Source organism: Scyliorhinus canicula, chromosome 1, assembly GCF_902713615.1.
Source record: "Scyliorhinus canicula chromosome 1, sScyCan1.1, whole genome shotgun sequence".
NCBI classification, from domain to species: Eukaryota; Metazoa; Chordata; class Chondrichthyes; order Carcharhiniformes; family Scyliorhinidae; genus Scyliorhinus; species Scyliorhinus canicula.
In genome coordinates this window covers 275,833,175-275,905,263 of record NC_052146.1, presented here as the reverse complement: position 1 = coordinate 275,905,263, position 72,089 = coordinate 275,833,175, and the positions used below count along the sequence as shown (strand labels likewise).

General features: G+C 49.2%; 2 protein-coding genes across 2 annotated transcripts in view; both read right to left on the bottom strand.

The window, feature by feature from the left end:
* The window catches only part of msh2 (mutS homolog 2 (E. coli)), a 115,813-nt gene extending 109,325 nt beyond the window's left edge, over positions 1–6,488 (bottom strand). The window contains exon 1 of the mRNA XM_038813706.1: positions 6,222–6,488. Coding sequence (XP_038669634.1) covers positions 6,222–6,435 — 214 coding nt within the window. The 5' untranslated portion in view covers positions 6,436–6,488. The remainder of the gene's footprint in view (positions 1–6,221) is intronic.
* Positions 6,489–53,422: 46,934 nt separating this feature from the next.
* epcam (epithelial cell adhesion molecule) lies at positions 53,423–60,927 on the bottom strand. The gene is made up of 9 exons (XM_038813697.1): positions 60,624–60,927; positions 59,279–59,392; positions 58,278–58,530; positions 58,066–58,131; positions 56,904–56,964; positions 55,817–55,918; positions 54,930–55,142; positions 54,014–54,064; positions 53,423–53,906 (listed from the first exon to the last, which is right to left on the bottom strand). The coding sequence occupies exons 1-9, from the start codon at positions 60,679–60,681 to the stop codon at positions 53,862–53,864; spliced, it is 963 nt and encodes a 320-aa protein (XP_038669625.1). The 5' UTR covers positions 60,682–60,927; the 3' UTR covers positions 53,423–53,861.
* Positions 60,928–72,089: the final 11,162 nt, after the last annotated feature.

The following is a 72,089-nucleotide window of genomic DNA, read 5'->3' as shown; positions in this document are numbered from 1 at the left end:
CCGAGAAATAGTGAATGCATTAGTGGTCGTCTTCCAATATTCTATGCTCTGGAACAGTTCCTGCAGATTGGAGCGTAGCCAATATAACCCCACTATTTAAAAAGGGAGGTAGAGAGAAAACAGGGAATTATAGACCAGTCAGCCTAACGTCAATAGTGTGGGAAATGCCAGTCCATTATAAAAGATTCAATAGCAGAGCACTTGGAAAACAATGGCAGGATTGGACAAAGTCAACATGGATTTACGAAAAGGAAGTCATTCTCGACAAATCTATTGGAATTCTTCGAGGATGTAGCTAGTAAAGTTGACGAGGGGGAGCAAGTGGATGCGGTATATTTGGACTTCCAGAAAACTTAAAACAAGGTCCCACATGAGAGATTAGCGTTTAAAATTAAAGTACATGGGATTGGGGGCAGTGTATTAAGATGGGTAGGAAACTGACCCCATGTCGGGAGGGATCGGGTTTTGGCGGGAGTTGCCGGGGTCAGCAGAAGTCAGCTGACTCATGGAAGTACCATGGAGGGTGCGTCGCAGCTATGAGGGGTCCTAGCCTTGGGGGGGGGGGGGAGGGGGGGATACCGGGTTGCTGCTGGAATGGCCAGGAAGGAGCTGGTGTGGGTTGGGGGGGGTAGAGGAGAGGCGTTATTGTCATGGGGAACGGGTCGGGCAGGGTGTGCTGGCCTGGGGCGAGCAGTCGATGAGCTATGGCTAGTCGGCGGGGGAGAGGGGCGGGGTGCCCTCTGATCCGGCTGATCACCTGGAACGTGAGGGGGCTGAATGGGCCGGTTAAGCGGGCTAGGGTATTTTCTCATTTGAAGAGGCTGAAGGCGGACGTGGCTATGCTCCAGGAGACCCACCTGAAGGTGGCTGACCAGGTTCGTCTGAGAAAGGGGTGGGTGGGGCAGGTTTTCCATTCAGGATTAGATGCGAAGAACCGGGGGGTGGCGATTCTGGTGGGGAAGAGGGTGGCGTTCGAGGTGTCTGAGGTGGTGGCGGACAAGGAGGGCAGGTTTGTTATGGTGAAGGGTAGGCTGCAGGGAGAGAAGGTGGTGCTGGTAAACGTGTATGCCCCGAATTGGGATGACACTGGCTTTATGAGGCGTATGTTGGGCCGCAACATACATTATGAGGCGTATGCTGGAGGCGGGGGGCCTGATCATGGGGGGAAGACTTTAACACGGTGTTGGATCCCCCACTAGACCGGTCCAGTTCAAGGACGGGTAGGAGGCCGGCAGCGGCCAAGGTGCTGAGGGGGTTTATGGACCAGATGGGAGGGGTGGATCCCTGGAGGTTTGGGATGCCAAGGGCGCGGGAGTATTCCTTTTTCTCCCATGTGCATAGGGTTTACTCCCGAATAGATTTTTTCGTTCTGAGCAGGGGATTGATCCCGAGGGTGGAGGATGCCGAGTATTCGGCCACAGCAATTTCAGACCATGCTGGGTCGATCTGGAGATGGGGGAGGTGCGGGACCAGCGCCCGCTGTGGCGTCTGGACGTGGGGTTGCTGGCTGATGAGGTGTGTAGGAGGGTCCGGGGAAGTATTATGGGGTACCCTTGAGGCCAACGATTAGGGGGAGGTCCGGGTGGGGATGGTTTGGGAGGCTCTGAAGGCAGTGATCCGGGGGGAGCTGATTTCCATCCGGGCACATAGGGAGAGGAGGGAGAGGGAGAGACTGGTGGGGGAGCTCCTAGATGTGGATAGGAGGTACGCAGAGGCCCCGGAGGAGGGATTGTTGGGGGAACGGCGTAGCTTGCAGGCCAAGTTCGACTTGCTGACCACCAGAAAGGTGGAGACACAGTGGAGGAAGGCGCAAGGCGCGGTTTATGTGTATGGGGAGAAGGCGAGCAGGATGCTGGCGCATCAGCTCCGCAGGCGGGATGCAGCTAGGGAAATTGGTGGAGTGATGGATAAGGGTGGGAATGTGGTGCGGAAGGGGACAGAGGTGAACGAGGTCGTTAGGGACTTTGACAAGGAACTGTACCGGTCAGAGCCACCGGTGGGGGGGGGGTTGGGGGGATGGAGAGCTTTATGAACAGGCTACGTTTCCCAAAGGTGCAGGAGGAGCTGGTGGAGGGGCTGGGGGTGCCGATTGAGTTGGAGGAGCTAGTCAGGGGGATTGGTCAAATGCAGTCAGGGAAGGCGCCGGGGCCGGGTGGGTTCCCGGTGGAATTTTATAAAAAGTATGCGGACCTGGTGGGCCCCCTGTTGGTGTGGGCCTTCAATGAGGCATGGGAGGCATCGGGGCTTTGCCTCCGATGATGTCACGGGCGCTGATTTCTTTGATCCTGAAGCGGGGTAAGGACCCCCTGCAGTGTGGATCATACAGGCCAATCTCGCTCCTCAATGTGGATGCTAAGTTGCTGGCGAAGATCCTGGCCACCAGGATAGAGGACTGTGTGCCAGGGGTGATACATGAGGATCAGACAGGATTTGTCAAGGGAAGTCAGCTTAACACGAATTTGCGGAGGTTGTTCAATGTTATTATGATGCCAGCGGTTGAGGGGGAGGCGGAGATAGTGGCGCTAGATGCAGAGAAGGCCTTTGATAGAGTTGAGTGGGGGTACCTGTGGGAGGTGCTGGAGAGGTTTGGATTTGTGGAGGGGTTCATCAAATGGGTATGGTTGTTTTATGAGGCCCCGATGGCGAGTGTAACTACTAATGGAAGGAGGTCAGAGTACTTCAGGCTCTACCGTGGGACCAGACAGGGGTGCCCCCTGTCCCCCTTGCTTTTTGCACTGGCAATTGAACCTCTGGCTATGGCGTTGAGGGAGTCGGGGAGGTGGAGGGGTCTGGTGCGGGGTGGGGAGGAACATCAGGTATCGCTGTATGCGGACGACCTGCTGCTGTATGTGATGGACCCAGTGGGGGGGAATGCCGGGGGTGATGGAGCTGTTGGCTGAGTTTGGGGGCTTCTCGGGCTATAAGCTGAATCTGGGTAAGAGCGAGGTGTTTGTAGTGCACCTGGGTGATCAGGAGGAGGGAATTGGTAGGCTCCTGTTTAAGAAGGCAGTGAAGAGTTTTAGGTACCTGGGGGTGCAGGTGGCCAGGAGTTGGGGGACTCTCCACAAGCTTAATTTTACCAGGCTTGTGGAGCAGATGGAGGAGGAATTTAAAAGGTGGGACATGGTGCCGCTATCGCTGGCAGGTAGAGTGCAATCCGTCAAAATGACGGTGCTCCCGAGGTTTTTGTTCCTTTATCAGTGCCGCCCATCCTTATCCCTAGGGCCTTTTTTAGGAGGGTGACTAGCAGCATCATGAGCTTTGTTTGGGCGCATGGGACCCTGGTGGTGAAGAGGGTCTTCTTGGAGCGGGGCAGAGACGGTGGGGGGCTGGCGTTACCCAACCTCTCGGGGTATTATTGGGCGGCCAATGTGTCGATGGTGCGCAAGTGGGTGATGGAGGGGGAGGGGGCAGCATGGAAAAGGTTGGAGATGGCATCCTGTGGAGACACAAGCCTGGGGGCCCTGGTAACGGCGCCGTTGCCGCTCCCTCCTACGAGGTATACCACGAGTCCGGTGGTGGCGGCTACCCTCAAGATTTGGGGGCAGTGGAGGCGTCATAGGGGGGCAGTGGGGGGCTCGATGGAGGCTCCGCTAAGGGGGAACCATCGGTTCTTCCCGGGGAGAATTGATGGGGGGGTTCTGGGATGGCACAGAGCGGGCATCAGAAAGCTGAGGGACCTGTTCATTGACGGGAGGTTTGCGAGCCTGGGAGAGTTGGAGGAGAAATTTGAGCTCCCCTGGGGAACATGTTCAGGTACCTGCAGGTAAAGGCGTTTGCTAGGCGGCAAGTGGAGGGATTCTCTTTGCTGCCCGCGAGGGGGGTGAGGGATAGGGTGTTTTCGGGGGTCTGGGTCGGGGATGGGAAGATATCTGATATCTACAAGGTAATGCAGGAGGTGGAGGAGGCGTCAGTAGAGGAGCTAAAGGCTAAGTGGGAGGGGGAGCAGATCGAGGATGGGACATGGGTGGATGCCCTGGAGAGGGTTAACTCTTCCTCCTCATGTGCGCGGCTTAGCCTCATCCAATTCAAGGTGCTGCACCGGGCTCATATGTCCGGGACTAGGATGAGTAGGTTCTTTGGGGGCGAAGACAGGTGTGTTAGGTGTTCGGGGAGTCCAGCGAACCATGCCCATATGTTCTGGGCATGCCCGGCACTGGAGGAGTTCTGGAAGGGGGTGGCGAGGACGATGTCGAGGGTGGTAGGATCCAGGGTCAATCCAGGCTGGGGACTCGCGATTTTTGGGGTTGCGGTGGAGCCGGGAGTGCAGGAGGCGAGAGAGGCCGGTGTTTTGGCCTTTGCATCCCTAGTAGCCCAGCGGAGGATCTTGCTACAGTGGAAGGATGCGAGACCCCCAAGCATGGAGACCTGGATCAATGACATGGCGGGTTTTATTAAGCTGGAGGTCAAATTCACCCTGAGGGGATCGGTACAAGGGTTCTTTAGGCGGTGGCAGCCTTTACTCGACTTTCTGGCTCAGCGATAGGGAACTATGTCAGCAGCAGCAGCAACCCAGGGTGGGGGGGGGGGGGGGATGTTGACTGTGTTTATTTTATTTTATTTATTTTCAAGTTCTCTTGTTGTTTACCGGGTTGTGGGGGGGGGGGGTCGATATATGCGTTGCTACTGTCTTGGGGGTGTTATGCTTATTATGTTGTTTTATTGCTGTTTGTTGTTATATATTTTGTAAAAAAAATTTCAATAAAAATTATTTTAAAAAAAAAGATGGGTAGGAAACTGGTTGGAAAACAGAAAACAAAGAGTAGGAATGAACAGGTCTTTTTCTAAATGGCAGGCAGTGACTCGTGGGATACTGCTGGAATCAGTTTTAGGACCCCAGATATTCAAAATTTAAATCATGATTTAGATGAGGGAACTAAAATGTAATATCTCGAAATTTGCAGATGACACAAAGCTGGGTGGGAGGGTGCGCTGTGAGGAGGATGTGCTGTGAGGAGGATGCTGAGATGCTTCAGTATGATTTGGACAAGTTGAGTAAGCTGGCAGATGCAGTATAATGTGGATAAATATGAGGTTATCCACTTTTGTAGCAAAAGCAAGGAGGCAGTTTATCTGAAATGAAATTGCTTGTCACAAATAGGCTTCAACGAAGTTACTGTGAAAAGTCGCCACATTCCGGCACCTGTCCGGGGAGGCTGGTACGGGAATTGAACCGTGCTGCTGGCATGCCTTGTCTGGTTTAAAAGCCAGCGATTTAGCCCAGTGTGCTAAACCAGCCAGTGAATGACTACAGATTGAGGGGGGAATGTACAGTAAGACCTGGATGTCCATGTACATTTGCCGCTGAAAGACTGCAAGGGGTCACAGTCTAAGGACAAGGGGTAAATAATTTAGGACTAAGATGAGGAAAAACTCTTCACGCAGAGTGATAAGCCTGTTGAATTCTGTACCAGAGAAACCAGTTGAGGCCAAAATATTGGCAGTTTTCAAGAATCATTGATGACGACTGACTAGATGCCCATAATCCCGAATTCAGCTATAAACATGCACACTAAACATTCCCATTACCATCTTTAAAAACATATTCCCTATCAAGCTTTATGGATTAATGCTCCCACAAGGTGCTCAGTCAATCCACCTGCAGATTGAATTTGGCAGGTGCGACAAGTGGAAATACAAGAAGCCAGCATGATTTATGAAATGAAAATCGCTTATTGTCACAAGTAGGCTTCAAATGAAGTTACTGTGAAAAGCCCCTAGTTGCCACATTCCAGCACCTGTTCGGGGAGGCTGGTACAGGAATTGAACCGTGCTGTTGGCCTGCCTTGGTCTGCTTTCAGCCCTGTGCTAAACAGCCCCTACAGCACAAGGTTCCCAAGTTCGATTCCCATCTTGGGTCACTGTCTGCACGTTTTCCCCCATGTCTGCGTGGGTTTCCTCCGGTTTCCTCCCACTAATCCCGAAAGACGTGCTTGTTAGGTAATTTGGACATTCTGAACTGTCCCTCATTGTACCTGAACAGGCGCCAGAGTTTGGAGACTAGGGGCTTTTCACAATAACTTCATTGCAGTGTTAATGCCAGCCTACTTGGGACAATAAAAATTGTTATATTATTATTAAAAACAATAGAAACACTGATCGCTTGGACCACGAGGGCAACTTGTCCCAATAATGATGAATGAGAATCCGCCATGAGCAGCTCCGGCCTGCGAGAGGATTCCCCCCCCCGCGCCCGCGGCCCGGCCCAACCCGGCACCCACCCGATCCCAGAGTCTTGATCACTCCGTTGGTTTTGAAGACCTCCTTGGCGGCGAACAACGCGTCCTTGCCGTGCACCGTGTAGTAGTCGTTGCGGTCAAAGACGCGGAAGGTGGTGTCGGGTTTCTCGGGCATAGACCTGTAGAAGGCCACGAAGGCGCCGCCATCCTGCCCGCTGTCCGCTGCGGACAACCGATCCCGGGGCTGCACCGCCATCTCACCCAGTACCCAGGTCAGAGGTCAGCCACCACAGCGCGCGACAAGAAGGAGGGGGCGTTGCCACAGCGTGTGGGCGGAGCCACTGGTCAGCCGCCGCAGCGCGGGACAAGCAGGAGGGGGCGTGGCCACAGCGTGTGGGCTGAGCCACTGATCAACAGCCGCAGCGCGGGACAAGCAGGAGGGGGCACGGCCACAGTGTGTGTTGAGGAGGGTCACAGGTCAGCCGCCGCAGCGCGGGAGAATCAGCAGGAGGCGGGGCCTCAATACGCAACTGGGTGGGGCTCACTGGCAAACTGCACCATTGTGAGGTCACAATCCCCAAGCTACTGCAGTGGGGAATTGTTTACACTCATCACTGGATCCTTTTCAGTCTTTACTCTTATCTCAGTCCAAAGGAACCATGTTTTTATAACTTACATGTTGAAAGGTTTTGGCAGAAGTTTGGAAGGTTATGCTCTATTGCACAGATATTGTGATTAGCTATTTGTCATTTTCATCAAAGCAGTCATGTTTTCCGGTAGAAGCCAAGCACCTCTTCACATTCCCCTTGCAGTCAGGACCAGGGGAATTCAGAACCAAGAACAAAGAAATGGCCGAGGACCTAAATTTGTACCTTGTCTCTGTCTTCACAAAGGAAGAAAGGAATAATGCACTGGAAGCTCCGAGAAACACAAATTTTAGTGAGGAGCTGAAGGAAGTCAATATTAGCAGAGAAATGGTTTGGGGCAAATTAATGGGATTGAAGGTGGATAAATCTCCGGGGCCTGATAATCTTCAATCCAGAGTATTTAAGTAGCCCTAGAAATAGTAGATCCAATTCTGGAATGGTCCCTACAGATTGTAGGGTAGCTATAAGGATGGCACAATGGTGAGCATTGGTGCTTCACAGCGTCGGGGACCTGGGTTTGATACCTGGTTTGGGTCACTGTGCGGAGACTGCATGTTGTCCGCGTGGGTATTCGCCAGGTGCTCCGGATTTCTCCAAGTCCTGAAAGAGAAGCTTATTAGGTGAATTGGACATTCTGAATTCTCCCTTAAATCTCGAACAGGCGTCTAGTGTAGCGACTAGGGGATTTTCATAGTAACTTCACAGCAGTCTTAATATAAGCCTATTTATGACACTAATAAAGATTATTATTATAAAAAATATAAGCCCGCTATTCAAAAAGGGAGATAGACAGAAAATGAACTGTGGACCAGTGAGCCGAACATCGGAGTAGGGAAGTGCTACAGTCCATTATCAAGGATGTCATAGCACAGCATTTGAAAAGCAGTGGCATAATCAGACAAATTCAGCATGGACTTACGAAAGACAAATCATGCTTGGTAAACCTACTGGAATTCATTGAAGATCTAACTAATAGAGTTTACCAGGGAGAACTGGTGGATGTGGTTTATTTAGACTTTCAAAAGGCTTTCGATAAGGTCTCACATAGCAAATTACCATACAAAGTTAAAGCACATGGGATTGCGGGTGGTGTCTTGAGATGTACAGAAAACTGGTTAGCAAACAGGAAGCAAAGAGTTGAAATGCATGGCAGATGCAGTGTAATGTGGATAGAAGTGAGGTTATCCGCTTGGGTAGCAAAAATAGGAAGGTAGATTATTATTTGAATGGGTGTAAATTGTGAAGGGATACTCAGCGAGACCTTGATGTCCTCGTGCATCAATCGCTGAAAGTAAGCGCGCACAGGTACAGCAGGCATTAAAGAAGCAAATACAAAGAACAAAGAAAAGTACAGCACAGGAACAGACCCTTCGGCCCTCCAAGCCTGCGCTGACCATGCTGCCCGTCTGAACTAAAATCTTCCACACTTCCGGGATCCGTATCCCTCTATTCCCAACCTATTCATGTATTTGTCAAGATGACCCTTAAACATCGCTTCTCGGCCTTTTGGCTAAGATCGAGCAGATTGAGCCTTTTGGCTCAGATCTGGTAGGTCTCCTTTTTGGGGACCATGAATTGGATTCAATTTGAATTGTTTTTTGGAGCAGGCAAGGAGCTGGATTTGTCCACACTCTGAGCCCTGGCTTTGTAACTCAGATGAAGTAATAAAAAAATGTTTAAAATTTTTTTTTAAAGATGATCCTTAAACGTCACTATCGTCCCTGCTTCCACCACTTCCTCCGGCAGCGAGTTCCAGGCACCCACTACCCTGTGTGTAAAAAAACTTGCCTCATACATCTCCTCTAAACCTTGCCCCTCGCACCTGAAACCTATGCCCCCGAGTAATTGACCCCTATACCCTGGGAAAAAGCCTCTGACTATCCACTCTGTCTATGCCCCTCATAAATTTGTAGACCTCTATCAGGTCGCCCCTTGACCTCCTTCGTTCCAGTGAGAACAAACTGAGTTTATGCAACCTCTCATCATAGCTAATGCCCTCCATACCAGGCAACATCCTGGTAAATCTCTTCTGCACCCTCTCTAAAGCCTCCACATTAGAACATAGAACATAGAACAGTACAGCACAGAACAGGCCCTTCGGCCCTCAATGTTGTGCCGAGCCATGATCACCCTACTCAAACCCACGTATCCACCCTATACCCGTAACCCAACAACCCCCCCCATTAACCTTTTACTTTTTTTAGGACACTACGGGCAATTTAGCATGGCCAATCCACCTAACCCGCACATCTTTGGACTGTGGGAGGAAACCGGAGCACCCGGAGGAAACCCACGCACACAGGGGGAGGATGTGCAGACTCCACACAGACAGTGACCCAGCCGGGAATCGAACCTGGGACCCTGGAGCTATGAAGCAGTTATGCTAACCACCATGCTACACTGCTGCCCAAATTCCTCTGGTAGTGTGGCGACCAGAATTGAACACTATACTCCAAGTGTGGCCTAAGGTTCTATACAGCTGCAACATGACTTGCCAATTTTATACTCAATGCCCCGGCCAATGAAGGCAAGCATGCCGTATGCCTTCTTGACTACCTTCTCCACCTGTGTTGCTCCTTTCAGTGACCTGTGGACCTGTACACCTAGATCTCTCTGACTGTCAATAATCTTGAGGGTTCTACCATTCACTGTATATTCCCTACCTGTATTAGACCTTCCAAAATGCATTGATTTCACATTTGTCCGGATTAAACTCCATCTGCCATCTCTCCGCCCAAGTCTCCAAACGATCTAAATCCTGCTGTATCCTCTGTCAATTCCACCAACCTTTGTGTCGTCTGCAAACTTACTAATCCGACCAGTTACATTTTCCTCCAAATCATTTGTATATACTATGAACAGCAAAGGTCCCAGCACTGAACCCTGCGGAACACCACTAGTCACAGCCCTCCAATCAGAAAAGCAGATTGATCTGGAGTATAGTAATATTTTCTTATGAGGAGTTGCGTAGGTTGGGCTTGTTCTCGCTGGAGTTTAGAAGAATGAAAGGCAACCTTATTGAGACAGACAGAATTCAGATGGCTTGACAGGTGTAAGGGCCCTTTCTGTTGATTCCCTTATTTCCCATTTCTTTTATTTTGCCGTTATCATTTTTGATCCATGGGTGTTTGATGTACATGTACCTTGAAGTTGAGCGGAAAAAGTGAGGAACTCAAAAGCTGCAACATAGTACACTGTGCTAGCTGTAGAACAGCAGAACTCAGACTTTTTGGCACCCGAGAGATCGGAGGGACTTGGTTCAATTGGTTGTCTAGTGGCCAATGAATTGGCCAAAAAGGCCATATTCTGCCCTGAACCGGCAGTGATTGGGCCCTATCAGAGTGGACTGGTTTTCAGAGAACCAAGAAAAGAACAGTTGGATCCTGGATGCTCAGAGTAGCAGCTGTGTGAGACTCTTTCTCCAGAAAAGCTGCATAGCTGCTGTATTTCTGAATCCACGGAGAGCCTGGATGAATCTATAATGAAAACCATGACAGACTGAAAGCAGAAACCTCGAGCTGAAAGCTTCAACTAAAGAAAGGTGTGCGAGAAGACAATATTGTGAACCAAGACTCTTATCCTTTTTATTTTCATCATCATTTTTAACCCTTTTCTCTCTGTGCTTGTCTGCCTTGTGTGTGTAGACGGTGGAGCGAATTAAAGAGGGGGCTTAAGAATTAGATAATAATTAACCTGTTGTATTTGCTGCATATTGAATTATAGTTATTGTTGTTATTAATAAAATTATTTGTGTTTAAATTTACAAACCTTGTGACTGTAATTATTGGGCAGCCAAGGGACAAAAACTTAGGGTGTTTTCCTAAGAATTATTTGTTAATTTCAATTGTGTTGCAACTCCGGGTCAAGTGTGGCTGGAATTGACTGCACACTAGCCCAGGGAGTCATTACACGGGGTAGATAACAAGAGGTTGTTTCCCCTTGTGGGAGAGTCCAGGACAGAGGGCATAATCTCAAATTCATCCACTTAAAACAGAGATGAGGAGAAATTTCTTCTCTCAGAGGCTCAGTGTCACAGTGGTTAGTGCTACTGCCTCACAGCACCAGGGACCTGGGTTCGATTCCGACCTCGGGTGACTGTCTGTGTGGAGTTTGCAAGTTCTCCCGTGTTTGTGTGGGTTTCCTCCGGGTGCTCCAGGTTCCTCCCACAGTCCAAAGATGTGCAGGTTAGGTGGATTGGCCATGCTAAATTGCCCCTTCATGTCCAAAGGTTGGGTGGGAGTATAATGATAGGTGGGGGTTTGGGCAAAGGTCGGGTAGTCTTTCGAAGGGTCGGTGCAGACCCGATGGGCCAAATGGCCTCCTTTTGCACTGTAGGGATTCTATGATAGTGAATCTGGGGAATTCTGTACCCCAAAGGGCTGTAGAGGCTGGCTTGTTTAGTATGCTCAAGGCTGAGATAGATTTTTAATTTGATTTGATTTGATTTATTGTCACATGTACCGAAGTACAGTGAAAAGTATTTTGCTCCAGCCAAGGGAATATACACAGTACGTACATAGTAGACTAAAAGAATAATCAACAGGGTACATTGAGAACTGGTACATCGACAAACAGTGATTGGTTACAATGCGGTACAAGGGGCAGAACAAAGCAAATACATGAAGAGCAGCATTGGGCGGCATGAATAGTGTTCTTACAGGGAACAGATCAGTCCAAGGGGGGGGGGGGGGTCATTGAGGAGTCTTGTAGCTGTGGGGAAGAAGCTGTTCCTATGTCTGGATGTGCGGGTCTTCATACTTCTGTACCTTCTGCCTGATGGAAGGGTCTGGAATGAGACAATGCCTGGGTGGGAGGGATCTTTGAGAGTGGTGTCTGCCTTCCTGGGGCAACGGGAGGTGTAGACAGAATCAATGTGGGGGTGGCAAGCTTGTGAGATGCGATGGTCCACACTCTACAGTTTCTTGTGATCTTGGACCGAGCAGTTGCCATACCAGGCTGTGATGCAGCTGGATAGGATGCTCTCTATCGCATATCTGCAGAAGTTTGTGAGAGTTCATGCAGACATGCCGAATTTCTTTAGCTTCCGTAGGAAGTAGAGACGTTGTTGGTCTTACTTGACAGTTGCATCAACGTGAGTGGAGCAGAACAGACTGTTGGTGATGGTGACCCCCAGGAACGTAAAGCTATCACTAAGGGAATCAAAGGGGTGTGGGATTATGGCGGGAAAATGGAGTTCAGGACTATCATATCAGATCAGTCATGATCTCAATGAACGGAACAGACTTCCTGGACCGAATGGCCCACATCTACCCCTACGTCTTATGGTCTTATAGGTTTACACAACTAGGGTGCATTCTGGTGTTGTCGTGTTACACGAGGGAGACATTGGATGTGTGTTTTTCAGCGGCCCGCCAGCAGGATTTTCTGGTCCCGCTGTCGTCAATGGGACATCCCATTGACTGCACCCCTCGTTACAGGGAAACGCGTGCACCGTCGATGGGACTGGAATATCCCACTGGCGTGAATAGCCAGTAAATTCCACCCTTTAGGAAATTGAGTCCAGAAATGAGACCCCAATGTAGCAGGCAATTTAGGGATTAAACTGACTGTGAAAAAAAATCTGCTCGCACAGAATCAGAGGGAGCCATCTGGCTGAGTTACATTGTCCCAGTCAGGTGTAAACTCATTAGTGGGAATACACAGGATGTCCCCAGATCTAGTGTTCTTTGGGACACTCCTGTCTGACCAGCTATTAGCCCATGACAGAATCTGATGTCACCTTTTTCCATCAACGGGAGGTTAGCTGCATTTCAACATCATGACTCTGGTCTTTTGTATAAACGGGAGTGAGCAATTGGCCAAGACAACAATGATAGGCTCAATTCCAGAAACCCCAGAGAACCTTTGCTTGAGGGGCTGGGCGGAATTTAGAGAGAGAGAGAGAAGAAATGCTGTTTTGAACAAAGACTTTGGAAATCAACCGAGATGGTCATGAAAGTTGCCACCGAGACAGGCTTTGGTAAAAGTGTTCAAAATGAATGTCCCTAAGAAGAAAAATTGCTTCATAAATGGCTTTGTCTGCCTGAGAAAATGGCTTGAGAGCTGCATGTTCTGTTACAGTGTTGTTTAATAGGAACGAGTGTATTAAGGTTAAGAAACTGCATGCAATCTGCTATTGTTAGAGTTGAAGTTTAAAAGTTTAACTATTGTTTTATTATCTTTTAATAAAGTTTGTTTATCATTGCTGCCTCACGGTGCTGAGGTCCCAGGTTCGATCCCGGCTCTGGGTCACTGTCCGTGTGGTGTTTGCACAATCTCCCCGTATTTGCGTGGGTTTCGCCCCCACAACCCAAAGATGTGCAGGGTAGGTGGATTACTTATTTATTACTCATGGAAAGAATTGATCTTTCTGCACCGTATTATAACTTTAAAAGTTATGGTCCTGGTCCAGTATCTCAGCCGCTGTTGAAAGCTGACCAGGCGCCCATGACAGTAGAGTAGATCACTGCAGTTGTGCGCTCACCCTCCTGCGTAGGTGCAGATCTCCCAAAGGACTACAGGCCAGGCAGAGGGGCAGTTATAACAACAGAGACCCAGTTCAACGGCGCCGTGGCCGCTCCCTCCTACGAGGTATACCACGAGTCCGGTGGTGGCGGCTACCCTCAAGATTTGGGGGCAGTGGAGGCGACATAGGGGAGAAGTGGGGGGCTCGATGGAGGCTCCGTTGAGGGGGAACCATAGGTTCGTCCCCGGGAACATTGATGGGGGATTTCAGGGTTGGTACAGAGCGGGCATCAGACAGCTGAGGGACCTGTTTATTGATGGGAGGTTTGCGAGCCTGGGGGAGTTGGAGGAGAAATTTGGGCTCCCCCCGGGGAACATGTTCAGGTATCTGCAGGTAAAGGCATTTGCTAGGCGGCAGGTGGAGGGATTCCCTTCGCTTCCCGCGAGGGGGGTGAGCGACAGGGTGCTTTCGGGGGTCTGGGTCGGAGAGGGGAAGATATCTGATATCTACAAGGTTATGCAGGAGGCGGAGGAGGCGTCAGTAGAGGAGCTGAAAGCTAAGTGTGAGGGGAACTGGGGGAACAGATCGAAGACGGGACATGGGCTGATGCCCTGGAGAGGGTTAATTCTTCCTCCTCGTGTGCGCGGCTTAGCCTCATCCAATTCAAGGTGCTGCACCGGGCCCACATGACTGGGACAAGGATGAGTAGGTTCTTTGGGGGTGAAGACAGGTGTGTCAGGTGCTCGGGGAGTCCAGCGAACCATGCCCATATGTTCTGGGCATGCCCGGCCCTGGAGGAGTTCTGGAAGGGGGTGGCGAGGACAGTGTCGAGGGTGGTGGGATCCACGGTTAAGCCAGGATGGGGACTCGCGATTTTTGGGGTTGGGGTGGAGCCGGGAGTGCAGGAGGCGAAAGAGGCCGGTGTGCTGGCCTTTGCGTCCCTAGTAGCCCGGCGAAGGATCTTGCTACAATGGAAGGATGCGAGGCCCCCAAGCGTGGAGACCTGGATCAATGACATGGCGGGTTTCATTACGCTAGAGAAGGTCAAATTCGCCCTGAGAGGGTCGGTACAAGGGTTCTTTAGGCGGTGGCAACCTTTTCTCGACTTTCTGGCTCAACGATAGGGTACGGGGACAGTAGCAGCAGCAACCCGGGGGGGGGGGGGGGGGGGGGGGGGGGGAAGGGGGGGGGGGGAAAAGGTGGGGGGGGGGGGCGGACGATGACTATGTTTGTTTATTTAATTTAAATTTATTTTGAAGTTCTTTTGTTGTTCATTGGGGTTGGGGGGGGGGGGGATGGGATACATGCGTCGATACGGTCTGGGGGTGGTACGGTTATTATGGGTTATTTTGTTGCATTTCATTGTTTGTCGTTATGTTTTATATTTTCTGTAAAAAATTCCAATAAAAATTATATTTAAAAAAAAAACAGAGACCCAGTTCAGCTGGAGTGTTAGGCAGGGCAGGACCACCTTAACAACCATCCTGAATGCCTCCTCAGTGAAAAGATTTCCAAACCTCCCAGTCCCAGGGTGAGTAAGTGCCAGTTGTTAAATACATAGCAGGACATAGACTATAATTTTGAGTATCGTCAAATGGAAAGGATATCAGTTCATGAGGATATCATGCAGGATGGGGAAGCAGATTTAGGAAGACAAAGCTGAAAATAGAGGGAGCGCATAAGAAAAGAGAGTGCGCGTGGGGGAGTGTGTGCGTGAAAGAAACTGAGTGAGTCTGTATCAAAAAGAGACGCCCCGTAGACTGGGAGTGAGCTGGACGCTCAAACACAGAGAGGCAGCTTGGTGTGGGAACACTTGCCCCCCCCACCAAACACATCAGGAATCGTCGAGTATGCTTGATGAAGGCATCATGCACGCTGCCCGTGTATTGGGCGCAGACGTGCATGATGTGCATCTCATTGTCGCACTCCAGCGGCACGTTCATCGAGTGGAACCCTTTTCAGTCATGAGCCACTGCTCATAGGCGGACATGCATCCCATCGATCAACCCCTGGACCTAGGGCATCCCGGCGTTGGTGGTGAACCCCGCTGCCCGGGCATCCTGGTGGACTCGGTCCACATTGAATTTTGTATATTGTGCCGACCGGGTATATAGGGCCTCCTTTATGGAGCGGATGCACCTGCGCACCGAGGTCTGTGAGATTCCGGACAGGTCCCCAGTTGGAGCCTGGAAGGACCCCGTGGTGTAAAAATTCAGAACGACTGTCACCTTGACGGCCACTGGGAGTGGGTGTCCTCCCCCATACCACCGCGGTGCCAGGTGCACCATGATCTGGCAGATATGTCACATGGTTCCCCCTGCTGAGACGGAGTCTTCGACGGCATGCTTGGTCCGGCAGATCCTCGAATGACAGGCACTGTGATTCATGTGGTGCCTCCTTCCCACCTCCTCCTCGGTCTGTTGGGTGGCCGGCTCTCCATCCTCACTAACTGCCTCTTGTTCTTCTGGAGAAGGCTCCACTGCTGTTGGTTCATCCCTGAGCAGCTCCTGCTTGTACAGACTCAGTGCATCCCTCAGGGCTGTGGCAGCCAGGATGAAGGCCACCATTCCTGGTTGGATTCCAAAGTCCATTTCTGCAGGAGGTAAAAGGCAGACGTGTTAGGATGGTGCGTACCCCCATGCCCAACCAGAGGATGAAATGCTTCCAATGTGCCAGCTCTGCCTTCAACTGGCTGAGGAAAAGGATCTAGGTCTGAAACGCGAGACTAAGGTCATAGTTTACTGGATAGCAATGATCCACGTTCTATATGCTTCAGAGATTTGGAAGATCTACAGCAAGCAACAGGAATACCACCAGCGGTGCCTTTGTAAGATCCTGCAAATCTGAAGACTCCAACAGTAGTGTCCTCTTTCAAGCTACGTTGCTCAGCATCGAGGCATTAATCACTCACAACTGGCCCCAGCGGGCTGGTATTGTGGTTGTGTACCTGACATCAGTCTCCCGAAGCAAGTGCTCTACTCAGAACTTGGTCGCGGCTGGAGACTCCAAGAAGGACTGAGGAACGTTTTCTGAAATGTCAAAAAGCATCTCTGAAGAAAGCAAACATTCCCCTCGGCTCATGGGAGACCCATGCTTGTGCCTGACTAAAATGGAGAAGGCCCAGAATGCACCCAGAGACTTCAGTCAGTATGTGCAGAAGTAAAGTCCAGGCATTGGACGGAACACACAAACCTCCAAACAACCCACCTGCCCAACCCTTCATGTATCATTTGTCCAACATGCCGCAGAACCCGCATTCAATTTAACATCCATCTCAGAACTCACCAAATTGGAGTGGAAGCAAGTTATCCTCCAGCCCAAGGGACTGCCTAAGAAGGGAAAGCATGTATTCTCTGTCTCCATACACAATAATTAAAGTCTTCATTATAATAATCTTTATTTGTGTCACAAGTAGGCTGACATTAACACTGCAATGAGATTACTGTGAAAATCCCCCAGTCACCACACTCCGTTCGGGTACACTGAGGGAGAATTCAGAATATCCAATTCACCTAACAAGCACGTCTTTCGGGACTTGTGGAAGGAAACCGGAGGACCCGGAGGAAACCCACGCAGATACAGGGAGAACGTGCAGACTCCACACAGACAGTGACCAAGCCAGGAATCGAACCTGGGACCCTGATGCTGTGAAGTAACAGTGCTAACCACTGTGCTACCATGCCACCCATTCATTTCATTCATCCTGCAGACTTCCCTGATTTTATCTCTCACTTACGTTACGGGCTTGTTCTTCTCCAGTTCTCTCTCTCTCTCTCTCCTCTCCCCCCCCCCCCCCCTAAGTTTGAGCAGGCATTGTTTTTTCTTTCATTCTCCCCACCTCTCCTCTAAATATCTGTCACAGGGCAGGAAATCTCATACACAGCTTGTCGCTGAATTCTTGCATCAAGAGCAGTAGAATTTGGGGAGAGGTGGATGATACATGGTCCCAGGATCTACAGGGCACACTGGAATTGGTTGCAGTCAAGTGCGCAGTTCTTAAAGGGCCATTTAGCCCTGTGTGATGAATGCAAGTAATTGGTAAATAATTGGATTGTATGTATCTCGTGAAGTATTGTTCCTAAAAGCCTTGGTTGGAGTGTTTTAGCAGGAAAGAATCCTGGAAGAATGATTCCTCGTTCCGGTCTGCTCCAAAAGTCAAACAGTTTATTGGTTACGCTGGTGGGAAGCAAGCCGTTGGGCACAACATGCACTTCTTCCCTGAATAAAGGCAAATTATCAATATTTATGCATTTTCAGTTACTCAACCCATTTTGATTGGACACCAACCAATCGTACAGATTACGTATAGATCCAATTAAATATGTTATTCGACATGATGGGGCTGCGTGATTGACTCATGGACAGGCAGAGGTTTCCTAATCATGTTATCCTGATCTTTAGCAACTGTCCCTTGGTCTTCACAGTAGCTCGCAAGTTTGAGATTTCCTCCTCTTGACTTCCTTAGCTGGTTCCATTGTTCAGAGACAACTGTTTGTCATAATCTCGTCCAGCTGCTGAATGAATCATTGTGTCGGTTTAATCTCATCGTCTAGCTGCTGACTGAGCCACTGCATGTGCCTGTGTAAACTGGCCTGCTGCATGAATGTGGCCAAGTAAACCCCGTGATGCCTCTGCAACTTGTTATCCTCCATTTTGGCTAAGATTTATACATTCTTGGTGTAATAGCAAACAGTGTGAAATTAATGTAAAAATAACATATAATGCAGGTGCCTCTAACCTGGGAATTTACCGCAACAAATGTCAACGTATTCACTGCAAATATTTTTTAAAATCCTGGTTTGAAAAACAGACAGACTTTATGGTTGCAAAAAATGGGGCATTTTATGGGGCAGCACGGAAGCATGGTGGTTAGCATAAATGCTTCACAGCTCCAGGGTCCCAGGTTCGATTCTCGACTGGGTCACCGTCTGTGCGGAGTCTGCACGTCCTCCCCGTGTGTGCGTGGGTTTCCTCCAGGTGCTCCGGTTTCCTCCCACAGTCCAAAGATGTGCAGGTTAGGTGGATTGGCCATGCTAAATTGCCCGTAGTGTCCTAAAAAGTAAGGTTAAGGGGGGGTTGTTGGGTTACGGGTATAGGGTGGATACGTGGGTTTGAGTAGGGTGGTCGTTGCTCGGCACAACATCGAGGGCCGAAGAGCCTGTTCTGTGCTGTACTGTTCTATGTTCTTAAAAAGGTGCAATTAAGATGTTGTAAGGGTGAGATCATTGTTCTTTCAAGCAATGCTTATGTTTACAAGGAAAGGCCTAATGGGTTTTTGTTATGAATTTTGGGGAGTAGATAATTAGAGACATTGTGTTTAAACTTAAGTAATTAGGTCATGGGATTTGAGTGGGATAAGAATGATGTAGTCGTGGGGGGAGCCAGGTCTGTGGCAGTACGTTTTGAGTGAATTTAGTTTTGGCTGTGAGCTGAACAGCAGCTGCTGCAGAAGGCTGTCAGAGATTCAGCATTCATCTGTCAGGATCTCTCTCTATCTTCAAGAAGCCTTTTAAAGATCTATGTCCAAAAAGTGGAAAGTTACCCTGAGTTTGCTTACTCTGTTTAAAAGTGTTGTTTGACCTGTGATTGATTGGAGATAAAAGAAGGTACCAGTTAGAAATTAAAGTGTTTCTTTTGATTCTTAAGCATTGTTTAACTGATAATTGCAGCTATATTTCTGTGATGTTAATGTAGTTAAATACTATGTTGATAATAAAATTTGTTTCAATATATCATATGCCTATTACTGCGTGGAATCATTTCTGGTGCAAAGTGTCCTTTCCATGTAATTTTACAAATTTTTTTAAAGTCCTGTTCCGGTACCCGAGCAGATGTTGGGGTCTGGTTCGGAATCATTATAAAATTGGGGGCTCTTTACCAAGATTTAAAAGCTTAGTTCCTTGTTTGGCTTGGGATTATTGAATTTAAAGACAGTGAGTATGTGAGGAACTGGTACTTTCTTTCAGGTGACGGTGCTTAAATAGGGAGTGACTTGGGAAATGGCTCTTTCTACCGCAAAGAATGCCCTGGTTGTGGAAGAGGTCACTTTGGTTGGTTTAAAAAGGGTAGTTAAAACAAAGCTTTTGGATTTGGTGAGGAAGATGGAGATAATACAAGCAATAGCTCAGTATTTAAATTTGCATGAAACACAGCCTGAATCATTAGAATTAGTTAGAATTCAATTGCAGATGAAACAAATAGAAATGCAGGAAAAAGATAAACAGAAAGAAATAGAACTGAAGAAATTAGATATGCAAGAAAAGAAAAAGGAAAAAGTGGCAATGACAGAAGCAAAGGAACAGGAGAGAGAATTAGAACTTTGGAGTCTGGAACTGCAAATAGAACATCAACATAAAATATTGGAGTTAAAAGCAGAAGCTGAGGAAAGTCTAGAGGCAGGATTAACACTTCCTAGTCAAAGGCCTTGGGGAATATGTTTAAATATATTCAATTGCTGGCAAGATTTGATGAGAAAGATGTGGAAGCCTTTTTTATCTCATTTGAGAAAGTGGCCAAACAATTGAATCAACAAAGACCATGTGGGTATTGTCGGTTCAAACAAAGTTGGTAGGTAGAGCTAGTGAAGTGTTTTCATCACTATCAGAGGAGATATCTAGGGATTATAAATAAAGTATTAGCGTTCCTATCCGGTATCCGAGCAAATGTTGCCGCCTGGTCTGGGATCGTAATACTTGTCACCCAAAACATAAGTGATAGATTTTTAGTTGCATTAGCCTGGAGATAGAAGCTCTGCTCCTGGTTCTACCATTGTTCCTCACTCCCACCCAAGTGCCTCAACTCTTCTGAGTCCCTTGTCTGGCAACTAAGTCATGGCCAATGAGCAATTTTCAGGGTAATAAATAGTGATACACTTCGCCTGTACTATCCCATTAAGGCAGATGGGCCAATTTGCCATCAACCTGTAAGGCAGGTGCTGCATCCGGATTGCAGCCTAATTCACGCAGGATCCAGATCTACTCCACTATGTCTGAAATACCGATTGTTTACATAACGCACAGGCAGTTGGCCTGTAGTTTTCCTCTGTAATCTTCTCCACTTCCTGGATCCACTTTTCTTCCTTGAAGGCAATCCTTAACGTGACTCTTCATCCAAGCTTTTAATCACCTCCTTTTTGTTTTTGCGTTGATTCTTGTCCACCAGCATTTTTGTGAAGTGCCCTGGCAGGTTTTTCGTACATTAAAGGTGCTTTACAAACATTAGCAATACGGTTGCCAAACCTCCAGAGTGTTGAATCTCTGGGATTTGATGGTTAATCTCCAGGACATTGCTGTGTGCAAACCTGGAGAAAAGTCATTGAAAAAGATTCATTTTGTCATTTTCTTTGAATATTTATTCTTAACCAGATATAAAAATATTAGAAGCAAATTCAAAATAGTTATATGTGACTTTTTTTTATAAATTTAGTGTTCCCAATTCATTTTTTCCAGTTAAGGGGCAATTTAGCGTGGCTAATCCACCTAGCCTGCACATCTTTGTGTTGTGGGGGCAAAACCCACACAGACACAGGGAGAACGTGCAAACTCCACACAGACAGTGACCCAGAGCCAGAATCAAACCTGGGACTTTGGCGCCGTGAGGCTGCAGGGCTAACCCACTGCGTCACCGTGCTGCCCGTTATATGTGACTTTAACCATTAACTCTGTTTCACTCTCCATAGATGCTGCCAGACCTGCTGAGTTTTTCCAGCACTTTCTGTTTTCATTTCGGATCCCTGCAGTTTACGTGTTTTTTTATTATAAAAATGTAGGGCGGCATGGTGGCGCAGTGGTTAGCACTGCTGCCTCACGGCACCGAAGACCCGGGTTCCATCCCGACCCCGGGTCACTGTCTTTGTGGAGTTTGCACTTTCTCCCCGTGTCTGCGTGGGTCTCACCCCCACAACCCAAGAAGATGTGCAGGGTAGGTGAATTGGCCATGCTAAATTGCCCCTTAATTGGAAAAAAAGAATTGGGTACTCTAAAAATTATAAAAATATTGAAAATGGGTGAAAAAAGGCTGTTTGACATCATCCCATTGGAATATAAGCCTTGATTTCCAGTTGGCGTAGGAAGGCACTATGCCAATAGGATGAATGTGCCAGTTGACTAAAGGTTGGAAAGTGGGTGAAATTCATGTGACAAAACCTGCAGGAATACATTGAATCACAGTTGGCAACCCTACGTAAAGAGAATATTGCCTGCTTAATTATGCTGCTGACAGGAAATACTGATATATTTTTATCCGAATTAGAATTGTTTGGATTTTATCCATGCTCTCTGCTACAGGATGGAAGGACCCATGACATGTGACTCCCATTTATTATAAAAAATACCGCGGTGTTTTAATTTTTGACACTTCTGAGGAATGTTGTTTTTATATTGGAAGAAATTTAAAAAAGCATACTTTAATTCTTAAGCTAAGGGGCTGGTTTAGCACACTGGGCTAAATCTCTGGCTTTGAAAGCAGGCCATCAGCACGGTTCAATTCCCGTACCAGCCTCCCCGAACAGGTGCCGGAATGTGGCGACTAGGGGCTTTTCACAGTAACTTCATTTTTACTGGGGCTGGTTTAGCACACTGGGCTAAATCGCTAGCTTTTAAAGCAGACCGAGGCAGACCAGCAGCACGGACCAATTCCCGTACCAGCCTCCCCGAACAGGCGCCAGAATGTGGCGACTAGGGGCTTTTCACAGTAACTTCATTGAAGCCTACTCGTTACAATAAGCGATTTTCATTTTCATTTCACTTTTCATTTCAATTAACTCCATCTTTTTAATGGACAACTTGTTTAAAATAATTTATTCGCCACCCACCAACAAGAGCTTTCATTTCCGGAACTTTCCTTGTGTTGGAACGGCTTCACAGAGCATATTACAGATCAGACAAAAAAAAATACACCAATTGGTTCCACACTGGTTAAAGGCACAGTTGAAAGAATTGTTAGAAACTCTTTAGCTGACTTTTGAGAGGAACTGGAAGAGGGAGCCTCCTGGGACAGGGGCACGGTGGTTGAAAGAGCAGATACCAATGGTGGGGTACAAGGAGAAGGTCAGTGTCAGAAAAGCAGGATTGTAAAGTTAACGTCGCTCACAAGCTGGATGGGGCAGGGTTGTGGAACCATTTGTAGGTGTGGTTCTTGAAAATTACTTGGTTGGGTGCAGTGAATCAGGAGACCGGAATATTTTGAATTGCAGACATAATACCTTGATCACACAGGTCATGAAGCATATTATCATGTGACAAAACATGTGTATGACTTAAATGAGATAAAAGTGAGATGTATCAGGGCAGCACGGTCGCGCAGTGGTTAGCACTGCAGTCTCACCCCGCCGAGGTCCCAGGTTCAATCCTGGCTCTGGGTCACTGTCCGTGTGGAGTTGGCACATTCTCCCCGTGTTTGCGTGGGTTTCGCCCCCACAACACAAAGATGTGCAGGGGAGGTGGATTGGCCACGCTAAATTGGCCCTTAATTGGAAAAAATGAATTGGGTACTCTAAACTTTAAAAAAAAGTGAGATATGGCTTCCCATTGATTTTCTCTCCTGACAAATAGGATCATAGAATTTACAGTGCAGTAGGAGGCCATTGGGCCCGTCAAGTCTGCACCGGCCCTTGGAAAGAACATCCACCTAAGCCCACACCTCCACCCTATTCCCCGGAACCCAGTAAACCCACCTAACCTTTTTCTTTGAAAACAAAGGGCAATTTAGCATGGCCAATCCATCTAACCTGCACATCTTTGGACTGATGGGATCCATTTTGGTGATGGAGCAGAAATTGAGTCCTCTGCTGAGGACTTCGATTTTGTCTGGTTGAAGGGTGTAGTCCAACAAGTTGACAATAGATTTCCCTGTATTGTTTTCTACTGAGGTACCGGGGAAGGCTTGGTTGCTGCTGGTGGTGAGGCCGAGTTTCTCAAGCTTCCTGTTCTTGGTGTGCATATAGGTGGCGTAGTCTTATCTGCTTGGCGGTGTTCCGCAGCTGGTCTGCTGCGTCCTGAGCGTAAGTTGAGAATATGGCCTCTACCTTGGTTTCCAAGTTGCGCCGTCTGCTGTAGAGCTGGTGTACGAGGCTGTTGAGGAGTGTGAGAGAGATGCGACGGCAGAGTCTCTCAGCGTAGTCTGTGTTGTAGGTCGACTTGAGTGGGTTTGTGATCTGTCGCCCTTTCGGGATCTTGTCTGCTTTCTTGCATCTTTGTAGAAACTTAATGTTAGTTTCTATATGCGCAATTTTCTTGGCGATCCTCTCCACTTTGAGCTGGCAGTTTGCTGTGTCGCTGGTAGCCATGATGTGGAGATGCCGGCGTTGGACTGGGGTGAGCACAGTAAGTAGTCTTACAACACCAGGTTAAAGTCCAGATTTGTTTCGAATCACTAGCGTTTGGAGCACTGTTCCTTCCTCAGGTGAATGAAGAGGTAGACAAAGTCAATGATGAAAGACAATATTTTGAATGCAAGTCTTTGCAGGTAATTAAGTCTTTACAGGTCGTTACAGGATGTTGGCATCACTGGCAAGGCCAGAATTTATTGCCCATCCCTAATTGCCCCTTGAGAAGGTGGTCGCAATCAGCCTTCTTGAACTGTTGCAGTCCATTGGTGTAGCAGCACTTACAATGCTGTTAGTGAGGGAATTCCAGGATTTTGACCCAGTGAATCATAAATGGGAGTTCTTCCTTTAAAAAAGAATGGATAGTTCACACTTATCTCTGAACTGTGATTTTGCTCATTCACCTTGGATCGAATCTGGAATCTCTTGCTGTGTCTCTGGTTGTCTCAATGGCACAGCACAAAATGCATTCATAGGAACAGCAGTAGGCCAATCAGCTCATCATGCCTGCTCCATCTTTCAATATTACCATTGTAGCCATGCTGGCCACGCAAAATGGACACTGAGCCAAACTAAAATGGAAGGCTGCTGGGAAACAGACAGTTCAGCCAGAACAGCAGTCTGCAAAGAGCAGTTTGCATTCTGCAGCAGCAGAAACCAGTTTGGGCTCAGGTGAAAAGACCTTAGCTAGGTGCAAATGGCAAAACGCTTTGCATGCTAATGAGGCCATCAGACTTGAACACCCACACAATAGATACATTTGGTTCTGAATGGACACATTCCAATCAAGACCCAGACATCGAGGCACCAGAAACCTCCAAACAAAAGGACATAAGAAACGCCCCCTCCATCACGGAGACCCCCTCGCATTGGGGAATTAATCCAGTATCGATAAGAAATTGATCCAATAGGTAGAGCCCGCCCGAGAAGAGGGAAGGACAACGGAACCCCTATAAAAGATAGGGACCTCGTGTTATCCGGTCTGTTAAACCCGTGCTCCGGCCCCGACTGACACCTGGCCTCCTGACTCCAGCCGTTGAGCACCAGCCGCCGAAACCGTAAGTTCAACGCTCGCTACGCGATCCAAGCCCGCTAGACTCCCAAGTGCCAGAACGCTTGCTGAAGGCTGCAGACAAAACCAGGACGAAGGCCTCGTTCTCTGACCTTGCCTGTTCCTGTTAGATAAGTATTCTGTTTGCTTAAGTTTAGTTGTAGCTTAGTCTCTTAGTGTGTGCATGAGTATTTATTATTAACTGGATAATAAATATTGATCGTTTGAACTTGACTAATCGGTGTATCGTCTTTATTACTTTGAACTTGACCTTGGAATACTTGTGACGTTGCCTATACGGCAACTGGCGACTCCAGAGCTGAATAATTACATAGAACAGAGCCTAGCAGTGTTAAGCACACGTCGAACTCGGAGGCGTGTTAATACACTCCAATAAACGCGTTTTACGCCCATAGTAAAACGTGCAACATTTAGTGGCGACATCCGCCGGGACCCTGTTGTAAGTGGAAACACCACAGTGTCCAGGACCCTGAAATTTGAATTAGAACTCCAAATTGCAGAGAAAGAAAGAGATCACAAGTATTCAAGGTGTTCAAAATAATAAGCGAAATTCGGAAGTGTGTTTTAGTGCATGCGTACTAACAGGGCTGTAAGGTAAAACTGAAAGCTTTTTGTTGCGACAAACTTTCGGTAGTTTTGTTAACGGAAAATAGCGTAAGCCGTACCCTTTTTTCGAAACACCACCCCAACAACCCCCTGTTCCAAATTATAAAAAGAGAGTCAGAGGAAATGGCCATGCAGGCAATGGAACGTCTGATGGATCCAGCAAAGTTTGTGGTCGCAGCGACCAGCAGCAGTAGCAGGGTAGGCCAGTGTCCCACGTGGGAGCTGGAACTCCGCAAATATTTACAAGGAAAGGGATGGCCCCTTTGGAAAGAGTTTTGTGCAAATGAGGAGACAGGTCCCGGAAGTATAGGTCATACTTGGTGGGAGAACCTCTCTCAAATACACAAAAAGAGTTTAGGAAAAGCACGCAAGCCGATGGCGATTGTGTCCTGCTTGGCACAGTTGCGAGGCGCAGAGGAGGTCATCAGGACGCTCCGGGCAGATTTAGAGGAAAGGAACCGAATGAGTAAGGTCGATGTCAGGGACATCGAGAAAGAAAACCTGGATCTTAAAGGGAAGTTGGCAGAGAAGGGTAGAGAGGTGGATGATGCCAAGAGGGCTCATCAGTCTTGTCTAGCTCATCTGAACAGTTCCCAGACCCAGTATGAGAAAGCCTATCAGGACGTGCAACGTGCCGTTCTGATAAGACAGGAATCGGAAAAGCAGGTGGAGGCATTGCAGAGGCAATGCTCTGATCTCAAAGCAGCTTTGAGAGCACTCCACGCTGCAACGACCGAACACAGACAAAGCACAGTTGACCACGCGAAATGCAGGAAACAGATTGCGGAACTGCAATCTCTGCTTTCGGTGCAGAATGGCTTCCAAAGCACCTTTGGAGCTCAGTTAGATGGGGAAAACGCCCCAGATTGGCAGGAATTAAGCGAGACAGCGCAGCGTTATGTTCAGGGAACATGTGCGCCCGCAGCTCAGCAGAAACGACAGGCACCCCAACCCCCCACAGCTCAGATCATAACCGCACCCATGAATCCCGTAACCACACAGAGGAAAGCCGAATCAGAAGGCGCCCCAGACATAACTTACACCACCCCTTTAACAGTAACCCAGCTAAGGGACGCTTGTGAAAAGATCACTCCGTTCCTCCCCACCGCAGACCCCCACCAGTTCTTCGCTAAAGTAAAACAGCAGGCTACCATGTACGGCCTGGATGAGAGAGAGCAGGTTAAGCTCACCGTGCTGAGCTTAGACCAGAGTGTAGTGGCAGCCCTCCCCGACCCACAGAACGTGGCAGGAGGCAGCCTAGAGGAGATGCACACTGCCATTTTAGATGCCATAGGGTACAATAGAGGTGACCCCGTAGAAGGATTGAATAAGTGCAGGCAGAAGAGATCCGAACACCCCACAGCATTCGCAGGAAGGCTGTGGATTCATTTCAGCGCAGTTTTCGGACAGCTAGATAGAGCGCATTTAACCCGCGAAAACATGGTTAAGTGGACGCGCACAATTATCTCACACGCAACAGAAGCAGGACAGAGCGCTTGCAATAGTTACGACCCCTCAGAAGAGGCCCATAACGAAAAATGGGTCCTGAAAAGATTGTCCCGCGCTTGGGAGCAATCGCTTCAGGCAAAAGGAAAAGTTAGATCCCCAGAAGAGGCTCAGGCTGCTGCAGATATCCAAGCAGTCAGAGAGCACCAGAAGCCCGCATGGGTAAATGAAGGCAAGAGCAGCCCTCAACAGAAAGGACAGGAATGCTATAACTGTGGACAGTTAGGGCATTGGGCAAAAGAGTGTAATGCACCCCAGCGATCTCAGAGAGGCCAGCAGACAGGCACTCTGAACCGCAACAAAGCAAAACCCATCCACAATGTAGCAGTACAGTCAGGACCCACCAATGTGGACGAGACAAACTGACGGTGTTCGGGCTCCCCCACTTGGGTCTGTGACACACTATGGGACTCATCAGGGAGGCCCGTAGTCACGGCAAAAGTCAAAGGGAAGCCCATAGAGTTACTGTGGGACACAGGAGGATCCCGCACCACCATTAACTCCACAACCACGGCACACGCAGACACGTGGCCGACCACCTCCACCATCACACTTAGCGGGTTCACCGGACACTCGCAGCAGGGACATATCACAGCACCCGTAGCGATCCAGCTAGGGAACATTTCCACAAGACACCCCGTAGTTTTAGTAAATCTTCCCCGGACAGCAGAGCACATCCTGGGGATAGATTTTATGAACGCTCACAGCTTGTCGTTCGACCCAGTGAACCAGTGTGTCTGGCGAATGGCGAGATCAGACAGAGCCCCAGCCACCCTCACAGTAGGAGACTACGCTAATCGGATTAGCGCAGTGGGAGAGTACTCATTCGACCTGACTACGCTCCACACCGACCGACAAATTAAGGCCCTACTAAACAAACACAGGACAGCATTTGCAAGTCACCGTCATGACTGTGGCAGAATGACTGGACAAGTTCATGTTACCGGACAGGACCCCCGACCGCAAAAGCAGTATAGATTTCCCCTCGAGGCAGAGGTGGAAATAGAAAAAGTTATAGGCAGCTTGTTGGACCAAGGTGTACTGAGAACGGTAGCCTCCACCAACAATGCCCCTATTTGGCCAGTGAGGAAGCCCGATGGATCATGGCGTCTGACCATCGATTATCGGGAACTCAATAAAGTAACCCCCGCAGTAGCCCCAACGGTAGCTACTAGTCCCGAGACCATGCTCAAGCAGGGTCTCAACGCCAAGTACTTCACGGTATTGGACATCAGTAATGGATTCTGGTCAATACCATTGGCAAAAGCGTGCCAATACAAATTCGCATTCACTTTTAAAACGCAGCAGTACACGTGGACATGCCTCCCACAAGGATTCCACAATTCACCCTCCATTTTCCACCGACAGCTGGCAAGTGGATTAGAGAAATTTTCCCGACCCGATTGTCTGGTACAGTATGTAGACGACCTACTACTGCAGACAGACACAAAGGCAGAGCACATTTCGCTTCTGGCCGAACTCCTAGAACTCTTAACTGAAATTGGCTGTAAAGTTAACCCGAAAAAGGCCCAAATATTGGAAAGTAAAGTGATGTATTTGGGATCAGTCATCACGCACGGCAAACGCGAGATCGAATTCAAAAGAATTGATTCGATTGTCAAATTGCCCCTTCCCCAGAATGTTTCAGCCCTCCGGTCGTTTTTAGGACTGGTTGGCTATTGTCGGAACCACATCGACGGATTCGCGACAAAAGCCGCCCCACTTTCAGACCTCCTTAAGAAAGGAGCCCCCTGGGAATGGCTTCCGCAGCATACAGGCGCTGTGGAAGAGTTGAAACGAGCCCTTAGTGCAGCACCCGCGCTGCTAGTCCCCGACCAACTTTCACCGTACGCAATAGAGGTAGCGAGCACCGATCTGACCCTCTCAGCCGTGTTGCTTCAGGAACGGCACGAGCAGCTAAGACCAGTGGCTTATGCCTCCCGACTGTTAGACCCAGTAGAACAAGGATTTTCGGCCTGTGAGAGGCACCTCCTTGCTGTCTTCTGGGCAGTGCAGTATTTCTCATACATCACCGGACTAAACCCCATCACCATTCTAACCGAACATACACCCACACAGCTACTACTAGACGGTCGACTGAAGGACGGTTCAGTTAGCCAGATTAGGGCAGCTAGGTGGACCCTACTTTTACAAGGACGGGACATTACAGTGAAACGGACACGCACACACACATACTTAGCAGACAACCTCCAATACCCCGGACAGCCCCATGACTGTGAAATTGTAGCTCCCCTGCATAACACAGGACCCTTTTTAGCAAAAACACCCCCCAGGAAGATAGGGAACCCAAAACAAAGCCCCCAGCCCACAGACACGTGTGGACCCTTGAGGATTTATGTAGACGGTTCCTCCACAGTTTTAAATGGTGAGCGTATCACAGGATGCGGCATCTATGTAGAGGACGCGCAGGGGCGCGCTCTCGAAGAGATAGCTCTTAAGTTACCAGGTCACTTAGGCGCGCAGGCAGCAGAGCTAGCAGCCATAGCGTACATAGTGGACCACCCCGATTCTTTCCCCAGCCCAGCAGACATATATTCAGACAGCTTATATGTCTGCAATAGCCTGACAGATTTTCTGCCCCTGTGGAGGACACGAGGTTTTGTCTCCGCAGACGGAAAACCCCTTCCATCAGCCCCTCTACTCCAGCATATTTTAGCAAAAGCGAAGGACAGGACCTTCGGCATAATAAAAGTAAGAAGCCACCATAGGTCATCACCCCCTGGGAATGTAAAGGCCGACGCGTTGGCTAAGGCAGGTTCCAGGAGAGGACACTTATGGACCCCCCCAGCTAGCGCACCAGCTAGCGCCCCTGTGAGCGCAGTCCAAGTCTCACAGACTGATATTAAAGATCTCGTGGCAGCACAAAAACAGGACGGAGACCTCAGGGAGGTTTTCAAGGGAAACTTTGTGCCTGCTTACGAGCACTTTAAACACGCACTGACCACACATGAGGGTGTGATCATTAAGGACCAACTTTATGTGGTCCCACAGCAGGACAGGAATCAGATGATTGCCTTGTTCCATGACGGACACGGGCATCAGGGAATTGATGCAACAACGAGGCACCTCAGGCAACTCTGTTGGTGGCCTAATCTCAGGAATGATGTAACGCACTACATAGAGAATTGCCTGATTTGTGCTCAGAATAACCCGGAGCGGTATTCTAAGAAGGCACAACTTCAGCATACTCGCCCAGTTAACGGCCCTTGGACAAACCTCCAGATCGACTTTATAGGTCCATTGCCCCCTTGTAGGAATGGCTATAAATACGTTCTGGTGGTGATAGATACCTTTACCAAGTGGGTAGAGGCATTTCCCTCACGAACAAATACAGCAAAGACAGCTGCAAAGATCCTGACCCACCACATCTTCACGAGATGGGGTTTACCCCGAAGTATCGATTCGGACCAGGGATCTCACTTTACAGGACGGGTCATGAGGAACGTCCTGACAATATTCGGAATCAAACAGAACTTCCACATTGCGTATCATCCACAGTCCAGCGGGATTGTGGAGCGCATGAATCGGACCCTAAAAACTACCCTTAGGAAAATGGTTCAACAGAACAATTCCACATGGGATTCAGTGCTCCCCTTTGCACTTATGTTCATAAGGAACACTGTCTCCACATCGACAGGATACACACCACATACACTCATGACCGGACGCCCTATGAAAGGTACAGAATTCCTTTTAGGACTGGACATGACAAGCCCCGAAGTGACGGCCCTCACACATGAAAAGGCAGTTAAAGATCTAGTTGAGACTGTGAGGTCTGCACAGCTCGCAGCCGCAGTCCAGCTAGGGAAACGCCGACAGCAACGGACTGCCTGTTTCAATAAGACCGTACACACCACAGAATTCCAGGTTGGGCAACAGGTAATGTTATCTGTTTATAACCCCAGCAGTTTTTTGGCTCCAAAATATTCCGGTCCCTACTCAATTTCGGACAAAATTAGCCCCTCCGTATACAGGATCAAATATCCTAATGGGAAGACCGCGTGGTTCCATATAAACCAGTTAAAGGCTTATGGAACACAGGCCAACCATGCTCACCATGTCCTGCTAGACGCAGCAGAACACTTCACCCCGCCCACCAGAAACACTTTTCCACCATCCCCCTCACAGACCAGTTCATCAACGGACTCGCCCACGACTCCGCCCACAGACCACTACAGACCACGCCCCGACACGCCCACAAGCTGCCACAGCAGAGACAGCAGGACTGACACTGCCTCTGAAGACAGCGACACCACACAGCCATACAGCCCACACTGCACCAACTACGACCCCGACTCCAGTGACCCCATGGAAGTCACTTACCTCAAAAACCCCGAACCACCACCCGACCCCGACTACCCCGGCAACACACTCGACGCTACACAATGGCACAGGGACAATTCCTACAGACTTGTCCGCAATGACGAGAGTGACCCCCGGTCACACAACTCCAAAATAGCATGCCTGACCCACACAAGGGTGTGGGATCCGGGAGAGCAGGACGACACGGTGTCTGACTCCCGACACGGCAACCCCTTTGTGACCCTGTTCACAGAGGCAGAATCAAAGTGAGGTGTCCAGATGATGTAAGATAGGAATCGTTTGAGGGAAACGATGTCCTTTCTGATGGAACCTGCACGTATGTTTGTCTTCGTATTATGTTTGTTTGTTTCCGGAATGTAAATGTTTCAGCTGGAGGATGGACATCTTCTTTTCAGCTGAAAAGATTGTGACCACCTCACATACACGTTAGCTTGTCTGCCGAAACTTTTGAGAACTTCGGTTTGATTGGAGATCCTTTCCAAAGTTGTAAGGCCACACGCCAAATAGCTTGTCCGCAGATATCTCTGAGAACTTCAGTGATGTCCTCAGTTGGAGCATCTTGGCTCCCTTGGTTTTTTAGGTGCCCCTCTATTCGGCGAAATAGAGGCTGCAAGTCATGGTAAACACATTCGTACCCGTTTTTTCCAGGTTACTCAGGCAGTGGACAAACGGCACTGAGGACCCGCCCTGTCTGAGAACCAACCCTTGGTCAGCCAAGCTCGGGTATGGCACAGCACGCCCTACCCGGGGATCCCATCCAACTCATACCCGTAGCGGCCCATACGCAACTCATTCGGATGTTTATTTCCAAGTTTGTTTTCATTTTAGGTTAGGTAGCCCTTCGGCCGCCATCCCACATGCTATTTACATCCGGGAACACTCGGATGGTAAATCAGCAAAGCCTGCGAGACGGCTCGCAGAAGGAAGGATTGTTAGGTGTATGCTGGTCTTTAAATTCGCTTTTTGAAAAAAAAAAATGAGGGGAGTCACAGGGTGTGACTTAGCCAGTCATTTTAAAGGGTCAATTGGGATTTGAAAGACAGATGCACTAACAAGTAAAGGTCTTAAACTGTGTATTGACAGATACTGTGCTTGATCCCAAAGGTTTCAAAGGACGAGACAGAGGTCGAAGCCAGGATTGTCAATACCGGAGGAAGAAGGAAGAGAAAAAAGAAGAACAGCAAAATGATGGAAGCCCACTTATTACTGTTCAATGTCATATGTATATGTGTGGAAACAAGACACGTTTCCCCCACAACCCCCACCGTAAATGTTAGTACAGCAAACCCCCAGTGCTCAGCTCTGATCAGCGAGGTTCAGACCTGGTGTACTAAATTCATGACGTGGTACTCCATGTCCTACATAATCGAATCACTGTTGGTGATCGCGATCCTCATCATCCTAGTGCAGACCCTCAGGTTGAGGAAATGGAAGAGGAGAGCCTCTCGTTCCAGCACCTCACCCATCTATAGAGTGCAATCCCCCATCTTCGGATTCCACCAAACCCCTCAACCCCTCACTGATTACAACACTCTGTAAATAAAATTCAGCCATGTATTATATTGTTCCATACTCGACTGCCGAGTTGGGAAGTGTGATGTTGTGGTATGAATGGTTAAGATTTTAGAGTGATTAAATGTTTAAGTTAAGGTTAAGGTTAATAGTGATAGGTAGAGGTTCCCAATTGTAGTAATGCATGTCCCTTTTGACATAGGGCCAAGTAGAAATGTTAGTTAAAAATTTTTTCTCTTCTTCCCATAGTTTAGAACAGAGTAGAACAGGAACTGGCAAGAGGTCAGAACACAAGGAGGCAAAGTACATAGGTGATCCTTCACAATAGTATGATTGTGAGGATCACAAGGAGGGAATGTAGCCATGCTGGCCACGCAAAATGGACACTGAGCCAAACTAAAATGGAAGGCTGCTGGGAAACAGACAGTTCAGCCAGAACAGCAGTCTGCAAAGAGCAGTTTGCATTCTGCAGCAGCAGAAACCAGTTTGGGCTCAGGTGAAAAGACCTTAGCTAGGTGCAAATGGCAAAACGCTTTGCATGCTAATGAGGCCATCAGACTTGAACACCCACACAATAGATACATTTGGTTCTGAATGGACACATTCCAATCAAGACCCAGACATCGAGGCACCAGAAACCTCCAAACAAAAGGACATAAGAAACGCCCCCTCCATCACGGAGACCCCCTCGCATTGGGGAATTAATCCAGTATCGATAAGAAATTGATCCAATAGGTAGAGCCCGCCCGAGAAGAGGGAAGGACAACGGAACCCCTATAAAAGATAGGGACCTCGTGTTATCCGGTCTGTTAAACCCGTGCTCCGGCCCCGACTGACACCTGGCCTCCTGACTCCAGCCGTTGAGCACCAGCCGCCGAAACCGTAAGTTCAACGCTCGCTACGCGATCCAAGCCCGCTAGACTCCCAAGTGCCAGAACGCTTGCTGAAGGCTGCAGACAAAACCAGGACGAAGGCCTCGTTCTCTGACCTTGCCTGTTCCTGTTAGATAAGTATTCTGTTTGCTTAAGTTTAGTTGTAGCTTAGTCTCTTAGTGTGTGCATGAGTATTTATTATTAACTGGATAATAAATATTGATCGTTTGAACTTGACTAATCGGTGTATCGTCTTTATTACTTTGAACTTGACCTTGGAATACTTGTGACGTTGCCTATACGGCAACTGGCGACTCCAGAGCTGAATAATTACATAGAACAGAGCCTAGCAGTGTTAAGCACACGTCGAACTCGGAGGCGTGTTAATACACTCCAATAAACGCGTTTTACGCCCATAGTAAAACGTGCAACACCATGGCTGATCTTCCACTTCAATGCCTTTTTCCCACACTATCCCCATATACCTTTCAGCCATTGGTATTTAGAAATCTGTCAATCTCTGCTTTAAACATAATCAATGGCTGAGATTGCACAGCCCTCTGGGGTTGAGAATTCCAAAGGTTTACTACCCTATGAGTAACAACAATTCTGCTCATGTCCATCTAAGTAACTCCCTCCTTATTTTGAAATTTGGCCCTTCGGCTCTAGACTTCCCAACCAGTGGGAATCATCTTTCTTGCATCTACCCTGTCCATCCCTTTAAATATTTTGTAGGTTTCAATGAGATCACCTCATTCTTCATCGGACACTCCCGCCATCCCCGGGAACAAGTCTGGTGAACCTTTCCTGCACTCCCTCTTTGGCAATAATATCCTTCCCAAGTTAAGGGAACCAAAACTGCACACAGTACTCCAGGTGAGGTCCAACCAAGATTCTATATAGTTGTAGCAATACTTTGCTTCTCCTGTACTCAAGTACTCTTGCAATAAAGGCCAACATACCATTAGCCTTCTGTTATAACCTGCCTGCTTACCATTGGCTGGGGACTAATGACAATCCCACAATCCTGTGGGAGTATAAGCTTCCCCAATGAGGGGGGGGCGGAGAAATCATTAGCAGACTCCCTGCATAAATAGAGCTGACCAGTTTGGAACCGGCAGAGAGAGAGGAGTGAGCAGCAAGGGAAGTTGCTGTTGCTGTTGCTGTTGCTGTTGCTGTTGCTGTTGCTGTTGCTGTTGCTGTTGCTGTTGCTGTTGCTGTTGCTGTTGCTGTTGCTGTTGCTGTTGCTGTTGCTGTTGCTGTTGCTGTTGCTGTTGCTGTTGCTGTTGCTGTTGCTGTTGCTTATATGTTATTGTAAATAAATGTTATTTCTTTGTATCCTGAAAACTTGTGCTGGATTCTTCGTGGCCCTCACAAAACCTTCCTAATTGCCTGCTGTACCTGCATGTTAGATTTCAGTGACTTATTGACAAGGGCACACAAGTCGTTTTGTGCATCTACACTAATCTCCTGCGGGGGACGCCAAAGCCTTTTGAAAATCCGAATACACTTCGTCCACTGACTCCCCTTTTTAAGTTCTACGGTAACATCCTCACAAAACTCCAACAGATTCGCCAAACAAGATTTGCCATTCAGAAATCCATGTTGACTATTGGGGTGCTCTTTTCAAGGGCCGGTGCAGACTCGATGGGCCAAATGGCCTCCTTCTGTACTGTAAATTCTATGATTCTATGAACTAAGTGTCCATTTATCACATAATTTATAACAGATTCCAGCAATTTCCCAACTACTGATGTGAGGCTAACAGGTCTGTAGTTCCTCTGTTTTCTCTATCTCTCTCTTCTTAAATAGCGGGGTGACATTTGCTACCTTTCAATCTGCAGGAACCATTCCAGAATTTATAAAATTTTGGAAGATAATTACCAATGCATCCACCACTACCTCCAAAGCTACCTCTTTCAACACACAAGGGTGTAGATCATCAGGTTCCAGGGACTTAACAACCTTCAGTCCCATTCATTTCACCAATACAACCTACTTACTAATACTAATTTCCTCCAATTCCTCATACTCCCTAGTCCCTTGGGTCTCTATTTCCAGGAGATTTCTTGTATCTTCTTCACTGAAGACGAACACAAAATAATCATTTAGTTCCTCTGCCATTTCTCTATTCCCTAATATGAATTCTCCTGACTGTAATGGACCCACGTTAATCTTAGCCAAATGTTTTCTTTTTACATACTTATGGATGCTTTTACAGTCCATTTTAATGTTTCTAGCTAGTTTACATTCAGTCTATTCTCAATTTCTTTACCAGTGCCTTGGTTCTCCTTTGTTGCATTCTAAAATGTTCCCAACCCTCAGGTTCACTACTATTTTTGGCCACTTTATAGACCTTTTCTTTTAATGTTATGCAATCCTTAACTCCCGTTGTTATCCACGGTTGACTGGCTTTTCTTTTTTTCATCTTGAAGCAATGTATGATTGTTGTAAACTATGTAATAATTCTTGAAGCCCATCCATTACTTGTGTACCATCATACCTTGTCATGTATTTTCCCAATCCACCTCAGCCAATTTGTCCCACACACCTTTATAACTTACTTTTTAAAAATTTTACACCCTTGTTTCAGATTGAACAGCACCACTTTCAAACATAATGTAAAATTCTATCATATTATGGTCACTCTTCCCTAAACGTTGCCACAGAACTGGTCCCAATGTTGCAGGAATCTGGGGCTGGATTCTCCCAGCCCTGCACTGGGCCGGAGAATTCCCGCGAATGGGCCACGCCCGACGCTGGCACGTGATTCTCTGCAGTGCGCAGAATCGGCGGCATTGGCGCCAGGGTGGTTGGCGCAGCGCTGGTTGTGGGCCGCGCTATGCAGCCAGCCCTCCGATTCTCCGGCCCAGATGGGCCGAGCGGCCGTAGGAAAAAGCCAAGTCCCGCCAGCGCCGTTCTAACCTGCTCTGGGCTGACGGGACCTCAGCGTGTAAGGGTCGGGTGACGGTCTGTGGGGGGGGGGGCCTCCGATGTGGCCTGGCCCGCAATTGGGACCCACCGATCGGCGGGCCGGCCTCAGAGGCTGGGGGCCTCCATTCCTACGCGCCGGCCCCTGTAGCCCGGCGGCATATTGCATCGGGGCCGGCACGTTGAAGGAGGCCACTACGCATGCGCGTGTTGGCGCTGGCGCATGTCCTCCTTGGCGCCGGCGCAACTGCGCATGCGCGGATCCTGCGGCGCGCAGTTCGCGCCGGGATCTGCAGCTGGAGCGGTGTGCCATGCTGGCCCCCTGTAGGGGCCAGAATTAGACGTGGCAGCGGCCCGTTCACGCTGTCGTAAAATGCGACGGCGTTTACGACGGCGTGGACACTCTGCCGCGGGATTGGAGAATCCCGCCACTGATACCCTCCCTCCTATACCAACTCTCCAGCTATCTGTTTGATTGCTCAGTTCTATTCCTATGCTCACTAATCAGAAACACTGTTACTTTGTGTAAAATGAAAGCCTGGGACATTATAAAAATATTAACAGAAAACAGCTAGTAACAATAATGGCTGGCACTAGAAGCAGCTTCCAGTTAGAAAAGCAGGGATCCTGAAAAGCGCGGGAAATCACTAACAAAGAAACTGGCAGGCTGCAAACAGCACCCAATGTTCAAAAAATAAACCCAGCAGAAAGCCTGCAGCGGTTTGGAAAGATAAGTAAACGAGAGGTTCTCAAAAGTAAAAATAACGCACGATTATTTATTCGATTGCAAGTCTCCACAAAAAAGCACGGCAAAAACACATTCAACCGGTAGCTGCAGAGACAGCTGAGTTAAGGAAATGATGACAATCTTAAAACGGCAGGATACTTAAAGCCGTGTTGTGGTGGACTTCTTCCAACTAAGCACAGGGGACCCAGCGACAGGTTACAACAGTTTATTCATGGTTCACGCATGGAGGGAACTACCTCAGAGAAAACTCTGGAGGAGCACCTTTCTCTGATACAGCTCCCACGGAATTCTGGAACTCCCTCACTCACCCTCTTTGCACTCTCTGTGTCTCTTTCCTCCTATTCCTTAATACATCTCTTTTCATCCAATTTTTTGGTTGTCTGCCCAGATATTGTCTCACACAATCATAGACGCTTACAGCACAGAAGGAAGCCACTTGCCCTGGCGTGCCTGCATGGCTCTGTGAAAGAGCAGTTGTATCTTGTTCCATATCCCCATTTGTTGTCTATAAGTTTCCCAGTCTCAAGAATCAGCTTGTGGAATCAGCTTCCATCACCTTTTCAGGGAGTGTTACAGAACCTGACATCTCTCGCGACACGGCAGCACAGTGATGGGCGACACGGCAGCACAGTGATGGGCGACACGGTAGCACAGTGATGGGCGACACGGTAGCACAGTGGTGGGCGACATGGTAGCACATAGGTGGGCGACACGGTAGCACAGTGGTGGGCGACACAGTAGCACAGTGGTGGGCGACACGGTAGCACAGTGGTGGGCGACACAGTAGCACAGTGGTGGGCGACACGGTAGCACAGTGGTGGGCGACACAGTAGCACAGTGGTGGGCGACACGGTAGCACAGTGATGGGCAACACGGTAGCACAGTGGTGGGCGACACGGCAGCACAGTGGTGGGCGACACGGTAGCACAGTGATGGGCAACACGGTAGCACATAGGTGGGCGACACGGTAGCACAGTGGTGGGCGACACGGTAGCACAGTGGTGGGTGACACGGTAGCACAGTGGTGGGTGACACGGTAGCACAGTGGTGGGCGGTTCAATTCCAGGTTCAATTCCCGGCCTGGGTCACTGTCTGTGTGGAGTCTGCACGTTTCCACCGTGTCTGCGCGGGTTTCCTCCGGGTGCTCCGGATTCCTCCCACAAGTCCCGAAAGACGTGCTTGGATTTGGATATGCTGAATTCTCTCCCCGTGTACCCGAATAGGCGCCGGAATGCAGCGACTAGGGGATTTTCACAGTAACTTCATTGCAGTGATAATGTAAGCCTACTTGTGACACTAATATAGATTATAAAGCAAAGAAAGCAGGGCAGCTGAATGTGTCAACCCGATGGCTTAACGTGACAGCTGAGCATGCACACAAGATAGCAAGCAGCCGCGAATGTTACCATCGTGCAAAACCGGCTCAGTGGCACAGTGGTTAGCACTGCTGCCTCACAGCTCTGGGGTCCGGGGTTCAGTTCTGACCTTGAGTGACTGTTTGGAATTTGCACTTTCTCTGCGTGTCTGCCTGGGTTTCCTCCGGATTCTCCGGTTTCCTCCCACAGTCCAAAGATGTGCAGGTTAGCTGGATTAGCCATGTTAATTAGCCTAAGTGTCCAAAGGTTAGGTGGGGGTATGGAGTTTACAGAGATGGTGGGGGGGGGGGGGGGGGGGGGGGGGGGGGGTGGCATGGGCCTGGGTAAGGTGCACTTTTGGAGGATCGGTGCAGACTCAATGGGCCCAATGGCCTCCTTCTGCACTGTAGGGTTTCTATGATTCTATGAAAATCTGGTCACCATCCATCTGAATGTTAGTGTAGAAACCTTAAATGCCATCAGTGTGGCAAGAAGGGACAAATCAATATAGAACATAGAACATACAGTGCAGAAGGAGGCCACTCGGCCCATTGAGTCTACACCGACCCACTTAAGCCCTCACTTCCACGCTATCCCTGTAACCCAATAACCCCTCCTAACCTTTTTTGTCACTAAGGGCAGTTTATCATGGCCAATCCACCTAATCTGCACGTCTTTGGACTGTGGGAGGAAACCGGAGCACCCGGAGGAAACCCACGCAGACAGGGGGAGAACGTGCAGACTCCGCACAGGTAGCAATCCAGCGGGGAATCGAATCTGGGACTGTGAAGCCACAGTGATATCCACTTGTGCTACCGTGCTGCCCACAAGTGTGCATGTAAACCAAAAGGGAAGCACTGAATCTGAAAGGTAATACAGACAAAAAATAATTTGCAGTCTGGCGTAACAAGAAGAAGAATCTGCATTCCAAACAGAAGGAACAGGAGGACCAGAGTGACACCATTCGAAGAAAAGGGGCCCTCCACATCTTGTCAGTGGCAGGTAGTTCACAGGGCTACGAGGTAACACCGCTGCTGGAGGGCAAACCAATATGTATGGAACTCGATACAGGGGCTGCAGTGTCTCTGGTTCCAGAGGCCGTGCATAAGGAAAAGCTTAAATATCTTCCCTTGACGTCTACAAAAATCATTCTGAAAACATATACAGTTGAATCTGTACCTCTGATGGGTAGATTGGAAGTGAATGGTGAACTAAATAGACAGAATACGAAGCTATCCCCATTTGTGGTGAAAGGCAGCGACCCAACTTTACAAGGACAGTGATGACTGGAGAAGATCCGGTTAAACTGGAATGAAGTGTATAGCATTGCAACCGAATAAACTGGTCTGATAGCTGCTAAACAAAAACATGCTGTTGTTTTCAAAGGAGATTTAGGAAACATGAAGAGAGTTTCCGTAAAATTGTATATCAAAGCCAACTCTCAAACAAAATTTCTGAAGGTCAGAACCGTGCCCATTTGCGATTCAACCAAAACTTGTAACTGACCTGGAACAACTAAATTAGGAGTCTTGGAGCGGCGGCACGTGGCACAGTGGTTAGCACTGGGACTACGGACCTGGGTTTGAATGTAGAGTTTGCACATTCTCCCTGTGTCTGCATGGGTTTCACCCCCACAACCCAAAGATGTGCAGATTAGGTGGATTGGCCACGCTAAATCGCCCCTTAATTGGAAAAAAAAATAATTGGGTACTCTCAATTTATTTATTTTTAAAATTAGGAGTCCTGGTACCTGTCCCCTGGGGGAGGCGGTAGCATAGGTGTATTGTTGCTGGACTAGTAATCCAGAGACCCAGGCTACTGATCTGAGGACCGGGGTTCGAATCCCACCACGGCAGGCGATGGAATTTAAACTCAATAGAATATCTGGAATTAAAAGTCTAATGATGACCATGAATCGATTGTCGTAAGAACCCATCTGGTTCACTAATGTCCTTTCGAGAAGAAATCTGCCATCCTTACCTGGTCTGGCCTACATGTGACTCCAGACACACAGCAATATGGTTGACTCTTAAAATGGCCTCGCAAGCCACTCAGTTGTATACAACCGCTACGAAAACACAAAAAAGGAATGGAACCGGACAGACCACCTGGCATCGAAACAGGTACCGGCAAACCCAGCCCTGCCGACCCTGCAAAGTCCTCCTGACTAACATCTAGGGACTTGTGCCAAAGTTGGGAGAAATGTCTCACAGACTAGTCAAGCAACAGTTTGATATAGTCATACTCACAGAATCATACCTTACAGACAATGTCCCAGACACCACTATCACCATTCCTGGGTATGTCCTGTCTCACCGGCAGGACAGACCCAGCAGAGGTGGTGGCACAGTGGTAGACAGTTAGGAGGGAGTTTCTCTGGGAGTCCTCAGCATCGACTCTGGCTTCAGGTTAAAAATGGGCAAGGAGGGCAGCACGGTGGCGCAGTGGTTAGCACTGCTGCCTCACGGCGCTGAGGTCCCAGGTTCGATCCCGGCTCTGGGTCACTGTCCGTGTGGAGTTTGCACATTCTCCCCGTGCTTGCGTGGGTTTCGCCCGCACAACCCAAAGATGTGCAGGTTAGGTGGATTGGCCACGCTAAATTGCTGCTTAATTGGAAAAATGAATTGGGTGCTCTAAATTATTTTTTTTTAAAACATGGGCATGGAAGCCACCTGCTGATTATCACGCACCGGCCACCATCTGCTGATGAATCAGTGTTCCTCCATGTTGAACACCACTTGGAGGAAGCACTGAGGGTGAAAAAGGCGCAGAATATACTCTGGGTGGGGGACTTCAATGTCCATCACCAAGAGTGGCTCAGTAGTAGCACCACAGACCGAGCTGGCCGGGTACTAAAGGACATAGCTGCTAGACTGGGACTGCATCAGGTGGTGAGGGAACCGACAAGAGGGAAAAATATACTTGACCTCATCCTCACCAATCTGCCTGTTGCAGATGCATCTCTCCATGACAGCTCTTCCCCAGGATTCTAAGTCTCACCTGACTGAAGTGTTGGCTAGTGTAGACTTGAGAGATGAACAGACACTACCAACACTGAGGAAGGTTCAACTCAATTTTATTAACTAACTTCTAACTAACTAACACACGATGACTGTGGGTCTAAATGATGCTAACTTAAACTAGAGACCTAAGCCTTGTCCGAACCAGTTGATTCTCTCAGCACTCAGTGGTGTGAGTCTGTGCTGGGCTGGATGATTTCTTGTTCCACTGAGAGGCAGCACCCAGAATGAGCGGTAACCGTGGTGCCCTCTGCCTTTATAGTGTGCGTATTCTAACTGGTGATTGGCTGCGGTGTTTGTGCATGTTGATTGGTCCCTGTGTGTGTCCATCAGTGTGTGTCTGCACCATGATATACTGGTGTATATTATGACACTGACCTTCATCCTTATGTTTCCAGGAGGGTGGAGTTATCAGTCACTTCAGGCTGTATGCTGTGGGGCATGCGAGTTATTATTCCACCAACATAGAGGAAATCAGTGTTGGACCAACTGCATTCAGGACACTGTGGACTAATTTGCATGAAAGAGATAGCCAGGAGCTACTTTTGGTGGCCTGGCCTGGACCAAGACATTGAAACCAAGGTGAGATCTGGTTCTTCATGCCAGAGTGTGAGGAACATGTCTTAATTGGCACCCGACACCCAGGGTATTGGCTAGAAAACCCTCGGTAGCACATCCACATCAATTTCACTGGTTCATTTGATGGAACATTGTTCACGGTGGTTGTGTGTTTGCTCATTCCAAATGGCTAGACGTTTCAGAGATTCGGAGAATACAATTCAAAGGCCAAGAGAAATTTTCACTCTTTATGTGTTACCAGAACAACTTGTGACGGACAATGGACCTTAATTCTTTTGTGAGATGTAATAGAAGTCATGACATCACCTCTGCACGATACCACCAATGAATTAGCAGAGAGATTTGCTCAAACCATGAAACATGCTTTTGTCATCAGAAGCACCTCAGGTGACTGTCTGTGCGGAGTCTGCACTTTCTCCCCGAATCTGCGTGGGTTTTCTCCGGGTGCTCCGGTTTCCTCCCCCAGTCCAGAGATGCAGGTTAGGTGGATTGGCCATGCTAAATTGGACCTTGGTGGAGTTACGGGGACAGTGTCGAGTTTGGGCCTAGTTCCGGTGCTCTTTCACAGAGTTGGTGTAGAGTGAATGGGCCGAATGGCCTCCTTCTGCACTGTAGGGATTCTATGATTCCATGATTCTAAAAGGACATTCCTCTATTTGAAAGCAGCTGGATGTATTTCTGCTGACACACCGAAACTACCACATGCTACGCCTAAAGCATCTCCAGCACCCTTACTAATGGGAAGGCAGCTGCGCACTTGCTTTGATATTCTGAAATCATCAAAATCATGACAAGTTGTGCAAGATCAACAGCACGACCAAGTGGAGAGAAGAGCACAAATATCAAAGCCAAGAATTTTCTGTCCAGGATAAGATGTTCTAGCTTGCAATTATGCTCCCGGAGCTAAATGGGTTCCTGCTACAGGGATTGCTCAGACAGCACCCGTTTCATACACAGTCCAAGCAACCAATGCTTGCATCTGGCATCTGGCAGACATGTTGACCAATTGTTGCCGAGTCAAGCTCCATTTAAGAATCTTATGGAAATCATCAAAATCATTTCCAGTGAGCCATCTCCAAATGAAGGGATGCTGACTCCAGTTTCACCTCCTCAGTCTAGCTCAACGGATGTTGTGAAGTCATCTCACCTTCTCTAGTAGTAGATAAAACTTCAAATTCAGCTACAATTCCGAAGATCTCCAATGATCATTACTCTGCAAACACAACAGAAGTCTGCTGTAACCCACATCGCTAGAGAAGACCTCCTGAGCATCTGAATTATAGTTAAGGTGAACCCATGGACTTTTTTGAGGCAGTTTATCCTCTTTCCCTGATTCAGAAAGTGTTTTGTTAAACTGACATTTCCAATAAGGGGAGCGGAATATGTTTTTTGTTTATAAATTTAGTGTACCCAATTAATTTTTTCCAATTAAGGGGCAATTTAGCGTGGCCAATCCACCTAACCTGCACATCTTTGGGTTGTGGGGGCGAAACCCATGCAAACATGGGGAGAATGTGCAAACTCCACACGGACAATGACCCAGAGCCGAAATCGAACCTGGGACCTCGGTGCCGTGAGGCTGCAGGGCTAACCCACTGTGCCACCGTGCTGCCCCGAGGAGGAATATGTTATATGTTGTATCTTTCGTCTGGCTTGCTGTACTTTGCAAGCCTGCGCATTATGGGATCACAGGATCCATGTTTTCTCATTAGTTCGACTAAGACCATAAGACATAGGAGCAGACGTAGGCCATTCAGCCCATCGAGTCTTCTCCACCATTCAATGAAATAATGTCTGATCTGATACGATAATCCTCAACTCCACTTTCCCCCATTATCCCCACAACCCTTGATTCCCTTACTGATTAAAGATCTGTCTATCTCAGCCTTGAACATATTTAACGTATGCAGTAAAGAATTCCATAGATTCACTATCTTCTGAGAGAATAAATTTCCCCTAATCTATGTCCTAAATACTCTGAGATTATGCCCTCGGGTCTTCGACTCTTCCGTAATTGGAACCAACCTCTTAACATCTACCCAATCAACCCCCTGTGAATCCTATATGTCTCAATAAGGTCGCCTGTCATTGTTCTAAACTCCAATGACTACATGCCCAACCTACAGGGCAGCACGGTAGCATGGTGGTTAGCATAAATGCTTCACAGCTCCAGGGTCCCAGGTTCGGTTCCCGGCTGGGTCACTGTCTGTGCGGAGTCTGCACGTCCTCCCCGTGTGTGCGTGGGTTTCCTCCGGGTGCTCCGGTTTCCTCCCACAGTCCAAAGATGTGCGGGTTAGGTGGATTGGCAATGCTAAATTGCCTGTAGTGTCCTAAAAGTAAGGTTTACAACATCGAGGGCCGAAGGGCCTGTTCTGTGCTGTACTGTTCTATGTTCTATGTTCTACATAACTCCTCCTCAAAGAAATTCCCTCCAATTCCGGGATCAAGCTACTGAACCTTCTCTGGACTACCTCCAATGCCAGTATATCTTTCCTTAGCTCAGGGGGAACAAAACTGTTAACAGTTTTCTAGGTGTGGTCTAGTGCCTGGTATAGTTTCAGCAAGACTTGCCTATTTTTATCACAAACAAAATCTTGCTTTTTATCTTGCCTATTTTTATACTCCATTCCCTTTGAAATTTAGGCCAATATTCTATTTGCCTTCCCTATAACCTTCTGAACTTGCTTACTAGTGACTTATGAACAGGCCCCCCAAATCTCTCAATGATGCAGTTTTCTGCAGTCATTTCTCCATTGAAATACTAATAAAGAGCAATAAAGAACAGTTGCAATGTTAATCACCCGCTGCCTACTTGTGTACTGATAGATCTTAAAAGATCTCCCAAGACCAAAAATACAACAAAGTGACTCCTGCGCTTCCTACCTAGTCCCCTTAGACTGCCTGGTGGTTACCCATTCTCTCTCTGCCCTCGTACACCAAATCTACAGTGTTACCACCTCCGTAATCATGCTATCCACATAGTTCTCTGCCTTGCAGGTGCAACATGGTGACACCAGCCACCACTCAAGTTGCAACACCCAGAGCTCAAGGTTCTACAGTTGATGACACTTCCTGCAGATGTATTCATCTCAGACACATGGTGCATCTATGACTTCCCACGTCGCAGGGATGTATGTTCGACTCGGCTGAACTGACCTGCGATACCGTAACTTTAAAACTAATTGCGACAATTAAAATAACTTACCAGCTACTTAATCAGCTTCTTCCCCTTTACCAACATAAGAGCTCACTGCTGGAGGCCGCAAAACCGACCTCTTGACCGACTTCTTGATCAATCGTCGACCACCAAACTCCAGCTTGAATTCAAAGCAGCACAGAACACATCCAAGCAGCACTGAGGAAGATTTGCTTTTAACTTGCTGAAGAACAACTGATCGATGCTTCTGAAAACCAATTTAAGCTAGCTACCTAATTAACTAGCTGTAGCTGCCCTCAGCCTGTGTAAGAACAGTACAGCACAGAACAGGCCCTTCGGCCCTCAATGTTGTGCCGAGCCATGATCACCCTACTCAAACCCACGTATCCACCCTATACCCGTAACCCAACAACCCCCCCCTTAACCTTACTTTTATTAGGACACTACGGGCAATTTAGCATGGCCAATCCACCTAGCCCGCACATCTTTGGACTGTGGGAGGAAACCGGAGCACCCGGAGGAAACCCACGCACACACGGGGAGGACGTGCAGACTCCACACAGACAGTGACCCAGCCGGGAATCGAACCTGGGACCCTAGAGCTGTGAAGCATTTATGCTAACCACCATGCTACCCTGCTGGGATAAACTTAACTTCAGGAGTAATTTTCAGTTATTTGTTAAATTAATGAAAATAAAGACTTTAGAAAGAAATAGACCCTTAAATATGCCTCCTTCACGAGACGCGGGAGGTCTTGGAGCAGGCACTGGGACACCGGCAGAGTTTGGAACGATTTTTATATTGAAAATGGAAGCAGCCTGTGAAAAAAGGTAACCATCGTTGAATTGTTGGGCCGATTGAGGCGACGACGTGGGAATAGTTTACCCAGTGCCAACCAGGAGAAATTGGAAAAAGAGAACAAGGTTATTGTACCAGAAGTAGGAAATTACAGAGGCCAGTCACACAGCAGTATGATAACCAGAAACCACATTGATACAGTACAGAAGTTACAGTGAGTTTCAGGAAGTTTTACAATGGACCTTTATCCTATTTCAGTTCAGTACTGCCAACACCAAACTCCTACTTCGTCTATTTTGGAAATTTCAAGCTCTGTCATTGTAATATAATAATATATTCTTTATTATTGTCACAATTAGGCTTACATTGACACTGCAATGAAGTTACTGTGAAAATGCCCTAGTCGCCACACTCCGGCGCCTGTTCGGGTACACAGAGGGAGAATTCAGAATGTCCAAAGCATGTCTTTCGGGGCCTGTGGGAGGAAACCGAAGCACCTGGAGGAAACCCACGCAGACACAGGGATAACGTGCAAACTCCGCACAGTGACCCAAGCCAGGAATTGACTCGTGTCCCTGGCGCTGTGATGCAACAGTGCTCACCATTGTGCTACCGTGCCGCCCTTTGAGCTGCAGTTCAGGAATGTAGAAAAAGGTGTATAATTGACTAGAACAAATACAATTGTGAAATATTAGCAGTTTCTTTTTCTCACTACTTCCCTACCACTTGTGACCACTGATAATTATTTCTTTTTGGGTAGTTCCTGTTCAATGGTACAAAAGCCAGACCTTTGCTCGGCTCCGACACACACCAATATTGCTGAAGGAGCAATTTGATGGAATTTGCGGTGTTAAATACCTCATTGTCAGAGTGGGGTATGTGTCGATGTTGCACCTGGTAGTGTGTATCACAAAAACATTGTGGAATTCTGGAGCAAAAACAGAATACACTGGAAAGACACGGCTGGTCATGTAGATTGAGGAACAAAGATAATAGGCACGATTTAACACCCAAAAAAAAAAGTCTTGTTTTAGTCGTGAATAGCTGGGTGTTTGTCTGAGAAAGACCCTGCTATCTAACGGGACTTTATTTGGTCTCGCTTACCTCATTGCCTACACTGGTGAAAGAGATCGGGGTGAATCTTGAGAGGCCTCTCGCGAGATTTAACAACCTCGTTGCATCACCGAGTCAAGCACGACGCGGCCGTGTTCAAACCCAATGTTTCAGATCGATAACCTTGTGTTAGAAAATTATCTACGGAGCAATGTAACATATTTTAAGAAAAAAAAAGAGGGAGTGGCAGAAAGAACAAAGGGGACAGTATGTTTTAGGATGGAAGGCAGGAGAAATTGGCAAACAGGATTATGGTGTCAGGCAAAGGAGATGATAAAGCAATAAAAGATAGGTTTAGAAGAGGCGAAAATGGGCATAGCAGGAACTTCACCAACACCTTTGAAAAAAAGGGTCTGGGATTATGTTCTGAAACAGTTGAACTCCATGTGAAGTTTGAAAGGCTGCAGTGTACCTCAGCAAAAGATGCTGTTCCTCAAGCAGTCCTCCATGGTTGGTCTTTGGTCTGGTCCCTTCCTAGCTCTGGTCTTCCTTCTGCTGGTGGCGTGGTTGGTCTTCCTTGTTGGCCGATGAAGGTCACCATTGTTGGTTGCTGCTGCAGAGAGCGATCGTGGGGTTGCGCAGCACCTTTTATCTCTGGGGATTTCGCGCCCTTTTGGGTGGTCCCAGGTCGGCCACCAATCAATCGATCAGGGTTAGATCACCCTGATCGACCAAAGTCCAATCAAGGTCCGCCACCCTGATGGTGGGGCGTGTCCTTCACAGCCATGTCCATCGGTTTCCAGGGCACATAGGCCTTTCCAAAGAAGGAAAGTAGGTGCGTTGAGTTTGCTAGTTGGATGAAATGAACATGCAAGCCCTATTGTCCCTGGATGGCCTTTCTCCTGTGTATTTACAAGAGTCTCAGCTGCAGCTTTAATGTTTATTTTGAGCTGCAGCCTGCTTGTCCTCTATGTGGCCATTTTTCCCAGCATCCCTTGACGGACGACATTTTAAGTGGTCACAACAGAAAAACTAAATTGGTTAAGTACAAGGAAATGTCTGTTTCACCTGGAAGGAGTGTTGGGGGTGCCCCGGATGTTTGGGGGGGGGGGGGCAGTGTAATGGCAGATGTTGCCTCCCCCATGCTTGTATGTGATGGTAAGGGAGCGAGTGATAAATGTAGGGTAAATAGTCCCTTTGATGCTGAACGGTGAGCAGGGAAAGATCTGTTTTGTGGTGGTGGCACAAATGGTGGAGGCTGATAGATTGAATGTGGAAGATGGGGAGAAGAGATCTCTATTGAGGTGTTGAGAGGGAGGGGACGAGGTGAGAGCAGAGGTGAGGCAGTGGGACAGACATGGTGAGAGTCTTTAAGAACAACAATATGAGAACATATGAGAAGAGAGTGCTGATTGGTTGGCAAGTGGACTCTAAATCAGAGGGAGGGAAGGTAAGGGTTTGAAGACAAAATTGAGATTAAGCCTTTAAGTGGAGGGGAATCCTAGATGGAGAACAAAATGTACAGAGTGGAAGTTCTGGTCTGGAAGGTGGCATAATTAGAACAGCTGCGACTGAGACAATCTGCAAGAATGGAATGGAGTCCTGGAAGGAAGAAGGGTGGAAAGTAGTGTATTCGAGATAGCGAAGGGAATTAGTGGGCTTATAGTGGATTTTGGTTGACAGCTTATCCCCAGAAAAGGAGACAGGGAAGTTAAGAAAGGAAGGGTCAGAGATGTGAACACGAGAGAAGGGTGGAAATTGGAAGCAAAATTGACTAAATGTTCTAGTACAGGATCGTAGTAGGAAACAGACTGATAGTCATCAGTGGGCTAAAAGAAGATTAGAACCTAAATAGGACTAGAATAAAGAACATTCTAGTTCACATGCCCCATGAAAAGAAAGGCCGATAGGGATTTCCGCAGCAATCTTTCATTGAGAGGAAGTGAGTGGAGTCAAAGGAGAACAATGTGAGAACAGGTTCAGCCAGACAGAAGAGGGTGGAATGGGAAGTGGTTAGGGTGTACTGGGAAGATCTCGCTTTTGCTCATGTTGAGTTTGTAGCCCGAGAAGGCTCCAAACTCGGCTCCAAACTCTTTCAGGAGCGCGATGATTCCGTCCATGCTGCTTTGTGGGTCCGAGATGTAGAGGAGCAGATCATCTGCATAGAGTGAGACTCTGTGCTCTCTGCCTCCCCTTCGGATCCCCCTCCAATTTTTTGCTGCCCTGAGCGCGATTGCTAGCGGTTCGATTGCTAGTGCGAACAGCAGCAGGGACAGTGGGCATCCTTGTCTGGTGCCCCTGTGCAGCTGGAAGTATTGGGAGTTGGTATTGTTGGTCCGTACACTCGCCATGGGAGCATTGTATAGGAGCTTTACCCAAGCAGTGAACCCTGCTCCAAGCCTGAACCGCTCCAGTACCTCTATGAGGTATTTCCATTCGACTCTGTCGAAGGCCTTTTCTGCGTCCAGGGAGACGATCACCTCTTGTGTTCTCTCCCCGGAGGGGATCATTATCACGTTCAGTAGGCGCCTGATGTTCGAGGTAAGCTGTCTACCTTTGACGAAGCCCGTCTGGTCCTCTGTGACCACCTCAGGCCAGTATTTTGGCGTCTGCGTTCAGCAGAGATATGGGTCTGTATGACCCACATTCCGTTGGGTCTTTGTTATTGGATGACAGAAGGCGGTCCCCCAAAAGAGACAGAATGTTGGTTGAGCAGTTCTTCTTATCCTCTGACCTTTCGCGCTTTTTTTGGCGGTCCTAGGTAGGGATCCAATGGATCAATAGGATTTCAATCACCCTAATCGACTCTGGCTAATTAGGGGTGGGTCCTAGTTGTTATTGTCCAAGGCATGTAGACTCCCAAATAAGGCAAATAGGCGCCCCTGAATCTGCTACTAATGATATGTTTCAATCTGAAGTTCATTGTCCTGGGAGACCTGTGAGTGGCCTCTAGCAGGTGCGAGTTTCTGTATAAGTCTGAGTTGTTGTTTGCAATATACACACGTTGTTACCTGTCTGTGTCCCAACCTGACCACAATTCCCATAATCCCTTGTGGGTGGCCATTTTAGATGGCTGCACTCTCTCCCCAATTTTGTTTTATCCTATTTAGGAATTAATTTATCTTTCAGCTGGGCAGCACGGTGGCGCAGCGGTTAGCACTGCTGCCTCATGACGCCAAGTACTCGGGCTCGATCCCAGCCCCAGGTCATTGTTCGTGTGGAGTTTGCATATTCTCCCCGTGTCTGTATGGGTCTCACCCCCACAACCAAAAGGACGTGCAGGGTAGGTGAATTGGCCACACTAAATTGCTCTTAATTGGGACAAGAAAGAATCGGGTAGTCTAAATTTATTTTTAAAAGTTATCTTTCAGCTCCTCGATCACATGATGTGTCACATCATGTTTGTTATTGGTCAATTTTCCTTTAAAAGTTCAAACCGCGGGCAGCACGGTGGTGCAGTGGTTAGCACTGCTGCCTCACGGCGCCGAGGTCTCAGGTTCGATCCCGGCTCTGGGTCGCTGTCCGTGTGGAGTTTGCACATTCTCCCCGTGTTTGCGTGGGTTTCACCCCAACCCAAACTGTGCAGGGTAGGTGGATTGGCCACGCTAAATTGCTCCTTAATTGGAAAAAATGATTGGGTACTCTAATTTATATTTTTAAAAGTTCAAACGGTTTCTCTGACAGATCTTGGACCATGCAAACTTTACCAATTAGGAACAGACTATTTAAAAATGCCCGACTTCAAAACTAATTAACATTATTTCCAACGGTAAATTCAAAACAATTTTAGCGTATATCAGCTGAATTCAGTCAGGAAAGAATGTTAATTTTAAGTCTTCATACACACATGTCAATAATTAACTTTTTAAACTGCAGAGAGAGTAGAAATGGAAACAAAGTGCATTGCTGGTCTTTGCTGTATAACACTCGTGTCTCAGCGCAGTTTCTATTTAAATCCTGACAATCTAACTCACCAGTAATAGGAATTGTCCAGTCATACAATTACAGCGTTAAAACTGATTATCTGCAACGGAGGGGTTAATTGTTCAGCAGAGATGTCATAGGCCAAATAATATCCTTATCACAGAAAAATACAGTGAAGAAGAGGCCCTGAATCTGCACTGACACATGAAAAACACCTGACCCGCCTACCTAATCCCATTTGCCAGCACTTGGCCTGTAGCCTTGAATCATATGTGCCAAGTGCTCATTTGGGTATCTTTTAAAAGGATGAGGCAACCTGCCTCTACTACCCTCCCAGACAGTGCATTCCAGACCATAACCTCGCTCTGGTTAATCTGGATAAATGACCACACGAGTATTTAGTATAATCACAGTTTATTATTGGACACTGGATTAGTTCTGTACTTAATAAATTACACGTTACTTCACATTAGACTATATCTAGCAGTTTAAACGACCTTTACTTAACTTCCAAGTGACCGGCACTGTGCAGGTTAGATAAGGACTTTATCTGGTTCCCCACGTGTGGCGGCTGGAGGTTGTCCGCTTCGTCTAGGCTGAGTGTTACCTTTCAGGTGGAGATCACGGGTCCTTGAACTTGGCTGGTCAATGTCCTGCAGTTGGATGACAGAAGGCGGTCCCCCAAGAGACAGAATGTTGGTTGCGATTTTTCCTCAAATCCCCCCTAAACCTCCTGCCCTCACCTTGAACTTGTGTCCCCTTGTGACAGACTCTTCAACTAAGGGGAACAGATACTCCCTATCCACACCATCAATCTTGTACATTTCGGGCAGCACGGTGGCGCAAGTGGTTAGCACGGTTGCCTCACAGCACCGAGATCCCAGGTTCTATCCCGGCTCTGGATCACTGTCCGTGTAGTTTGCACATTCTCCGTGTTTGTGTGGGTTCGCCCCCACAACCCAAAAGATGTACAGGCTGGGTGGATTGGCCACGCTAAATTGCCCCTTAATTCGAAAAAATGAATTTGGTACTCTAAATCTAAAAACAAATATTGTACACTTCAGTCAGGTCACACCTTGGTCTTCCCCACTCCAGCAGGGCAGCACGGTAGCATTGTGGATAGCACAATCGCTTCACAGCTCCAGGGTCCCAGGTTCGATTCCGGATTGGGTCACTGTCTGTGCGGAGTCTGCACATCCTCCCCGTGTGTGCGTGGGTTTCCTCCGGGTGCTCCGGTTTCCTCCCATAGTCCAAAGATGTGCAGGTTAGGTGGATTGGCTATGATAAATTGCCCTTAGCGTCCAAAATTGCCCTTAGTGTTGGGTGGGGTTACGAGGTTATGGGGATAGGGTGGAGGTGTTGACCTTGGGTAGGGTGCTCTTTCCAAGAGCCGGTGCAGAGTTGATGGGCTGAATGGCCTCCTTTTGCACTGTAAATTCTATGAAAAACAACCCAAGCCAACCTCTTTACAACTTAATGCTCCATCCTAGGTGACATCCTGGTGAATCTTCTCTGCACTCCTCCAGTGCAATAACATCCTTCCTATGCGGCAACCAGAATTGCACAGTACTCTACCTGTGGCCCTAAAGTTCCATACAAACACATGTCTCACATACCTTTTTCACCACTCTATTAACTTGCCCAGTAACCATTCTGATTCTGTGTTTTGCTACTTATTTGTTTGCTGGTGAAATCCTCTGAACGGAATAGTAACAGGGGTACACAGTGGCTGCAGTGTGTTTCACTGCAGTGTGTTTCTGGGGGGTGGGTATTGTAGGACAGTCGTCTAGTCTTTCCTGTTTAGGAATATATAATGCAATTGGTTTTTTTTTTTTAAATTGTGCACACAGAGTGGGTCTGGCAGCTTGATAAATAGGCTTGCAGGGCAACAGTTGTTAAGTGATGCTGAAAATGTCCAGGAGTTCCTCATGCATAGTATATTGGGAATGTGTACCCACTTACTGAATTTGAGTTTTAAAATAAGTTACACCAAGAGTGTAACTAGGAGTGAGTAAAGAGCAAAAAGGGGAACAAGGCAACTGCATCTTGAAGGTTTGGTCCGTCGGAGTCAGCCAAGAGAACGTAATCGATGCCAAAATCAAAGATGTACATGGAGGAGAGCAAGATAAAATTACCATTGCATAGCCCAACTTCAACTAGCCTGATGGGTTGTATAAATGGTTCAGAAACTAATTGAGGATTCATTGCTCATCATGTTTTAAGGGCTAAAATAGTCTTGGATGAAGCAGCTCAGCAAGTAGAGGTGACAAAGGGAGAAAAGGTGTAAAAGCTTTAATTACAAATCTAACAAATAAAACAGCTCCAGAAATATATTACAACAGTCTTTATTAAAAATGATTTTACACAGTAGTTTAAAACATCATATGCAAGTTCAGCTTTGCTAACGTATAAAAGCATAGTGACCTAAAACAATGCCAGTCCAAGAGACCGAAATTCCAGACCATGTGAGGAAGTACAAAATAAATCAGTTAACCCAATAAAAAAAAATATGGCCGGACTCGATCCGGTTTCTTCAGGGGGAAAAGTCCTGTAACTGTACCAGTTTATAGCTAAGATTTCTTCCAAATGCAGGTGGGACAGAGTGGAGGGCACCTAAATGAAGTTCAAAGGAATGGAAATGGAGCACTGCACACAAATCTTGCAGGTAACCCAAAACTAGGTGCTGTCCACTTGGCATTGCCTTCTTAATTCAAAAGATTTTCCCCACATTCAGGCCAAGATAGACTTGTAATTCGCTTCTTTTCCAATTAGGTAGTCAATTGCTGTTTCTGAACTTCATCCAATTCTCTTCCCTGGAATAGAAGAATGCAAACATTTAAAGTAAAAAAGATTTCCACTTTAAAAAAATCAGCTCGAGAAAAAAAAAAAGAATCAGCTCAAGAGACGGCAGAAAACATACCTCAGCCTTTTGATATATGTGGGCTTTTGCTGCCTTCCTTCTGCTAAGAACCTGGAAAAGGAACACAAAAAAGGTATTAAGATATGCAACTTTTGACATACCGAGCTATAAACAAAGGAAATTTGTGAAATGTATGCAAGCACTTTTATTTAGGAACAGGTGGGGCTGTCCAAAATCTGTCTGTTCTTATTCTCATGAGCTAGCATCTAGGAGAGCTACTTCCTTGGGTTCCCTGCCCAAAGGAAAGTAGGGGCTAGTTTAGCACAGGGCTAAAGAGCTGGCTTTTAAAGCAGGCCAGCAGCACAGTTCCATTCCCATACCAGCCTCCCTGAACAGGCACCGGAATGTGGTGACTAGGGGTTTTTCACAGTAACTTCATTTGAAGCCTACTTGTGACAATAAGCAATTTTTCATTTTCTTGACCCACGGACTCCACCACAGGCAGGTTCTAAATCCACCCCAGACATAGGCGGCAGGAGTGTTATTGAACCAACATTGTGATCCACTCCAGGTATCCCCATCCCCTGCCTGCAGAGGTCAGATCTCTTCTGTGCAACAGAGTCCCAAATCATGGTAGAGGCTCCAATTTACTTTAATTCATTTCAATTAAGGGGCAATTTAGCATGGCCAATCCACCTAACCTGCACATTGTTGTTGGGGGGGGGGGAAAAGAGGAGACCCACACAGTCACAGGGGAGAATGTGCAACTGGACAGTGACCCAGGGCCGAACCTGGGTCCTCGGTGCCATGAGGCAGCAGTACTAACCACTGCCGCTCCCATGTAATTTTAGCAACACTACCTGCCATTAGTGTATTGGAACGCTCAAGCAGAATTTGGTCCCAGACTAAAGGCAGTTTGAATTGGTACCTGGATACAAAATGTAAAAAATCTTGGAATTTTTTATTTTATACTTACAAATATAATGATTCCAGCAATAATGGCTAGGCACACCACCACAATGACTGCAATAATGCCACCAGTCAATCCCTTCATGGAGAATTCTGGATTTTTTGAATCAATGTAGTACACATAAGCTTCCTCAAAGGCAAGTTTACCCCCATCAAATGGGATACCATCATCCTGAATGGATCGATTGTATGTGTTGGAAAACAAGGTGTTGCCCTTTACCTGGTAGGGATGAAAGGGTTACAGTTAATGTTGTATTGCAGCTATCAGAGCCACCATGACAAGTTACCATCTAAGAATTAAAAATCACTGTGGGAGAGTTAAGTTCTTAAGCACAATAGTTACATTAGACAAGATTACAAATGTATTTATCATTCCAAAGCACTTGCCCCAGAGTGGCTGACAAGTCATTTCTCATTGATACCAGTACTTTACTCTTTTGGGGTATGTGGGAGTCAGTTGTTGCCCATCCCCAATTGTCCTTAAACTGAAAGGCTTGCTAGGTCACTGCAGAGGATACTTGAAACCAGGCAAGAATGGCAGATTTCTTTCTCAAAAAAAAGTTAGCAAAACAGATGTTTTTACAATGATTGTCACTTGCTGGATATATTCAAGAGGGGGCTGGATGTGGCCCTTGCAGCTAAAGGGATCAAGGGGTATGGAGAGAAAGTAGGAGTGGGATACTGAATTTGCATGATCTTAATTGAATGGTGGTAGGCTCAAAAAAAGTGCCAAATGGCCTACTCCTGCAACATCTTCACCACTATGCTATGACCACCTGCTATATTTGGCTATTAGTGGAAATTTGTATTCCAAATCCTAGAGCGATTTTCTTGATCCGTTTGAGCTACAGCCAATACCTACTCTGGCAAATATATTTGTTTGAATACACTTACATCCTTCTCCAGGTAATAGGCTGCTGTTGCAAGATCAATTTCTGCCTGCACAGTTTTGTTTTGTTTCAGATCCACCAGAATAAAACGATCGTCCTTAAGATACTAAAAATAAAGCAGAAAAGACAAGTTACGGTATGGTGGAATTCAAATTTTTAGTGCCTAATAAAAGACTCCAGAATTAATTAACTGGGAGAAATCCCTCAGTAATATAATCTTGACCATGAAGAATCTTGTCAAGGGCAACAAGGTGGCACAGTGGTTAGCATTGCTGCCTCACAGCACCAAGGTCCCAGGTTCAACCCCTGGCTATGGGTCACTACCCATTCTCCAAGTGTTTGCATGGATTTTGACCCCACAACCCAAAGATGTGCAGGGTAGGTAGATTGGCCATGGTAAATTGCCCCTCAAGGGAAGTATCAAATTGGGTCCTCTAAATTATAAAAACAAATTGTTAGCTGCCAATGAGCTAAAAGTCAAAATATTAATTAGGCACAATGGTTAGCACTGCTGCCTCACAGCACCAGGGCGACTGTAGAGTTTGCACATTTTCCTAGTGCCTGCATGGTTTCCTCCCAGTCCAAAGATGTGCAGGTTAGGTGGGGGAAGTGGGCCGAGGCGAGTGCTCTTTCAGAGGGTCGGTGCAAACTTGGGATGGGCTGAATGACTTCCTTCTGCAGTGTAGGGATTGTAAGATCAACAAGTGTGCTCTAAGTGCCTTTACATTTTTTAAATTACAAGTAATCTCATTTTTGCACTAGTCATTGGAAACCCATAACTAGAAATATAATAGCTGTCTAAGTAAACATGTGATGAGAGATTAAGGTTTTCCCATTGTCATTTGAAAAAAAAATCACTTGATTGTTTTGACCATTGTATTACTCTATAGCCATTACAAGTTTCAAAATTAAATGATAACAGTAATGCACCTCAGGTACAAATCAGACACTACAGCAAATAGCTCACTGCAGTAAACAGTAAAAACATTTATACAATCAAAAATATTTTTATTCATTCATAGAATGTGGGAGTCAGTGGCAGTCACTGGCAAGGCCAGCATTTGTTGTTGCCCATTCCTAATTGCCATTACCTCGATCTTGTCAATGTAGTTTGGATCCACCTTGTAGGCACTAAGAGTTTCTTGGATAGCTCTGTTGGAAGAGCAGCACAATGCATTCACATTAGCCAGACAATTCTCAGAATGGGACTGACACTGGTCTTTTAATATGCAAATTGATCATACAACATCAAGTTAAAGCTATTTCTCAGCTGGCAAATTTAGACTGCTTATCCAATCCAAAGAATGTTCCTTCAATTCCAGCTGCACTCCACTGGTGCAACAATTGCTTTTTGAGCATGTTATATTTGATGCTGCACCAGGTTAATTGAAATGCAAATCTTCCATGTCTAAAGAACTCCGACAGTTAATGATTTTTTTCCTCCCTAAATGCACTTGTAATGTAGCGAAACAGCAGCCACAACAGTGAGGTGCCTTAAACAACAGAAGGATCAAGGAAGTTTGCAAAGTCATTTAAGAATCAACAGATCTGCCATGGATCTGGAGTCACATGTAGGTCAGACCAGGCAAGGATGGCAGATTTCCTACCCAAAACAAAAAAGACATTAGTGAGCCAGATGGGTTGGAAATGAAAGTCTAATGCTTTTTAATTGATCTCAAATGTCAGGCTGGCGTGGCAGGATTCAAGCAACGGTCCCCAGAGAGTGTAACTTATTTGTTACATTGGTAAAGGGATAAATTAGAATATCAGGCAAACTGCAGTTCAAAAGCGATCACACACAACTCTGGAGGGAAACAGGGTTCATCTAAAAATCTGCACTTTAATCATAACATTTGCAGGAATCCATTTGGCCCACTCAGTCTACACCGGCCCTTGGAAAGAGCACCCGACTTCAGCCCATGCCTTCACCCCAACCCCCATCGCACCACCTAACCTTTTGGACACTAAAAGGGCAATTTAGCATGGCCAATCCTGGACATCTTTGGACTGTGGGAGGAAATTCACACAGACACTAAGTGCAAACTCCAGACAGGCCCGAAATGGAATCCAGGTTCCTGGAGCTGTGAGGCAGCAGTGCTAACCACTGTGCCACCCCCTTTCTCCAATTACAGGGAAACCAGGTTAATCTAAAAGACTGCACTTCTTCCAATACATCACCATAGGAGGAGTGTAGGCTGGAAGCAACAATCCGTGATTCATTGATAATAGGCACATTGAAAAAGTGATGCTTACTTTTGAAGTTTTTCTTCATCCATTTCTTTATCCATGGGTTTGTGTCTCAGTTGAATTTGAAACCAACTGCAACAAAAAGAATAAAGTTAATAACCAATACTATTTGGAGGATGATGAACATGCAGCGAGTGATTGCAGTAGCATTGAGCTTTCAGATCTCCTTCCATAGCATTACCGTGCAGAGAAAATGTTTAGGATTGCAGTGTACTTACAAAGTTTTCACCAGTTCAAGACACTCCTTGCTTCGATCTCCCTTGTCAGTCCTCCGGACACCTGCAGTGTTTACACACCAGCAGGTGTCAGTGCCATTACATTGCTTGGGACGGAAGTTGCCATCAGCCTCACAATCAGGATCATAGATGCCATCATTATCCAACATAGCATGCTCAGTGGGTTTTCGGCGGGTTCCAATACCATTTTTCAATCGAAACATTTCATTCTTCATCATCCAGCATTTCCTGGTCACTAGAGGGTTCCAAAGTAAAAATGTAGCTCAATACAAATCTTGTATATGCAATTTCTCCATCCAATGTGCTTCGACAATTATACAAGCGTGGTCTTGTGTATGCAAGTTCTACCAAGTGTGGATTCTCAAGATATGGAAAATTAGCAAAGTTGGTTGTCATCCACCTCCAAAATGGCTCAAGATGATTATGACCTTGAATTTACTCGGAAATGATACTGAAGCTGTGCACATTGAATGCAGAAATGAGAAATTTTGAGTTTCAGGAATGGAGAAGTCCCAAGGTCTGAGCAGCAATATGTTGGGTGAGAAAGTTGTAAAAAAAAACTAACCCACAAGTTACTTTCATGTTTGACTGCAGAGGGTCCAAAAGCATGACATTTTCCAAGCTATTCGATTCTCAGCTGGAGCCGTCTCTAGGTTATGAGTTGGCTACAATTGTCAATTTACCCCATGAAGCCATCACTATTGTTTTACATTCTGCACAAATGCCGAATACAATCACTGATGGCTAAATTACCATTAGGCAATTAAAAACTACATATTCAGTAATTTAATAGGTTGATGGTTGAAGAATCAGTCTCAAATAATTTAGAAAACTAAATTACACAATTGCTAGCAATGTGCAAAACAGAAAATGGGAGGTACCACATTCTTCATTATTGCACAACTTGCTTGAAACATATTCCTTTACTATGGTCCCAGATAGACTTAATAATCAATAGCAAATGAATTGAAAAACAAACTTACATGTACTGCAGTTCAATGGTTGCTTATCATCAGAATTTAGTTGCAATGTACAGCTACAAGCACCATCTTCATTAATACATTTGGCAAATTGGTTGGTTGCACACACAGGACAGTCTGAAAAAGTAATACATTGGAAGTTCAAGCCCAGTTACAGAAACTTACAACAAAAACTGGAACAGTTGACAAATTAGTTTTTAAAATTCTAATCCTTCCCCCCCCCCCCCAAATAAACAGGATTCAATACATCCAAATTGGAGAATTCATGACCACATATTAGCAATTGTTCAATTATAAACAGCTTCAAATTGTCCCAAGAACATCAGTAGTGCAGCCATGTAGACAAAGTTGTCCTCTATTACATTGAAACTAAAAGCAGAAAATACTAGTCTAGATTTCATACAAGTCCTGTAACAGGTCATAATCTACAACCTGCTAAAACAAGAATGCTAGGGTAATAGTGGTTAGTACTGCTGCCTACAACACTGAGCACAGCAATAAGTCTTCCTAGGATCACCCGAGGAAGGAGCAGTGCTCCAAAAGCTCATGTTTGAAACAAACCTGTTGGACTTTAACCTGGTGTTGCAAGACTTCTTGCTGTGCTCACCCCAGTCCAACACCAGCATCTCCACATCACAGCACTGAGGACCTGGATTCAATCCCAACCCCAATTCACTATCCATGTGGAGTTTGCACATTCTTCCCATGTCTGCATGGGTTTCACCCCCACAACCCAAAGATGTACAGGGTAGGTGGATTGGCTGTGCTAAATTGCCCCTTAATTTAAAAAAAATAATTGGGTACTCTAAATTAAGAAAACAAGAATGTCAACCACCATACTAATCTGTAATTTAAGCAGCAGTCAGAAGAGACCTACGGTTCGTAAACTATAGACAGGAATATAGGAGGAACGATCAGGTCAACATTCAAAATGTAATGAGAAAGCCACTTGGGTTTAATCAACGACTGCACTGGATCCACCCTTGAAACCAGAGGGAGATTGGAAGCGACCCCTATCGAAAGATGGAGGAAGACAGTCACACCCTTGCGGCCAGGGCTGGAACAGCAGCCTGCCCCACCTCGCCTCTCCAAACAACAGCGTCGAAGGAATAGCGCCCCCAGCCCAAAACTGGGAGAGGCGAGTTCGAAGCCAAATCAATTCTACCAACGCAATCCGTAAATTGAAAAAATGTTTTAAAACTTGGAACAGGAGTTGAAAAACGTATTTAAATGAATTCGCGGACTACGCTTGCTGTGGCGAAGGGGATTTAAAAACAAAACATATGTTTCGCTGGAGCCACACCTGGAAGACAAAGCGCCTCTTTCCTCCCCCTCTCCATTCACTTACCCTCTTCTTGAGCCAGGGCGATCGGCACCAACACGAGCAACCAGACCAGGGAACGCATATTTTCCCCTTCACAACAATAAACCCTTGTCTGCAGAGAGTCTCCTGACAAGAGCCCAAATCCTCGCTCCCCCTGCTTTCAAGAGTTGGGGCACAAGTTGACGTGACGAATTGATCCACTCGATTAGGTTAATTCTTCGCTGGCTGGCCGACTTTCAATTGCCCCCAAAATGGATGGAAATAAATAAAAGGTTGCCGAGCTCCTGCCCCACCGTGTGCCTCTGCTGTAGTCTCAGTGCCAGTTTCCGCCCTCCTTCCAGGTATTTATACCTTCAGCGAACTGACGTCAACTCATTACCTGCTGAAACTTGAGGCAGTCCTTTCCTGTGAGGTAACATCACTCATACCTTCTCCCCCACACCATATTTGTCTCTTCCTCTTCCAAGTAAGAAAGGGCGTGATCCCACCTCTCTCTTTCTTGGGATGGTTGAGAATAAAGTGTATATATATTCAAATAGTGCCTCTTCCTCACCCCACCCAATACAGAAACTAAACAAAGATGTGACAATGAATCATCACTGATGGGGTTTTTTTTTCAATCACCCCCCGCCTAGAGACGAATTACGACGCGAATCCCGACGATGGGTTTCGTTCATGTTCATTTTAATCTTCACGAAAATCAAGGACCTGGTCAGGTCGAAAGTCATGTTTTTCCTTCACATGTACCAGCAGGCAAATTGTCCGACATTCAACTTTGTCAGTGAAATAAATCGAAATGCCCACACAGCGCCTGATAGGCGATACTCAGTGGGCCTGGACCCATTTATCGGGGGAACAGCAGTGTTTCCAATTCAGGTCGATGACCTTTGGTCAGCACTGTAAGAAGTTCGAGAACAGTTTGGAAGCAAATACAGTGGGGAGTGGGTGGGGGGAGGGGAGGGGAGGGTGAGCAGGAGGGGTGAATAAACAAAGAGGGCCTCTGTGATTGCAGGCATGAAAAACAAAAAGGTGGGGGGGGGGGGGGGAGAGAGAGAGAGAGGGTGAGCGAGGCAAAAGGGCAGGATAAATGGGACACATCAGAAAATTGCCCTGCAGTGGCGAGGGAGCTGACCCACACTGTCTCCCGTGCAAACAATGTCTCATTTTAAAATTCTCATCCTTGCTTTCAAGTCTCTCCCTGTTTTTGTCATCCCCTCCAACCGCACCACCCTCCAAGATGGCCTCTTGACCATCAACAATTTAAATTGCTCCACCATCGAGGTGCTGTGTGAGGCCCTGAGCTCTGGAATTCTCTCCCTCAACCTCTTTACGCTCTCTGGGCGGGATTCTCTGGTCGTCGACGGCGAAACTGCGTTCGGAGATGGGCCAGAGAATACCCGATTCCGAGCAAATCGGGGGCGGCGCGCTTTTACGATGCTCCGCCGCCTTCCGAGTACGCCGCGCCACGTATCGATGGCCTCAGGACATTGCCTAAGGTCCGCCCCCCCCCACCGATGCTCTGCACCCGACCGGAAGAGTTCCCAACGGTGTAGGACATGTGCGGCGGCTGTGGACTCAGTCCAACGCTGCCACAGTTGGCGGAAGGCCAATCAGCGGGCGGGGGGGGCATTATTCAGGGCTGGGGGCACTGTGGGGTTGGTCCGGAGCGAGAGGGCTGGCCGAAAGGGGGCTCTATTTCGTGGGCCGGGTCCGTGAGTGGCTTCCGCCATGTCGCATGGCTCTGCTACAGAACCAACAACTTTCGGGTCGTATCAGCAGCTAGAGCCGGGTGCTCTATACTGCCATCCTGCTAGACCCCAGCAAAATGGGGAATCAGTGGACATTTTGTGCCATTTCTTCAGTTGTAAAATGCCACCTTTCCCACGCCGCCGTGGGAATATAGTCCCAGAATCAGAGAAGCCAGCCTCTGAGTCTCTTTCTTCCTATTCCTTAATACATCTCTTTTCATCCAATTTTTTGGTTGTCTGCCCAGATATTGTCTCACACAATCATAGACGCTTACAGCACAGAAGGAAGCCACTTGCCCTGGCGTGCCTGCATGGCTCTGTGAAAGAGCAGTTGTATCTTGTTCCATATCCCCATTTGTTGTCTATAAGTTTCCCAATCTCAAGAATCAGCTTGTGGAATCAGCTTCCATCACCTTTTCAGGGAGTGTTACAGAATCTGATAACTCTCTCGGCATGGTGGCGACACGGCAGCACAGTGATGAGCGACACGGTGTCACAGTGGTGGGCGACACGGTGTCACAGTGGTGAGCGACACGGTGTCACAGTGGTGGGCGACACGGTGTCACAGTGGTGAGCGACACGGTGTCACAGTGGTGGGTGACACGGTGTCACAGTGGTGGGCGGCACGGTAGCACAGTGGTGGGCGGCACGGTGTCACAGTGGTGGGCGACACGGCAGCACAGTGGTGGGTGACACGGTGTCACAGTGGTGGGCGACACGGTAGCACAGTGGTGGGCGACACGGTGTCACAGTGGTGGGCGACACGGTGTCACAGTGGTGGGCGACACGGTAGCACAGTGGTGGGCGACACGGTGTCACAGTGGTGGGCGACACGGTGTCACAGTGGTGGGCGACACGGTAGCACAGTGGTGGGCGACACGGTGTCACAGTGGTGGGTGACACGGTGTCACAGTGGTGGGTGACACGGTGTCACAGTGGTGGGCGACACGGTGTCACAGTGGTGGGCGACACGGTAGCACAGTGGTGGGCGACACGGTGTCACAGTGGTGGGTGACACGGTGTCACAGTGGTGGGCGACACGGTGTCACAGTGGTGGGCGACACGGCAGCACAGTGATGAGCGACACGGTAGCACAGTCGTGTGCAATACGGTGTCACAGTGGTGGGCGACACGGCAGCACAGTGGTGGGCGACACGGTAGCACAGTCGTGTGCAACACGGTGTCACAGTGGTGGGCGACACGGCAGCACAGTGGTGGGCGACACGGTGTCACAGTGGTGGGCGACACGGCAGCACAGTGGTGGGCGACACGGTGTCACAGTGGTGGGCGACACGGTAGTACAGTGGTGGGTGACACGGCAGCACAGTGGTGGGCGACACGGTAGCACAGTGGTGGGCGACACGGTAGTACAGTGGTGGGTGACACGGCAGCACTGTGGTGGGCGACACGGTAGCACAGTGATGGGCGGCACGGTAGCACTGTGGTGGGCGACACGGTAGCACAGTGGTGGGCGACACGGTAGTACAGTGGTGGGTGACACGGCAGCACTGTGGTGGGCGACACGGTAGCACAGTGATGGGCGGCACGGTAGCACAGTGGTGGGCGACACGGTAGCACAGTCGTGGGCGACACGGTAGCACAGTGGTGGGCGACACGGTGTCACAGTGGTGGGCGGCATGGTAGCACAGTGATGGGCGACACGGTGTCACAGTGGTGGGTGACACGGTAGCACAGTGGTGGGCGACACGGTGTCACAGTGGTGGGCGACACGGTAGCACAGTGGTGGGCGACACGGTGTCACAGTGGTGGGCGACACGGTGTCACAGTGGTGGGCGGCACGGTAGCACAGTGATGGGCGGCACGGTAGCACAGTGGTGGGCGACACGGTAGCACAGTGGTGGGTGACACGGTGTCACAGTGGTGGGTGACACGGTAGCACAGTGGTGGGTGACACGGTAGCACAGTGGTGGGTGACACGGTGTCACAGTGGTGGGTGACACGGCAGCACAGTGGTGGGTGACACGGTGTCACAGTGGTGGGCGACACGGTTGCACAGTGGTGGGCGACACGGTGTCACAGTGGTGGGCGACACGGTGTCACAGTGGTGGGTGACACGGTAGCACAGTGGTGGGCGGCATGGTGGCTAGCACAGTCGTGGGCGACACGGTAGCACAGTGGTGGGCGACACGGTAGTACAGTGGTGGGTGACACGGTGTCACAGTGGTGGGTGACACGGTAGCACAGTGGTGGGCGACACGGTGTCACAGTGGTGGGCGACACGGTAGCACAGTGGTGGGTGACACGGTAGCACAGTCGTGGGCGACACGGCAGCACAGTGGTGGGCGACACGGTAGTACAGTGGTGGGTGACACGGTGTCACAGTGGTGGGTGACACGGTAGCACAGTGGTGGGCGACACGGTAGCACAGTGGTGGGTGACACGGTGTCACAGTCGTGGGCGACACAGTGTCACAGTGGTGGGTGACACGGTAGCACAGTGGTGGGTGACACGGTAGCACAGTCGTGGGCGACACGGTGTCACAGTGGTGGGTGACACGGTAGCACAGTGGTGGGTGACACGGTAGCACAGTCGTGGGCGACACGGTGTCACAGTGGTGGGTGACACGGTGTCACAGTGGTGGGTGACACGGTGTCACAGTCGTGGGCGACACGGTAGCACAGTGGTGGGCAACACGGTGTCACAGTGGTGGGCGACACGGTGTCACAGTCGTGGGCGACACGGTAGCACAGTGGTGGGCGGCACGGTAGCACAGTGGTGGGTGACACGGTAGCACAGTGGTGGGCGACACGGTAGCACAGTGGTGGGCGACACGGTGTCACAGTGGTGGGCGACACGGTGTCACAGTGGTGGGCGACACGGTAGTACAGTGATGGGCGACACGGTAGCACAGTGGTGGGCGACACGGCAGCACAGTGGTGGGTGACACGGTAGCACAGTGGTGGGCGACACGGTAGCACAGTGGTGGGCGACACGGTAGCACAGTGGTGGGCGACACGGTAGCACAGTGGTGGGCGACACGGTAGCACAGTGATGGGCGGCACGGTAGCACAGTCATGGGCGACACGGTGTCACAGTGGTGGGTGACACGGTAGCACAGTGGTGGGCGACACGGTGTCACAGTGGTGGGCGACACGGTAGCACAGTGGTTGGCGACATGGTAGCACAGTGGTTGGCGACATGGTAGCACAGTGGTGGGCGACACGGTGTCACAGTGATGGGCGACACGGTAGCACAGTGGTGGGCGACACGGTGTCACAGTGGTGGGCGACACGGTGTCACAGTGGTGGGCGGCACGGTGTCACAGTGGTGGGCGGCACGGTAGCACAGTGGTGGGCGGCACGGTGTCACAGTGGTGGGCGACACGGCAGCACAGTGGTGGGCGACACGGTAGCACAGTGGTGGGCGACACGGTGTCACAGTGGTGGGCGACACGGTGTCACAGTGGTGGGCGACACGGTAGCACAGTGGTGGGCGACACGGTGTCACAGTGGTGGGCGACACGGTGTCACAGTGGTGGGCGACACGGTAGCACAGTGGTGGGCGACACGGTAGCACAGTGGTGGGCGACACGGTGTCACAGTGGTGGGCGACACGGCAGCACAGTGGTGGGCGACACGGTAGCACAGTCGTGTGCAACACGGTGTCACAGTGGTGGGCGACACGGCAGCACAGTGGTGGGCGACACGGTGTCACAGTGGTGGGCGACACGGCAGCACAGTGGTGGGCGACACGGTGTCACAGTGGTGGGCGACACGGTAGCACAGTGGTGGGCGACACGGTGTCACAGTGGTGGGCGACACGGCAGCACAGTGGTGGGCGACACGGTGTCACAGTGGTGGGCGACACGGTAGTACAGTGGTGGGTGACACGGCAGCACAGTGGTGGGCGACACGGTAGCACAGTGGTGGGCGACACGGTAGTACAGTGGTGGGTGACACGGCAGCACTGTGGTGGGCGACACGGTAGCACAGTGATGGGCGGCACGGTAGCACTGTGGTGGGCGACACGGTAGCACAGTGGTGGGCGACACGGTAGTACAGTGGTGGGTGACACGGCAGCACTGTGGTGGGCGACACGGTAGCACAGTGATGGGCGGCACGGTAGCACAGTGATGGGCGACACGGTGTCACAGTGGTGGGCGACACGGTAGCACAGTGGTGGGCGGCACGGTAGCACAGTGGTGGGTGACACGGTAGCACAGTGGTGGGCGACACGGTGTCACAGTGGTGGGCGACACGGTAGCACAGTGGTGGGCGACACGGTAGCACAGTGGTGGGCGACACGGTGTCACAGTGGTGGGTGACACGGTAGCACAGTGGTGGGCGACACGGTGTCACAGTGGTGGGTGACACGGCAGCACAGTGGTGGGCGGCATGGTGGCTAGCACAGTCGTGGGCGACACGGTAGCACAGTGGTGGGCGACACGGTAGCACAGTGGTGGGCGACACGGTGTCACAGTGGTGGGCGGCACGGTAGCACAGTCGTGGGCGACACGGTGTCACAGTGGTGGGCGACACGGTGTCACAGTCGTGGGCGACACGGTGTCACAGTGGTGGGTGACACGGTGTCACAGTGGTGGGTGACACGGTGTCACAGTGGTGGGTGACACGGTGTCACAGTCGTGGGCGACACGGTGTCACAGTGGTGGGCGACACGGTAGCACAGTGGTGGGTGACACGGTGTCACAGTCGTGGGCGACACGGTGTCACAGTGGTGGGCGACACGGTAGCACAGTGGTGGGTGACACGGTGTCACAGTCGTGGGCGACACGGTATCACAGTGGTGGGCGACACGGTGTCACAGTCGTGGGCGACACGGTAGCACAGTGGTGGGTGACACGGTAGCACAGTGGTGGGTGACACGGTAGCACAGTGGTGGGCGACACGGTGTCACAGTGGTGGGCGACACGGTAGCACATTGGTGGGTGACACGGTAGCACAGTGGTGGGCGACACGGTGTCACAGTGGTGGGCGACATGGTAGCACAGTGGTGGGTGACACGGTGTCACAGTGGTGGGCGACACGGTAGCACAGTGGTGGGCGACACGGTAGCACAGTGGTGGGTGACACGGTAGCACAGTGGTGGGTGACACAATGTCACAGTGGTGGGCGGCACGGTAGTACAGTGATGGGCGACACGGTAGCACAGTGGTGGGCGGCACGGTAGTACAGTGATGGGCGACACGGTAGCACAGTGGTGGGCGACACGGTAGCACAGTGGTGGGCGACACGGTAGCACAGTGGTGGGTGACACGGTGTCACAGTGGTGGGCGACACGGTAGTACAGTGATGGGCGACACGGTAGCACAGTGGTGGGCGACACGGTAGCACAGTGGTGGGTGACACGGTAGCACAGTGGTGGGTGACACAATGTCACAGTGGTGGGCGGCACGGTAGTACAGTGATGGGCGACACGGTAGCACAGTGGTGGGCGACACGGTAGCACAGTGGTGGGTGACACAATGTCACAGTGGTGGGCGGCACGGTAGTACAGTGATGGGCGACACGGTAGCACAGTGATGGGCGACACGGTAGCACAGTGGTGGGTGACACGGTAGCACAGTGGTGGGTGACACAATGTCACAGTGGTGGGCGGCACGGTAGTACAGTGATGGGCGACACGGTAGCACAGTGGTGGGCGGCACGGTAGTACAGTGGTGGGTGACACGGTGTCACAGTGGTGGGCGACATGGTAGCACAGTGGTGGGTGACACGGTGTCACAGTGGTGGGCGGCACGGTAGTACAGTGATGGGCGACACGGTAGCACAGTGGTGGGCGGCACGGTAGTACAGTGATGGGCGGCATGGTAGCACAGTGGTGGGCGGCACGGTAGTACAGTGATGGGCGACACGGTAGCACAGTGATGGGCGACACGGCAGCACAGTGGTGGGCGACACGGTGTCACAGTGGTGGGCGACACGGTGTCACAGTGGTGGGCGGCACGGTAGCACAGTGGTGGGCGACACGGTGTCACAGTGGTGGGCGACACGGTAGCACAGTGGTGGGCGGCACGGTAGCACAGTGGTGGGCGGCACGGTAGCACAGTGGTGGGCGACACGGCAGCACAGTGGTGGGCGACACGGTGTCACAGTGGTGGGCGACACGGCAGCACAGTGGTGGGCGACACGGTGTCACAGTGGTGGGCGACACGGTAGCACAGTGGTGGGCGACACGGTGTCACAGTGGTGGGCGACACGGCAGCACAGTGGTGGGCGACACGGTGTCACAGTGGTGGGCGACACGGCAGCACAGTGGTGGGTGACACGGTGTCACAGTGGTGGGCGACACGGTAGTACAGTGGTGGGTGACACGGCAGCACAGTGGTGGGCGACACGGTAGCACAGTGGTGGGCGACACGGTAGTACAGTGGTGGGTGACACGGCAGCACTGTGGTGGGCGACACGGTAGCACAGTGATGGGCGGCACGGTAGCACTGTGGTGGGCGACACGGTAGCACAGTGGTGGGCGACACGGTAGCACAGTGGTGGGCGACACGGTAGTACAGTGGTGGGTGACACGGCAGCACTGTGGTGGGCGACACGGTAGCACAGTGATGGGCGGCACGGTAGCACAGTGGTGGGCGACACGGTAGCACAGTCGTGGGCGACACGGTAGCACAGTCGTGGGCGACACGGTGTCACAGTGGTGGGCGACACGGTGTCACAGTGGTGGGTGACACGGTAGCACAGTGGTGGGCGACACGGTGTCACAGTGGTGGGCGACACGGTGTCACAGTGGTGGGCGACACGGTAGCACAGTGGTGGGCGACACGGTAGCACAGTGGTGGGCGGCATGGTGGCTAGCACAGTGGTGGGCGACACGGTAGCACAGTGGTGGGCGACACGGTAGCACAGTGATGGGCGGCACGGTAGCACAGTGGTGGGCGGCATGGTGGCTAGCACAGTCGTGGGCGACACGGTAGCACAGTCGTGGGCGACACGGTAGCACAGTGGTGGGCGACACGGTGTCACAGTGGTGGGTGACACGGTAGCACATAGGTGGGCGACACGGTGTCACAGTGGTGGGTGACACGGTAGCACAGTGGTGGGCGACACGGTAGCACAGTGGTGGGTGACACGGTAGCACAGTGGTGGGTGACACGGTGTCACAGTCGTGGGCGACACGGTGTCACAGTGGTGGGTGACACGGTAGCACAGTGGTGGGCGACACGGTAGCACAGTGGTGGGTGACACGGTAGCACAGTGGTGGGTGACACAGTAGCACAGTGGTGGGCGACACGGTGTCACAGTGGTGGGCGACACGGTGTCACAGTGGTGGGTGACACGGTGTCACAGTCGTGGGCGACACGGTAGCACAGTGGTGGGTGACACGGTGTCACAGTGGTGGGTGACACGGTAGCACAGTGGTGGGTGACACGGTAGCACAGTGGTGGGCGACACGGTGTCACAGTGGTGGGTGACACGGTAGCACAGTGGTGGGTGACACGGTAGCACAGTGGTGGGCGACACGGTAGCACAGTGGTGGGCGACACGGTAGCACAGTGGTGGGCGGCACGGTGTCACAGTGGTGGGCGACACGGTGTCACAGTGGTGGGTGACACGGTGTCACAGTCGTGGGCGACACGGTAGCACAGTGGTGGGTGACACGGTGTCACAGTGGTGGGTGACACGGTAGCACAGTGGTGGGTGACACGGTAGCACAGTGGTGGGCGACACGGTGTCACAGTGGTTGGCGACACGGTGTCACAGTGGTGGGCGACACGGTAGCACAGTGGTGGGCGACACGGTAGCACAGTGGTGGGCGACATGGTGTCACAGTGGTGGGCGACACGGTAGCACAGTGGTGGGCGACACGGTAGCACAGTGGTGGGCGACACGGTGTCACAGTGGTGGGCGACACGGCAGCACAGTGGTGGGCGACACGGTGTCACAGTGGTGGGCGACACGGTGTCACAGTGGTGGGCGACACGGTGTCACAGTGGTGGGCGACACGGTGTCACAGTGGTGGGCGACACGGTTGCACAGTGGTGGGCAACACGGTAGTACAGTGGTGGGCGACACGGTAGCACAGTGATGGGCAACACGGTAGCACAGTGATGGGTGACACGGTGTCACAGTGGTGGGCGACACGGTGTCACAGTGGTGGGCGACACGGTGTCACAGTGGTGGGTGACACGGTGTCACAGTGGTGGGCGACACGGTGGCACAGTGGTGGGTGACACGGTAGCACAGTGGTGGGTGACACGGTAGCACAGTGGTGGGCGACACGGTAGCACAGTCGTGGGTGACACGGTGTCACAGTGGTGGGCGACACGGTAGCACAGTGGTGGGTGACACGGTAGCACAGTGGTGGGTGACACGGTAGCACAGTGGTGGGTGACACGGTAGCACAGTGGTGGGTGACACGGTAGCACAGTGGTGGGCGACACGGTGTCACAGTGGTGGGCGACATGGTAGCACAGTGGTGGGTGACACGGTGTCACAGTGGTGGGTGACACGGTAGTACAGTGATGGGCGACACGGTAGCACAGTGGTGGGTGACACGGTAGCACAGTGGTGGGTGACACGGTAGCACAGTGGTGGGCGGCACGGTAGTACAGTGGTGGGCGGCACGGTAGTACAGTGATGGGCGACACGGTAGCACAGTGGTGGGTGACACGGTAGCACAGTGGTGGGTGACACGGTAGCACAGTGGTGGGCGGCACGGTAGTACAGTGATGGGCGACACGGTAGCACAGTGATGGGCGACACGGTAGCACAGTGGTGGGTGACACGGTAGCACAGTGGTGGGTGACACAATGTCACAGTGGTGGGCGGCACGGTAGTACAGTGATGGGCGACACGGTAGCACAGTGGTGGGCGGCACGGTAGTACAATGATGGGCGGCATGGTAGCACAGTGGTGGGCGGCACGGTAGTACAGTGATGGGCGACACGGTAGCACAGTGATGGGCGACACGGTAGCACAGTGGTGGGCGACACGGTAGTACAGTGATGGGCGACACGGTAGCACAGTGGTGGGCGACACGGTAGCACAGTCGTGGGCGACACGGTGTCACATTGGTGGGTGACATGGTAGCACATTGGTGGGTGACACGGTAGCACAGTGGTTAACACTGTTGCTTCACAGCACTAAGGTCCCAGATTCGATTTCCAGCTTGGGTGACTGTCTGTCCAGAGTCTGTTTGTTCTCCCCGTGTCTGCGTGTGTTTCCTCCAGACGCTCTGGTTTCCTCCCACAAGTTTCGAAAGACATGCTTGTTAGATAATTTGGACATTCTGAATTCTCCCTCGGTGTACCTGAATAGGTGCTGGAATGTGACGACGAGGGGATTTTCACAGTAACTCCATTGCAGTGTTAATGTAAGCCTACTTGTAACACTAATAAAGATTATTATAATAAAGATTATTATAACTCCCTGAGTGAAAACAATTCTCATCTCCTCTCAGGACTTTGTGCTGATGATTTAGAATCCATGATTCTGTATCTTTCCTGTATCTACTCTTTCAAAGCTTCTTATCATTTTGGAAACCTCTGTTAGGTGACCTTTTAGCCTTCTCTGATCCAAGAAGAACTGTTCTAACTTTTCCAACTTCTCAAAACTGAAACTCCTCATCCCTTACAGCATTCTGGCAAACCTCTCCAACACCTTTTCTGAGACCTTTACATCTTTCCTTAAGTGTCTTGTCCAGAATTGTCCACGTTACTCCCGTTGAGGCCTAACCAGTGCATTGTAAAGTTCTTGCATTTATATCACCTTATTAACTAGCTTTTGAGCTGTCAGAATTTGTGTAGATGGAC

Excerpts from the sequence above, each read along its gene's own strand:
- epcam (XM_038813697.1), bottom strand. The coding sequence starts at position 60,681 with ATGCGTTCCCTGGTCTGGTTGCTCGTGTTGGTGCCGATCGCCCTGGCT. Across the intron at positions 59,393-60,623 it reads CGCCCTGGCTCAAGAAGAGG|ACTGTCCTGTGTGTGCAACC; the intron begins GTAAGTGAATGG and ends TTACTTTTTCAG. Across the intron at positions 55,919-56,903 it reads ACTACATTGACAAGATCGAG|TATCTTAAGGACGATCGTTT; the intron begins GTAATGGCAATT and ends CTTTATTTTTAG.